Source organism: Mustela erminea, chromosome 11 (genome assembly GCF_009829155.1).
Source record: "Mustela erminea isolate mMusErm1 chromosome 11, mMusErm1.Pri, whole genome shotgun sequence".
Classification (NCBI taxonomy): domain Eukaryota; kingdom Metazoa; phylum Chordata; class Mammalia; order Carnivora; family Mustelidae; genus Mustela; species Mustela erminea.
The window spans coordinates 18,090,347-18,162,435 of record NC_045624.1 but is presented as its reverse complement, the minus strand read 5'-3'; the positions used below and the strand labels follow the sequence as shown (position 1 = coordinate 18,162,435).

The window sequence follows — 72,089 nt, the reverse complement described above, 5'->3', positions numbered from 1 at the left end:
AGGCGTTGTTAGAACATCTTAGCAGATTCCACCTCAGGTTGGATTTTCTCAACTTGTCCCTGTTCTACACAGACTATTCACAGGAGCCAAGTCTCCAGTCACTTTAGACGTGGCATTTACATCTCAATAAACAATAGTAACTGAACACTATCAGTGGTATCTGGTAACTCATCAAGATACAAGAGAAAATACTCAGAATGATTCGCCGTGGTGTTTTGGGGTTTTGTTCATTTGTTTCTTTTAACTGTTGATGTTGTTCTCCATGTCTTCAGTACTTGGATCTACTGTTCTTACCAAAAGACTTGTTGTCTTAAACAAGTTTATTTTCTCTGGACACATTTTCTCAGCTTCTGCAGCCTAACACCATTTAATTCATTTACTCATGGTCAATGGCTTTCCTTGCTTGCTATGAAATGGGCCACGTGAAACATTGGATTGCAGTCTCATTTCCATTTTTAATTCTTGGGAAGAAGTCCTGCTATAATAAGATATGCCATTTTAAATTTCATAATATTATTGACTATTACTTTTCTGTGAACTGGGAATATTGTAATGGCTGCTTAATCTGGTAATGCGGACATATATTGTGTTGTTTGAGCACAGTTATTGTGTCATTACATAATGAGTATAATTCAATAAAAAATAAACCACACTTCACAGTGACTAGAAAGTACAACATTTGGAGTCCACTTTTCTTGTTTTGACATGAAGGATATGCATTGGTACTAAAAAATAAGGTAAAATTAAATTAAAGTAGATTAAACATTATGGTACAACAATACGCTTAACACTCTTGACACTGTTTTGAGTGAGTTATGACACCCTGAGCAGCAGTAGAAAGTGTGAGAGTTCCACATACATTCTCTGTGGCAACTTCTCTATTGTTAACACTTGAATGTGGCCACAGATAATACATAAATGGATGAGTGTGGCTGTCTTGTAATAAAACAACAACAACAAAATAGACACTAATCTTTAATTTCAAGTATTTTTCACATGTCACAAAATACAATTCTTCTTTTGATTTTTTTCAACCATTTAAAAATGTAAAACCTTTCTTAATTTGCAGACCATATAAAAACAGGCAGTAGGCCAGACTAGACCCACAGGCCATAGTTTGCTGACCCCTAGTCTAGATTGCCATACCTCTAAAAAATTCCACAGATGTGTCAGGTTCCTGAATCATTTTAGGGTTTATTTCTTATCATCTCTTCCTTAGACGTTCAAAGTTCTAGCCACGTTCTGCTACCAGGCCCTACTGGCATGGTGTCATCAGTGTGGTAGGCCAGTAACCAGAATGTTGAGATAACCAAGGTCCATCTGTCCATGAGCTACATATTTTCAGCAAGGACCAGACCGATTAATTGAATGGTCATCATGAAGAGCATCCCTTCTGCACCCTTTGAGTAGCTGAGGGTGACATAAATCACTGCAGGATTCTCTGTTGTTTTCAACTTACTACCTTTGCCTAAGGATAGGGATCAGGGAGGACTTTTAGGGATTTCCACTTAGCCTTTCCTACCATGAAGACTTAACTCCACAGAGAACCAATGTGACCATCTTCCATTTACTAAGAATACTACGGCCCTCTGACTTGGGCTTGGACTCCATCTATCACTTGGCCTCTAAACATCCCTCTTGAGTAAGGATGATGATGCTATTTGGGGCCACTTGGCTCCATGTCAGCCTATCCATAGCCCTCAAAATAACCTGAGTATTCACTTTCCCAATTGTGTTGTTAATTGGGTAAATGTCTGTAGACTCTTTGGAGGAAGGATTTTTAATCCTTCTGTACTGTAACCACTTGTTATGGTGCTTCAGAGCCCTTCCTCAAGGGGACAATGGATGCTGAGACTGAAAACTGTCTGAACTTTTGAAGCTAGTCAGGAGACCATGACTTTCCATTGAGGGGAACGACTGACTCAAGTTTTTTGGGGGATATAGAAATCAAGCAATACCCTCACTGTCTGCCTACATATTGCTCCTAGGTTACCACGGCTTATTGGTTTTTGCCACAAATTCCCGAGGGTCGGCTCTTCCAGGCTGTCACTGTTGCCCATTAGGGTAATTGCATCTGCCTGGCTTATTATGGCAATTAACACAGCTGATTAATTCCACCAATCCTGCCTTCACTCTGACAGTTTTGTGCTATTGGCTAGCTTCTGCTATTCCAGAACCCTATCATCCCCCTTTCAAACCAGGGAGCCCATTTTCCCTGCATATCTCTTACTGTCTGTCAACCCTGGCCTACAGAAACAGACAATATTGAGTTTGTCAAGATGATGGTGTCTCCCTTCCAAAGCATTCCTTTCTAGCTGAGTGAAGAGTGTCCTCTGGGTTTTCCTGAGAGAAGCACTGTCATCTTCTGATTTCATGGTGTCACATGGTAAGTCACTTCTAACACGCCCACCTCCCTGAGCCTTTCACACTTTTCTCAGCCAAGGAATTTCCAGAATCTCTACCTCATTCACTATAGTTAATCATTTTTTCCAACCCTTACTGAAGAGATATTCTGGGGCACCTGGGTGGCTCAGTCAGTTAAGCACCTGCCTTTGGCTCAGGTCATGATCTCAGGATACTGGGATCAAGCCCCACGTTGGGCTCCCTGCTCAGCGGGGAGTCTGCTTCTTCCTCTCACTCACCCTCTATGCTCTCTCTCTCTCTCTCAAATAAATAAGTAAAATCTTTAAAAAAATCAATAAAAAAATGAAAAAAATCATAGGGAACAAAATAAGTAAAATCTGCATGCCATAATAATGTGAACTGGTCTCAGAGACTGGGAAGTAGCACCATAGGTGCTCTAAAAAAGTCTTAGTTATTTGCAATTGAGCTCAATGATGGTGACTTCTCACCCATAGTGCAGTGGTTGCAGATCAAAGAAGCTTTCATGAAGGAGCTGATATTTAAAAGGAGTCTAAAGTCCTGAGTATGATTTTGAAAGACATAGGGAAAGAAATCCTTCCAGGGAGAGAGAACAATAGGAAAAGGCATGGCAGAGTGATCCCAGGGATGAGAAATTCAATTTAGATGAAACAAAGAACCCATGTGGAGACATCATAGAAAACAAGATTGAAAAACACGTTTCATTTCTATGCTGAAAGTACTGGGCTCCAGGGAGCACTATTTCTATGTCAGAGGGAGGCACAGGAGTGCCTAATTGGAATTCTAGTATTTTTCAAATCATTACTTGGGATCTTCAGGTCCTTGTTTGTAAACTATACCTGAAGATAGAGTAGGTGAGACTAAGACTCTGCTAAGGAGCTCAAGGGCCGGGACGTGCCGAGTCAGAGCAGTGACTGGGGCCAGCTACCCCAGACTGCTCCATGGCAGTGATCCAGAGGATAGGGAGAGCTCTGGAGTTCTCATTCTGCCTACCAGCCAGAAGTAGCTGAAGTAGAAGAAGAACCCCTCCAGTGAATCCCTCTTTCCTTGAAGCCCAGGTACTGCCTCGCTCTAGTCTGGTCTGAATACAGAAAGAGAATGGTGTACAACTGTGTTGGACCCGATGAGCAAAGGGCCTTTTCCCTCTGAAGTTGATCGCTTCCACTTCGTTTTCAAGGTGGACACTGGAGTCCAATATCAGTATTCTGTATTTACGTGAACAAGCTTATGCTTTCCCCTCACTTGATCTTCAAAGGGAAGAGCGTTCTTAGAACACTCCTAAAGTGCTAGAAACACATCTTGAACTTCTGTCCCCCGCCCAGGCAGTTGAAAACATATTACATCCCTCATCAGTTATACTCCCCATTCCTGCAGACATTTTTCATAGGAGATTATTTTGGGCTTGCACCATCCCAGCCCCTTCTTCTGGACACCTGTGCTTTGATGCTGCCCCTTGACAATCTGATACCAGGCAGAGTATTCTGTTTCCCAGGTACAGGATGACAAGGGAAGGAAAAATAAAAGTGTTCCTTTACCTTGGCCCAAATACTAAAATTCTGTTTTTCTAGGTTAAGATTTCCTTTGGGTTTTGTTTTTTTGTTGTTTTGTTAGGAAGCAATGACTTGCTGTTGACTCATATTTAGCTTCCAGCCAACAGAAACCAGAGTCTTTTCTTTTTCCCTGGGTGATGCTATTCAGCCATCTCAACCCCACCCAGGTCTTGGACAGTTGTTCGTTTTTATAGACCTAAGTAAAGGACCTCTCATGTGAGTTAAATTCCATCCCACTGGGTTCGTTTCTCCTAGATTCTAGCCTTTGGCACATTAACTCTCCTGTCCTAGATCTTTATTTATTTGAAAGACAGAGAGACAATGAGAGAGGGCTCACACAAGTAGGGGAGGAGCTGAGGCAGAGAAGAGAGAGAATCCGAAGCAGACTCCCTGCTGAGCTCAGAGCTGCACTCAGGGCTCAATCTCACAACCCTGAGATCCTGACCCAAGCCGAAATCAGGAGTCAAAGCTTAACTGATTGAGCCAACCAGGAGTCCCTCAAGGAACAACTTTTATCTTCACTGGTCTTCTTTACATTTTTTTTTTGTTTGTTTGTTTGTTTTTATTTGACAGACAGAGATCACAAGTAGGCAGAGAGGCAGGCAGGCAGAGAGAGAGAGAGAAGAGGAAGCAGGCTCCCTGCGGAGCAGAGAGCCCCATGTGGGGCTCGATCCCAGGACCCTGGGATCACGACCTGAGCCGAAGGCAGAGGCTTTAACCCACTGAGCCACCCAGGCGCCCCTTCTTTACAGTTTTTTATTGTCTGTTTCATTTATTATTGCTCTAATCTTTATTAGTCCTTTCCTTTTGCTAGCTTTGAGTTAAGTTTGCTTGCCTTTTTCTAAGGCATAAAGTTGGGCCATTGGTTTGAGACCTTATTTATTTATTTATTCATTTATTTTAGAGAGAGAGAGAGCACTGATGAACAGGGTGAGGGTCAGAGGGGGAGGGAGAGGGAATCTCAAGCAGACTCCACGATGAGTACAGAGCCCAAGGCAGGGCTCAGTCTCATGACCCGGAGATCATGACCTGAGCTGAAACCAAGAGTCAGTGCTTAGCTGACTGAGCCACCCATGCAACCACTTTCTTCCTTTTTAATGTAACTCTTTACTGCTATAAATTTCCCTCTGATCACTGCCTTCTCTGCATCCTACTGGTTTTAGTATGCTGTGTTTTCACTTTCACTCATCTCAAAGTATTTACTAATTTCTGTTGCAATTCCTTAGTTAACCCATTGGTTGTTTAAGAGTGTGTTGTTTGATTTCCATATATTTGTAATTATATGCTACTTTAAATCATACTTCAGAAACTTGTTAAATTCAGAATGTCTATAATATGAGGAATCCGTATCCCACCCTAATTTAGGACCTTATTGGAATCCTTACTAAACCTCTTTTTCTTGATATTTATCATGCCATCTAGACAAATTGTTTTTGGATTCTGATTTTATCATTAGATACATTTGGCTTTGAAGTCTTTTATCAAATAAATGCTAAAAATGTGGGATAGGATTGGCTAAGGATAAACCTGTCTTCATAATTAAGTTAACAGTTGCAGTTCACTGTATTAATCTTTTTCACTTTATTAAAAAGGGTTAGGATTGAAGATCCCAGCCTACCTTCTTTAGACTATAAATCCCTAATACAAATCCCTAACAAATCCCTAATACAAATTACAAATGTAATTTAATATACTATAATCTTGCTGTGATGGTTAATTTTATGTATCAATTCAGCTGGGCCACAGTGCCCAAATATTTAGTCAAACATTATCCTAGAGGTTTCTGTGAAACTATTTTTTGGATATGATTAACATTTATTTATTTATTTTTAAAAGATTTTATTTATGTATTTGACAGAGAGAAAGATCATAAATAGGCAGAGCAGCAGGCGGGGGATGGGGAGCAGGCTCCCCACTGAGCAGAGAGACCAGATGCAGGGGGGGCGGGGGGGGGCGCCTCAATCCCAGGACCCTGAGATCATGACCTGAGCCGAAAGCAGAGGCTTTAACCCACTGAGCACCCAGGCGCCCTGGATATGATAAACATTTAAATTAGCAGACTATGAGTAAAGCATACAACCCTTCACAAAGTGGATGGGTCTCATTCAATCAGCTGAAGCCCTTATAGGAAAAGACTAGCCCCAGCAAGAACTCAAACTATACCTCTTCGCTGAGTCCGCACTCCATCAGATTTTTGACTTGCCAAGCCTCCACAATCATGTAATCCAATTCCTTAAAATAAATCTCTCTTTATACACATACATCCTGTTATTTCTGTTTCTTTGGAAAAGTGACTGATAAACTTGCTATGAAGAACCATTCTGAAACTAAAATATTTTCTTTTAGCCCTGTGATTTGTACTTTGTTTCCAGAGTAAGATTTTACTGCAAATCCAGTATATTCTCTCCTGTTGGATTTCATCATTCATTCCTTTGACAAATATTTCTGAACATCTACAATGCACCAGGCTCTGAGCATGAGGCAGAGAACAAATAAGGACATATATAGCATGTCAAATGGTGTTAAGTGTTAGGAAAACACTTTGGAGAAGGGCAGGATGCAGGGGGTGTTTACCAGGAGGCAGGAATGTTATCACATAGGGTAGTATGCTAGGTACCTTCCATTTGCTTCTCTAGATCTGTTCCCCACCCTTCTCCCCCTCCATTATCTGTCATAGGAGGCTAACGTGTATGGACTACACAGTATGCTCTCTTACACTTGGCTTTCACTTGGATTCGGCTAGTGGGAGCATTGGCAAGAGATCAGAGGGAAAGAAGAGAGCAGATTTGGGGTATTTCTTCTTCTGGCTCCTTTCTTACTGTATTACAATGGTATGGCTATGTCTTTCTACTGAAGGTTTGTCTAATTGGATGGCCATCTCACCACACTTGACTCTCTTGGGATTCTAGGAGCCGCCCTTCCCTAGTGGCAAGAATTGGGGTGATTCTTTACTCCAAGGGACATTTGTGGATGTGTGGAGGCAATTTGGGTTGTCTCATTGAGGGGAATGCCACTGGCATCTAGTGGGCAGAGGACAGAGATGATGCTATGCATCCTTAAAATGTGCAGGATAACACTCCCCCAATCACATAGAATATCTGGCCAAAAATGTTGATAGTGCTGAGGTTGAGAAGCCCTGACTTGCCCCCTTAAGCCTGCAAGTTGTGAGTAATGGCACCCAGCTGTTACTGGCCCAGAGTGACTATACCATCCCTTGTTGTTTTTCCAAAACCAAACCAACACTTATGTAAACAGTCCTTTTATTAAGCTCTCCTCAAATTACAAATTTCCTTCTGGGACTGAAACTGATATAAGTTGTCCAGTCAGAATCCAGTGAATACAACAGAAATAGGTTTGAAGAATAAAAAGAGAGGAATTTATTGGAAAGACTTGGGTACTGGAAGACCTGAGAGGCCAAATAATTAACATTAGAGAAATCTGGAAATCAGCAATGGCTGGAAGCCACTAGCATTCCTAGGCTGAAGGAACAAAGGAAATATATGGCGTTATCAGATCCCAAAGGCTAGAGTTGCCTGGGAGCTATTTCAAGAGGGACTAGAGCCATGGGGCAAATTCACTGCCGCCTGGAGATGCAGCCTGAGATAGGACAAAATACCCCGTCTCCCCGTCCACCCTCCCACTCTCCAGTCTTTTCTTGGCACTCCCACTGACTGAACCCAACCAGAAGCCAGCTGACGTAGGAGTCTGAGGAAAGCAGCCTGTAGAAGAAAACAAAGTTGGGCAAGGGAATGATCAGAGAACATGCAGGTTCATGCCCAACAAAGTCCTTCTAAATAAGATGACATTTCAGTAAGGACTTTGAAGTATGAAGAGGCAAACCATGTAGATATCTGGAATAAGAATGTTCTAAACAAAACAAAACAAAACAAACCCAAAGAATGTTCTAGGTTGCAGGAGGAAGTGCAAAGATCCTAGGTGGTAACACTCTTAGTATATTAAGAAGAACATATTGCTAATGATCCTACAATGGAAGAATGAGCAAGAGAATGGTGGGAGAAGAGATCAGAAGTTAAGACAGGCAGCAGACCAGATGATACTTTATTTGCCATGCTATGGACTTCCCTTTTGCCTCTGAGATGAAATCATTGATGAATTTTGAGCAAAGGAGTAACATGATGTGACTATGGCTTTGAAGGATCCTTGTGGCTGCTGTGAGGAAAATATACTTTAATGGAGCAAGAGATGAAGAGAGAGAACAGTTGGGAAGTTATCTTAATAATCTCTGCAACATAGCTTGAGTGAGGGCCCAAGAGATAGATGAGGAGAGGTAGGATTTTGTATATCTGTTGAGTGTAAAACCAACAGATTTTTATGTTGTTGGGTGATATGTGGGTGTGAAAGAAAAAAGTGAAGTCAAAAATGACTTCAACTGGAGAAGTGCTGTTTGGAGGGAAAATCGGGAGTTCACCAGTGGTAACATGAAGTTTGAAATGGAGACTGGATCTCCATATAGAACTGTGAGGAAAGGCCATTGGATATATGTTTCCGGAATTTGGGGGAGGTTGGGGTGAATGATATAAATGTGGGAATTACTGGCATGCAAATAGTATTTGTCTTCATTTGGGTTCCTCTAGAAGCAGACTCTGGTAAGAATTTGAGTGCATACTGGGTATTTACCCCAAAGATACAAATGTAGTGAAAAGAAGGGCCATCTGTACCCCAATGTTCATAGCAGCAATGGCACGGTTGCCAAACTGTGGAAAGAGCCAAGATGCCCTTCAACAGACAAATGGATAAGGAAGATGTGGCCCATATACACTACGGAGTATTATGCCTCCATCAGAACGGATGAATACCCAACTTTTGTATCAACATGGATGGGACTGGGAGAGATTATGCTGAGTGAAATAAGTGAAGCAGAAAGAGTCAATCTTCATATGGTTTCACTTATTTGTGGAGCATAAGAAATAACACGGAGGACATGGGGAGATGGAGAGGAGAAGGGAGTTGAGGGAAATTGGAGCGGGAGATGAACCACAAGAGACTATGAACTCTGAAAAACAATCTGAGGGTTTTGAAGGGCCAGTGGGAAGTTGGGGGAGCCTGGTGGTGGGTATTATGGAGGGCATGTATTGCATGGAGCACTGGGTGTGGTGCATAAACAATGAATTCTGGTACACTGAAAAAAAATTTTTAAAAATAAAAAATTATGGGGCGCCTGGGTGGCTCAGTTGGTTGGACGGCTACCTTCGGCTCAGGTCATGATCCTGGAGTCCCGGGATCGAGTCCCGCATCGGGCTCCCAGCTCCACGGGGAGTCTGCTTCTCCCTCTGACCTTCTCCTTGCTCATGTTCTCTCTCACTGTCTCTCTCTCAAATAAATAAATAAAATCTTTTAAAAAAAAATAAAAAAAAATAAAAAATTAAAAAAAAGAAAGTGGAAAAAAAACACAAGAATTTGAGCTCAACCAGTTTATTTGGGAGGCAAGTCCAGGAATTATTGCCCAGAAGAGAAGAAGTGAGACCAGAAGAGGAAGGAAGTCAATTATAGGTGCATTATGAAGTAAGTTATCCTCGTCAGCAATTGAAATTCATCCCCATTGTGGAATTCTGTGAAGAGTGTAGAATAGGCCTCAAGGTATCCTGGGGGATCAGAAAGCTAAGTTGTTTATCCACCAGATTGCCATCTATCTTTGATTGTGGGCTTGTTCTGAGGAACATGAACTCTCCAGCATGTCCAGGTTCTCCACAGGACAGTCCAGTAGTTCCACGGACAATAAAAGGCCCCAGGGCAGAAGGTCAGAAGTGAGGTTCCCAGTAAGCAGCCCTCAGGGTGCAGAGGTCTTGAAGGATAAAGGTGGGACCCCACCCCCCAACAGCATGAGACGACCTAACATTTCCCCAAGACTGGGTGAGATTAGAGAGAGAAGGCGTCTGGTCACTGAAGCTCTATAGTGTTCCATCATTCAGAGGTCAAGAAAACGAGAAGGAACCAACAAAGGAGACTGAGGAGAGGCCTGTGAAAAAGAGAGAGTGGAGACCCAAAAGCCAAGTTCAGAAAGTACTCCTAGCAGCTGGAAGAGATTAATTATCAAATGCTACAAGAAAGCTCATGGAAGTGAGGACTGAGGAAGGGCCATTGGATTTAGCAACTTGGAGGTCACTGAAGACCTTGAGGGGATCAATTTTGTAGCTGGGGTTCAAGATAGGGAGTGAGTTCAACAGAAAAGAGAAATCAGAGATAGCCTGTATAGACAAATTTTTAAACATAGTTTGGTGTAGAGAAGTTGTATGCTAGCCAGAGGGGGATGTGAGAACCAAAAGAGAGGGGTGTGTGTGTGTCTGTGTGTCTGTGTGTGTGTGTGTACATGTACGTGCATGTTTAAGATGGGAAATATTCCAGCATGTTTGTTTGTTGATAAGACTAATCCAGGCAAGAGGGAAAAGCTGATAATGAAGGAAAGAGACAGAAAGTCATAGAAGTGATATCCTTGGTACACAAGAGGGAATGGAATCTGGACACAGCTAAACATAGCTCCCTTAGGAGCACAGATACTCATCGACGGTAACACAGTTTTGAAAGGCAGAGGGTAGGGCCGTAGATGTGGATAGGTGGTGGAGTGCGTGGAAATTCATTTCTGAATCACAGTATTTTTCACAGAAGCAAGGACATTTGCTAACATTTGAGGACTGAGAAGTAGTTGAATATTGAGGAGAGAGGTGTGAAATAGTCATTCAGCATTAGGAATAGCTCAGAGGACAGTTTAACCTTGTTACCCTCGGTAAATGCTGGGAGCTGGACTTCCTCTCTGGGCTTCTTGACTCTGGTGAGCTCTGCTGCTAGCCAGGAAGAAGTCCGAACACAGCATCCATTTAACTGGGAGAGCTGTGAATAATTTATTCCAGTTTACAAGAGGCTGAGTATAGTACGACCAGAGGGATTGTAAAAAGCGAGAAAGGTGTGTTTGAAGTAGCCCCACCTTCTTCTATAAAAATGTCTTAACTACTTTTGTAGGTAAGGCTCACATCTTTGATGAGCCTCTGGTCAAAGATTCTACTAAGAAAACTCTTGAGACCTGGAGCTGGATATTCTGGACTTTCGTTTTACCCCTGGCCCAGGAAGAGTTAAGATACTGTGTCTTTCTGTCCCAGTGTCTAGTTTCGGAAGAAGGTCAAACAGCGCATTTATCAGTGCTCAGAAGACACCCAGGGCATAAAGCCTCCAGATGTGGGCAATGGAAGGGAGGGCACAGGGGGTTGAATATCATGCCCCCCCCCCAAAATAAGTCCAAGTTCTAATTCCTGGAGACTGTGAATGTGACCTTGTTTGAAGACAGGATCTGAAAGAAAGAAAGAAGAGAGAGAGAGAGAGAGAGAAAGAAAGAAAGGAAGAAAGAAAGAAAGAAAGAAAGAAAGAAAGAAAGAAAGAAAGAAAGAAAGAAAGAAAACAGGATCTTTGCAGATGTAATTAAGGAGCTTGAGATGAGATCATCGTGGGTTTTGGGTAGCCCCAAACCTAGGACTGGTATCCTTCCAAGAGAGGGGAGAGGAATATTGGAGACACATAGAGAGGCAGAGGACAATGTGAATTTGGAGACCGATACTGGCATGCAGCATGTACATGAGCCAAGGATGGCTGGAAACCACCAGAAGTGAGAAGAGGGCCACAGAATAGTGTCCCCCAGCGTCTCCAGAGGAAACCAACTCTGCTGTCCCCTTGATTTCAGACATCTGGCCTCCTGAACTGACAGAAGACAGATTTCTGTTGTGTTAAACCACCAGGTTTGTGGTGATTTGTTACGGCAGCTATAAGAAACTGATGCAGAGAGTGAACTCATATTTTGATAAAGTGCAAAGTGCAAGGTCAGGAAAATGATAATGAAGCATTCTCGGGACTAGGGAAGGAGGCTGGATCCGCTTTCATTTCCTAAAACCTTGGGGGTGTTTCCTTTAGTTTCCCTCTACAAGAATATGGCTCCTCCTCCAGAAATCACGTTTCCTGACAGTCTGGAAAGCCTGCAGACTCTGAGTCCACTGTCTCATCTCCATGAAAGTGTTTGCAAGGATCTTGCTCCCCAGGAAGTCCTACCCTGCTTCTGCAGTCCTGAAATTTCTGTTTGAAGCAGGTCTGAGAAGAGAAATCTTCCCTTGGAGAGAGCAGCCTCCTTGACACCGGTCTCTCCCTGGATTCCTGATTTGTCTCATCTGGAATGAAAAGAAATAAGAACTTGCACCGCACTTGGATATATCAGAGCTTTTAGTCATTCTGTTCTCTACTTTAAGTGCTCTCACTCCGCTTAGGGAGCTCCTGCCTCTCCTTGAGGACTTGCCCAAATGCCTTCTGCTCTGGGAAGGCCTCCCTAGAACCACAGAATCAATTATGTTTCCTTCTACGCTCCCATAGAATTTGTGTACCTCTGTTCAAGGACTTATTGAAGTTCATTACAGCTTTATTTTTATATTTTTTCTTACCTGAAACACTCCAGAGGAAGTGTTATTCACAGCTGAATCACCAGCACTTGGTCCAGAAGCCAGCTCAATAAATGCTTTCTGTATAAAAAAGGAAAGCAACATCTTAGAAAATCTGCAATAACCAAATTCAAAGCTTCTCAAAAATATGCAACTGCTGTTAATTAACTTCATCTATTTTGGATATCAAGCCATTAGCATTTGGCAGAAGAACAAAGCAACATAGAAATTAGCATGTCCTATATGAGGGTAGAGTTCAGCGCAGAATTTTGGAGGTAAGTTTGGCTGCTTAGCCATTAAGATCAGAGGGAGACTTCTCTCCTGCAGATAAAAAGGGTAATGTTACCCTACAAATGGCAAATTTCTTCAACCCATGGGAGGTCGGTTCTTCATATTTGGAAGGAGAGTTTAGCAAAAACTTTCTAGAATTGGGGTGCGTGGGTGGCTCAGTGGGTTAAGCCGCTGCCTTTGGCTCAGGTCATGATCTCAGCGTCCTGAGATTGAGTCCCGCATCGGGCTCTCTGCTCAGCAGGGAGCCTGTTTCCCTCTTTCTCTCTCTCTGCCTGCCTCTCTGCCTACTTGTGATCTCTCTCTGTCAAATAAATAAAAAAAAATCTTAAAAAAAAAAAAACTTTCTAGAATCAACCACTGAAGAAGCACACTGAGCCACATTTCCTTCATCTGGCCACTGCAGAAGGCTCAAGAGTTTACAGCAGTTGGTGTGCAATGCAATGTTATCATTTGGTTTACCCAAATGTCTCCTTGCATCATGTTTTGTTTGGAATTATACCTGGAGTTTGTTTGTTTGTTTGTTTTTAAGATGTTATTTATTTATTTGACAGACAGAGATCACAAGTAGGCAGAGAGGCAGGCAGAGAGAGAGGAAGGGAAGTAGGCTCTCCGTCAAGCAGAGAGAGAGCCCAATGCGGGGCTCGATCCCAGGACCCCAGGATCATGACCTGAGCCGAAGGCAGAGGCTTTAACCCACTGAGCCACCCAGGCGCCCCTATACCTGGAGTTTTATGTATCTGAAAACATCTAGGAGGAATCTTTAGATGAAAAATAGAAGAAAAATAGAAGAAAAATAGACTGTGCTCTAAGCTTTTATGTGAACATGCTCCATAGAAAAGATGAAAACATATAAGTGAACAGAGCTGAGAGTATGAGAGGAAGGTCTGAGTAGGTAAGGATACATGTTCCCATGGGAACAAACAGTTGCTGACAACAAAAAAACCATGGGAAAAGGTTACAGACTCCTTCTATGATTCAGACTAAAATCAAATTTGTAAAGGAGTCAAAATACACATGAATCATCTGCTCTTTCATCTGCCATGGTCATTACTATCTCCAAGTCAAAAGCTGGCCAAGAGTCACAATGAGAACCAGCCTGTTGTGACGACTGGAGAAGTTTGTACTAAAAAAATATCTCCCCACCAAGAAATTCCGACAGCTGCTACCATCCACCATATACCATTTAACTTCCTTGGCCCCTGAAGACCCCGATATGCAGGTACTACGGTCTATCTCACCTAATTTGTGACCACTTCCCCATTTTGATCAAGATGTTCTTCTCACTAGCCCCTACATATTCATGTTCATTCATAGCTCCAAAATTTTACTCACACTCTTTTTTTCCACCTCTCAGTGCATTTTCCCTCTCCATCTATTCAAATCAATTCATTCTTAAATTCTAGTCCCATTACCATCTGATTAGGGGGGGTTGTCATGATTGCAGATCATACTGTTATCTCCCTGCTCTCAATTCCTCTACTGCCACTTGAGACCTAGAATCCCAAAATGCTTCTTTTGAAATCAATCCATCATTTATGGACACTCATTGGGTCCATACACTGCTCGGAGCATAATGGAGATTTCTTGTTGGTCTTCTAGCTATTGTCTTTGCTGGTCACCATTTTAAACAATTCTTTCCTTCCCAAAGATGACCCAGATAACAAGGCTTTTCTTCCTTTTAAACCCTATTTAAGAGAAATGTTTCTCCCCCTTCTTAGCAAGAAAGAACCAGTGTGAACTAAACTCGTGAAAACTATTGAACTCTTAACCTTTAACCCCTTCCAAATGGAATAAACCTCAGTTAGAGCACAAATCAGTTATTCATCGAGGAAACCCTATGCAGATAAAATACTGGTTTGGGGTACCACTTGGAGTAAGTGCTCTGAATCCTAGTTTCTGGAAATCCAGGCTGTGGAATCACTAAGAGGCATATTCCACGGTCAGGATGCAGAATGAGAGTAATTCTTTGGGAATCTGAACCTCGCAGAGAAAAATAAACGAACAAGGCTGGAACCAGGTCTCAGAGTCTGGCAATCGCAGTTTAGTCACGAACAGGTAATAGCTGTTTCTAGGTCAGTATCATCTCTGTATCAAGAAACTGTTCTTGGACACTGAGAAATTTAGCCTGGTATTTTGAAAAGTCACTCTAGTTCACTTGTTCTGAGTGAGAGGAAAACTGAAAAAAAAAAAAATTTTTTTTCCTCACTTTAATTGAACAAACTGTAGCCTGTACTTGAATGACTTTCCTATAGCTTATCCTCTGTGGAAGGTTACGGTCAAAAATAAATTACCCTTTCCTCCTTTACCTCTGTGAAAGGAATATCCTCTCCTACTCCTTTACTTTGGCTTGGCCACTGACGTACTTTGGCAGTTGGCACACGGATGAACGTGCTTGAGTGATTGGGCTCGCCCTCTTGCACTTCTGTTATCACCATGAGAAGAGCATGTCTTGACTAGCCTCTGGTCTAAAGAGGGTGAAGACATATAGAGCAGCCTCCCCACTGACCTCCAGCTATGTGAGATTGAGTGATTATTATTTTAATGTACTGAGTTCTGGGGAAAGTTTGTTACACAATGTTTGTGGCGATAGCTCACTGAGGTAAATATCAATGACTTCACGGCCAGATTTTCTGGAGTTCGATGTCAGTTCGCAGAAAATACGATTCTTGACCCTTAAAGGTGCAAATATAGGGTGCCTGGGTGGCTCAGTGGGTTAAACCTCTGTCTTCGGCTCAGGCCCAGGATCAGGCCCGGGATCGGGCCTCACATCGGGCTCTCTGCTTGGCCGGGAGCCTGCTTCCCCCCTTCTCTCTCTGCCTGCCTCTCTACCTACTTGTGACCTCTCTCTGTCAAATAAAATCTTAAAAAAAAAAAAAAAAGAAAAAAGATGCAAATATAGTATTTTCCTATGGGCTTCTAGATCAAATGACATAGTGTCCTTCAGACAAATACTTCTTTTTTTCTTTGATTTCTGACATCATGTTTCCTGCTGAGTATTGTGACTGCTCACAGAGAAATGTGGTGTCTCTATGTGCATAGGTACTTGAGTCAATGCTCAGAGCAATCTGATTGTGTCCCTTCAATCTATCACTGTGTCATGGACTGCCAGAAACTTGAAGGTAGGAGGCTCTATGAGTCAGGAGCTCAGCAAGAAATACAGAGTACCCTCACCTTTGTAGTGTAGAGGCTTTTTTTTTTTTTAAGATTTTATTTATTGATTGACAGAGAGAGACAGCACAAAGAGTGAGAGCACGCGAGCATGAGGGGGGTGGTGCGTGCAGAGGGAGAGGAAGAAGCCAACTCCCCACTGAGCAGGGAGCCCGATGTGGGCCTAGGTCCCAGGACCCCAGGATTATGACCCAAGCCGAAAGCAGATGCTTAACCGACTGAGCCACCTAGGTGCCCCATGTGGAGGTTTTTAGTAAAGGAACTATTTATAGAGATATGGGTAGGGTTAGAGGAACCCAGGAGGGAGGAACCAGAGACAAGGGACAGTGGGGAGCAGTTGCAATCCCCATCCTGAGCAGCAGGGGGAGCCGGCCCTGTTATCAGCGCCTGGTTGAGAACTAGCTAAAGTCAGAGGGACTGACTGGCCCGTGGCAGCCGCAGTTTGGTGATGAGGCCAGAGACAAAAAGTGAAGCAGTGGGTGGGAGGGAATAAATGCCCTGGCATCTCTTTCCTCCCACATTCTGAACTCCTGCTGGTGACTCCTACTTGCTAGAGGGTGACACAGTCCATAGAGGTCAGCTTCCCAGGGCAAAGAACACAACAGAGGAAAACAGAGCTGACCTGGGGGAGAATCAAAGAATAAGGAGAATACAGACACACCCCAGATGCTGCAGTTCCAGACCACCCCAATAAAGGGAACTTCAACAATGTGAGTTAAGTGAGTTTTTTGGTTTCCTAGTGCATATAAAAGTTATGTTTACACTTGTCTATTAAGTGTACACTAATAGCTTTATGTCTAAAATATGTACATACCTTCATTAAAAATACTTTATTGCTGAAAAGTGCTAATGACCAACTGAGCTTACGGTGAGTCATCATCTTTTTGATGGTGGAGGGTCTTGCCTCAGTGCTGATGGCTGCTCACTGGTTGGGATGGGGCTTGTTTGAGGCTGGGGTGGGTGTTGTGATTTCTTAAAATGACACAGAGTTAGCACAGCCACTGCCTCTTCCTTTTACAAATGCTTTCTCTGTAGCATGCGATGCTGTTTGATGCTATTTTACCCTTGGTAGAACTTCTTCCAAAACTGGCAGTCAGGCCTCCGTAACCCTGCTGTTGCTTTATCAGCTAAGCGTGTCGTATTCTACATCCTCTGTTGTCATCTTGACAGTCTTCACACCATCTTCATCGGGAGTAAATTCCCATCTCAAGAAACCACTTTCTTTTTTTTTTTTTTAATTAACTTTTAATGTATTATTAGCCCCAGGGGTACAGGTCTGTGAATCACCAGGTTTACACACTTCACAGCACTCACCATAGCACATACCCTCCCCAATGTCCATAACCCAACCACTCTCTCCCTCCCCTCCTCCCCCCAGTAACCCTCAGTTTGTTTTGTGAGATTAAAAGTCTCTTATGGTTTGTCTCCCTCCCAATCTCATCTTGTTTCATTTATTCCTTTCCTATGCCCCAATAGGAATTGCCTCTCAACTTCCTCATATCAGGGAGATCATATGATAATTGTCTTTCTCTGATTGACTTATTTCACTAAGCATAATACCCTCTAGTTCCATCCACGTTGTCACAAATGGCAAGATTTCATTTCTTTTGATGGCTACATAGTTTTCCATTGTGTATATATATCACATCTTTATCCATTTATCTGTTGATGGACATCTAGGTTCTTTCCATAGTTTGGCTATTGTGGACATGGCTGCTATAAACATTCGGGTGCACGTGCCCTTTCGGATCACTACATTTGTATCTTTAGGTTAAATACCCAGTAGTGCAATTGCTGGGTCATAGGGTAGCTCTATTTTCAACTTTTTGAGGAACCTCCATGCTGTTTTCCAGAGTGGCTGCACCAGCTTGCATTCCCACCAACAGCATAGGAGGGTTTCCCTTTCTCTGCATCCTCGCCAGCATCTGTCATTCCCTGACTTGTTAATTTTAGCCATTCTGACTGGTGTGAGGTGGTTATCTCATTGTAAGAAACCACTTTCTTTGCTCGTCCACAAGGAGCAACTTATCTGTTAAAGTTTTATCACGAGTTTACAGCAATTCAAATACAAGAATAATGAAAAAGTTTGAAATATTCCAAAGGACTATCAAAATATTAAGTCAGAGACCTCAAACTGAACAAACATTGGGAAAATGGTGCCGATGACCTCGTGTGACTCAGGGTTGCCACAAACCTTCAAACTGTAAAATAAATAATAAAAATGCAGTACCTGTGAAGCACTTAAACCCAAGCATGATTGCAGAGGTTTACTAACGCCTGACCCAGTTTCCTCAGAGAAGAAAAAATGGCTGGGAGGGAGGGCAAGAAAGGTGTGATGTTTATAAGGATATTGGTTAGGGAAAGTGTACAGTCTTTCATTGTTAATTGATCAGCAAAAAGATGGAGAATTAAAGAATCTGTGATCGGACCAGTAGGTTTCTTGGCCCTGCTCTAGGTTGACTTCAAGAATTTCTGTAAAGGCATCATGAGATAAGCCTATGGCACTGGAGGGGATCAGTGAAATTAATATTAAAACATCTGCAAGATAATTATTTTGAGGAGTGCTAGGCTACTTGAATTTATGGATTTGGAATTGGGATTTCAGAAGAAATATTTTAATGGATAGTGAAGCAAAACATACCTTGGTGCCAGAAGATTTCTAACACCTTGAGCCATAAAACTCTGACACTGTTTCAATTTTGTGATACTCTTCTGATTCTTGGCCTATAAAAATATTATGTGGAGCTATTTACCAAACTTAACTCATGACAGATCCATAAACCCAACCTTGCCAAAATATTTCAGGTGAGAGTGGAAAGCTAGCGATGCTGAGGAGGACTCCTGGGTCCATATACACTCATGCCTACACATACACCAGCATTGGCGATCTTTCTTCAGCAACATGACACTTCCTTTCTATTTTTGTTTCCAAAAATGGGCTAAAGTGAGTAAAACCCAAATATCCATGTGTTGAGGGTATCTCCTATTATACACAGAAGTATCTTAATATGCTGGGAAACAATACTATATGTTATACCAATTTACTTTGAAAAATCAAGTAGCTGACTCTTCATCTGAACTCAAATATGTGAGACACACTTCCCTGGTTTTGAGATTATTCCTTAAACCAAATCTTTTCCTAAGAAGAATTCTCGAACAATACTATTTTGGAGCTAACGCTTGGTAAACTCAATGGAAATGAATTCTAGGTCTTCAGGAATGCTGGATGTGAACCATTTCAAGTATCAGAAGATTTACTAACAATATGTTCACACCAGTATTTTATTAGTGAGTTTGCTTGATATTAAGCTAGCCTACACTGGGTCTCTTCAGAACAGACCCTGAAACTAGGACGGAGGCTAAGAGTTTATCTGGAAGGTGATCTCAGGAAACATTGGTAGGGGGTGGGGGGCAATGAGCCAGGGAAGGGAAGGAAGCCAGTAGATGAATTCATGAGTAGGTTATAGCTATGGGGAACTTGGGCTCATTTTTGCTTCTACTGTGCAACTCTGGGAAGTGGTGTAGAGCAGACCCAAGAGTTGTCTCACCTGAAGGATGAGAAAGATGGAGGACTTAGCCACTAACTCCCCATCTGTCATGAATTTGAGGCTGCTCCCAGAGATGTCAACTCCAGGGCACTTCCGGCCCGCCTGGCCCCCAGAATGCTCCGAAGGGATGCAGGTATTGGCAAAAGAAAGCTTATCAGCATGCATAGGAATGTTGAGTGACAAGGGGATATGAATGGTGTGTCCAAGTACCCGCTCAGAGGCATAACTGATTATCAACACACTACTAAAGCTTCCTCTTAATGGGAGGAAACCAAAGGCCAGCAACAGAGGCTGCCAAGATATGAGAAGCACAAACTGTAACCCTTCTGCTGTCACTTTCCTACTTTGCTCCCACACAGGATCCTTGCATGCTTCTCCTCGACCCCTAGGCAGTCCCTGGAGGTCAGACCAAGGGAGGCCTGAGAAAATTTTTTGCTTATCTTCTCAGAAGACACTGGGAGAAGGTCAGGGAAGAAGCTTTACAGAGCACAGCAAAAGCATCCAACGCTTTTCTAATCAATGGTAACTTAGATTCCATATTCCAAAGAAATAATATTTCTTGCTCATGCTATAAAATTCTAACCACCTTATTTTTCTACAGGCTTGAAAGCCATGGGATTATCCCTTCAAAGGGAAATACTGAAAACAAGATGTTCACTGTTCTTCAACAAGATTTCCAGTCTTACTGGTAATTGGAAATTTGGTTTCCTCCCATTAAGGGGAAGCTTTAGTAGTGTGTTGATAATCAGTTATGCCTCTGAGTATGTACCTCGCCACACCATTTACATCTCCTTGTCACTTCACATCTGATAAGCTTTCTGTTGCCAATAATTGTACTTTCCTTTTAGATTTTATGGTATGTCCCTGTCTTCACATGAGTCCCAGACTTGCAAGCTTCTTGTACCTGGTAATGTCAAACTGAATGAGCAACTATGACTAAGGCTGTATTTCTGAAATTGGGACTTAGAGGAGGGTGTAGGAAAGGAGAGTTTCCCCTGCCCTAAGGTTCCAGGGCACTGCAAAAAGACAGTGGTTGGTGCTGATTCTAGAAAACTGGCTCTCCTGGAGCTTTTAGGCGGATATCCTCATCTCGTAACTTTATGTTAGATAGGATTCCTTTCAATAAAAAGAGGACTAGATAAGGAGTAAGTAGTTAACTAGGAAGTCGTGGTAGGTAGTAAGTGTTCTGGGCAAAGGAACCACCCGTGAAAAATACATTATAAAGTTAAACCTATACCTACCTTAAGAGCCAGCAATTGTAGGTCTAGGTCCTTGTCCAAGATAAGTGGAAATATATGTTCACAAAATGACTTGTATAAAGAGTGTTCAAAGCAGTTTTATTCACAATAGCCCAAAACTGAAAATAACCCAAATGTCCACCAACAAGAGTTGGGTAAACAAGTTGTGGTATTATATTATCATTCTGTATTAAAAGGATGATTTATTGTACTGATAGGTGCAACATGACCAAATCTCACAAATCTAATGCTGAGAAAAAAAGCCAGACACAAAAAGGGAATATAAATACTGTATGTTTCCACTTAGATGAAGTTCTACAGTAGGCAAAAACTCACCTAGGATGGGAAAAAAAAATACTGGTTGCTTTTGGGGGATGTGGGGAAGTCACGTGGGAAGGGAGGAGGCCTTTTTCTCATGAGATGGAACTCTGGTGAGGTCATACGCACACAGGTGTATCTGGTTGTGAAAACGGTTCAATTAACTGTGCATTTAAATGTATGTAAATTTTATCATAAAAACTCCAAAAAATAATGATAATCAAATAGAGGGGCTGGAGAGTGGGTGGTACAGATAAAATAAGAGTGGTAGAATATTCATAGTTGAAGTTGAGTGATGACTAAGTGGGGTTCATTAAACAATTCGGTTTAGCTATGTTTGAAATTTTCCACACACACACACACACACACACACACACACACACATACACAAACACACGTAAAAAAACAAACAACAAAAACTCAATAAGCAAACAACATCAAAAAGCTTTCAGGCAACTAAAAACAGTGCAGAATGGCTGAAGTGGATCGTATCTTTTCTACTCGTTCATCTAGCTTCCAGACAGCGATGGACTTAAGACACCAAATCTCTTAGTCACATCTCAGTTGAGAGCACGGATGGTTACAACGCTTAGCTAACATGAACAAAAAGCTGAGGTGGGAAAAACAGACATTTATATCTCACGTGTAAACATAACTCACCAAATATTGTTCCTTGAGGTATCTTGCAGCAGCTGGAACCAGCATTTAAACAGGAGCCATTTAGCTACCATTGAATATGGACGTATTTACTGGTACAGGCTCAGACTAGTATAATCCCTTTTTAACCTGGTAAAACTCCTGAAATTGCAGTAACTAAAATACACCACACCCAATCAACAACTAATTGTTCAAAAGCTATACGTGTCTTATAAATAAAAAATCATGTCTGAAAATATACACTATGCTTAATAAATCACCACCTCTCATCACTCCCTACTTTAAAAGATTAAAGCCAATGTTGTGAATGTTTCATAAGAGTCTATGTTAAATTTCCTTCATCTTGATGCAGTGCAGTTGTGTGTGTGTGTGTGTGAGAGAGAGAGAGAGAGAGAGAGAGAAAGGGAGAGAGAGAAATCAGGGGTTTGTGTAGACTTGTTAGATGAATTACAGATTTCCTTTTTAGGAAAAACTTAAAAGTTCCCTTTAATTTTGCAGATGAGGGGCTTGAAACCAGGACAAATGAAGTCACTTGTCCAAGATAACAAGAGTAAGACCATCACTCAGATCTTCTGATTTCTTCAAACTGAGACACACTATTCTGCCTATGAATATGAATTTGAAATGAATATGAAATTCTTTCCACTAGCTGCATCCCTACCGAGTAACTCAAGGGAACTTTATCTTGGCAATTTACAGAACACTACACAAATTCAGAATTGTTCCAAAGGTTTCCAGTGCGTTAGTAGAAACACACTTTTGCCCCATGGAGATTACCATACTGGAATATGGCGACATCGTCAAAAGATTGAGGAAAATACTTCCAATTCACCATTTGCATTTGCTTGTTGACCCAGAATCAGAGCAGGTTCTGAACAACTCAAGGCTTTTTCCTTTTTTTTTTTTTTTTCTGGCTCACATCTTTACATGGGTGTCATCACACCCTCTTTATAACAGTTGTTTTTTTTAAAGTAGCACTTTATAATCCATTATTGGTTTATGAAATAAACCTAATGGGACACAAGTAGCATTTTTAAAATGAAATTAATTAGATTAGAAAATGGTGTACAACATACATAGTTAGGGCAAGGCCTATCTTGTGAGATTTCGGTTTTGGTCATATACAAAGTGTGTACACTGGGTGACAACAGAAGGCACTTGCTACTGTCAATCACAGTATGAGAGCCATTAGGGTCTCTCTTTAGGACTTTAATTCTCCGATTATGCCTTTCTCAACTCACATGTTTGTGTTGTCTACGATTTTAATTTTCATTTTTGGAACCACAGAAATGAGACATTATTGTCATCATCACTTGTATTACACAATGTCTGGATTTACCTTCATGTTTGTTAATTTCTGTGCATCTGCAAAAAAAAAAAATTTTTTTTTTGTAGTGAAGGGGAGAGAGAGAAAGCACATACGTGTGGGTGGGGTGGGGGGGGAGAGTCAGAGGGACAGAGGGACAATCTTAAGGCCCATCTGTGCCTAGGCATGGAGCCTCATACAGGGCTTGATCCCACGATCCTGAGATCATGACCTGAGCTGAAATCCAGAGCCAGATGCTTAACCAACTGAGCTGCCCAGGCACCCCTGATTTTTGTATTGTGGTAAAATTCACATAACATAGAATTCACAATTTTAGCCATTTTAATGGGTATTATTCAGTGACAGTGCATTTACAACACTGTGCAACCATCACTTCTCTCTGGTTCCAGAACAGTTTTACGATCCCAAATGAAGCTGCGTACCAATTAAGCAGTCACTTCACATTCCTTCCTCTCCCCAGCCGTTGGCAACCAGCAATCTTCTGTCTCTATGGTTCTGCCTATTCTGGATCTTTCCAATGGACTCATATAATATGTGACCTTCTGTGTCTGGCTTCTTTCACTCAGCATAATGTGGTTATTGTAAATAGTGCTGCTATGGACATTTGTGTACAAGTATTTGTTTGAATACCTGCTTTCAATTTGGGCGGTATATAACTAGATGTGGACTTATTGGTTCATATGGTAATGTTATGTTTAACCTCTGAAGGAACCACCAAAATTTTTTCCATAGCAGCTGCACCATTTAAAATTCCCACAAGCAATGTACAAGGGTTCTAATTTCCCTACATTCTCCCCAACACTTGTTATTTTCCATTAAAAAAATTATAGCCATCCCACGGAGCATGAAGTGGGCATCTCATTGCAGTTTTGATTTGCATTTCTCAAATGAACATCTTTTCATATGTTTGTTGGCCATTTGTGTCTCTTCTTTGGAAAATGTCTATTTGATTATTTGCCTGCACTTTTTAACTGGGTTGTCTTTTTATTGTTGAGTTGTAGAAATTCTTCCTAAATTCTGAATACTAGACACATGATTTACATGACTTACAAATAATAGTTCCCATTCTGTTCTTTAATTTTTGATCATGTGCTTTGATGCACAAATCTTCAATTTTGAAGGCCAGCATGTTTTTTTTTTTTTCTTTTGTTGCTTGTGCTCTTGGTGTCATGTCTAGGAAACCATCCCCAAATCCAAGATCATGGAGATTTACTCCTATGTTTTCTTCCAAGGGTATTACAGTTTTCGTGGTCTTTCATCTATTTTGGGCTAATTTTTGTATACTTCATTCCTTTGCATGTGGGTATCTGAACTTGCTTTTAGAACCATTCTTCTTTTTAAAGCACATTCATTTTTTAAAAAAGATTTATTTATTATTTGAAAGAGAGAGAAAGAAAGCGGGGGACCAAAGGAAGAGAAAAAGAGAGTCTCTGAAGATATTATTCCGCTGTGTTCTGCTTTCCACTGTTGCTATTGAAAAACTGATATCTACATGTCCTCCTTTGTAAATTATCTACTTTTTTTCCCTCTACTTTTAAGATCTTCTCTTTGTCTTTGGTATTCTTTGGTTTTACTAACATATATTTGGGTAGGATTTTCTTTTTATTTATCGCTTCTGTTTTGGACCCCTGTTCTCTCTACCTGTGGATTCATGTCCTTTCAATAGTTTTGGGAAAATCTCAGCCTTTATGTCTTCAAATATTGCCTTTTTTCTATTTCCTCCTCCTGGAACTCAAATTAGATATGTTATACTTATTCATTATACTCTCCATGTAGTTTAACATCTCCTCCATATTTATTTATCTATGTGTTAAAGCATATTTCCTTCAGATTTAACTCTATTCAGCTGCATATATCTTGCTGTTCAACTCATCCACTAATAATTATATGATATCCATAAACGTTCTAAGTGTTTTTTTCAAATGTGCCTGGTATTTTTATTAGATTTGTATTTTGACCCTTTTTCAGTTTTCATTCCATCTTTAATTTCCTGAAAGACTTGATCCACAATTATTTTACACTCTGTTTGATAGTTTCAATATCTAAATTCTCAGTTATTGTTTTCTCCTGATTTTCATTCATGGTAGGTTTGTTAAATTTATTATTATTTTTTTTTTTAAAAGAAAGGATCTTTTTTTTTTTTAAAGATTTTATTTATTTATTTGACAGGCAGAGATCACAAGTAGGCGGAGAGGCAGGCAGAGAGAGAGGAGGAAGCAGGCTCCCTGCTGAGCAGAGAGCCCGATGTGGGGCTCGATCCCAGGACAGAGGTTTTAACCCACTGAGCCACCCAGGCGCCCCAATTTTTTAATTATATTTAATTGTTTTTAATTTTAACAAATCAGGAGGTTTCAACGGAGGATTTATATTTATTCTCTCATGGATCCAGGACAGGGAGGAGACTGATCTGGGACCACTCTAGACCCATTCAAAGACTATGGCTTAGGGGAACAGTTTCACTCTCCATGTCAGAGAAAGCCTACAACTTTAAAGGTCACACAGTTAACATCTTAAATTCACAGACAAATAACCTACATTAGTTTTAAGCAATTTATCCCAAGGTCACACAGCTAGTTTAGTAAATCGTGGGAGTAGACCCAAAGTCTCCTGACTCTAAGCCTTGCTTATGTATTACACCACACTCTACCATTGAATTGACTTGATAGGAAGTATTCAAGAATGTGACATTGCATGCCAAAAAGAAGGGGGGGAAATGCCCTCTTTGAACTAGTTGTTTTCTTCCTTGCCTTTTACAGAACTGATGACTTCATACATAACCTTGTTTGCTGAAAGAAGCACATTTTCTTGATGAAAATAAATCCTCTATTGTGTATTTAAAAGGAAATAATTTCTGCTATAAGGACAAAAATCTTTTCTTTTTCTTCTTCTTCTTCTTCTTTTTTTTTTTAATTTTGGTGATAGTTCAACTCCTAACTTCAGTAGATAAGGAATGATACTACCCAAGATTAAATGAGAAACACAGTTCTAGTGAGAGCCCAGAAAAAAGCTCATTTGTGCATTACAGTCAAGGTGTTTCAGAGATATTAATAGAAAATATATGATGAAGGAGGTTAGGAGGGAAAGGAGGAAATGTACATGTGTGGAGTGAGGCAGGGTGAGATTTGAAATTCCAGAAGTTGTGTATGCTTAGCTGATTTGGAGTAGTTTTTTTCTTTTTCTCCCCCAAGATTTTATTTATTTATTTGACAGAGAAAGAGATCGCAAGCAGGCAGGCAGAGAGAGGGGGGAAGAAGTGCCCCCCAACCTCGCCAAGCAGAGAGCCCAACACGGCGCTCTATCCCAGGACCCCAAGATCATGACCCGAGCTGAAGGCAGAGGCTTAACCCACTGAGCCACCCAGGCACCCTGGGGTAGGTTTTAAAGGGGTAAAGACTCAATGTACATGAACATTGTCTACTCTTCTACCTTCCTTCAGGCTGAGTAGAACCGGATTGCAGTTTCTTTAGTGATTTATCATGACCTGAACCGAAGGCTGACGCTTAACGCACTGAGCCACTCAGGCGCCCCAATTTTTTTCTTTTATGTTTTTGAAGACTTCGCTGCTTTTTTGAAGTATTATTGAATCGGTACAAGTATTTCTTTCTGTCCTCGCAATAACACGGGGAAGCACAGAGGGCAAAGTACATCGTTGCCATTTAACGGGTGTGAAGACTGAGTCTCAGAGAAGTATAGTGATTCGTCCAAAGCCAAAGAGGTATTTCATGTCAGAGTTGGAACTACCACTAACTAGATCTTAAGACAGCACATACAGGAACTTACTTCCCTCCGTCCTTCCATCCTTTCTTTTCCTCCTCTCTTCTTTGTCCTTCCTTACCCGCTTCATTATGCAGTATTTCACACATATGTACCTGCCTACATGAAATGAGTGTCCATTAACCCATCTTTCAGCTCAAGAAATGATATTACCAATACCTCTGAAGGCCACTGCCTCCCACCCCCTACCTGTAACCACTAACCTGGATTTTGTAGTTATCACTCCCTTTTCTTTTCAGCTTTCTCATCTGATCATTTGTGCATCCCTACAAATGCCCATATTGTGTCATTTTGCATGTGGATGGATTTTAAGTAAATGGAGTCATACTGCAGATACTCATTTTGGGGCAGTATTATGTGTCTGAGAGTCACTCATGTTGGTGTGTGTAGCTGTATTTCATTTCCACTGCTTTAAAGGATTCTGCTTGATGAATATAACACACTTTATTCATCTTTCTTCTGACCGATGGCCATTGGGTTATCTCAGTTTTGTGCTGTTCTGAACAAAGTTGTGTGCGCTCCTGTTGCACACGGGTGAGAGTTTTTCCAGTGGAATTACTGGTATTTAGCTAATGCTAAACTGTTTTCCAAATCAACTGTACCAATTCTCATAAGCATATGAATTCCAATTACCCTGAATTTTCATCAACTTGTAATTGTCAGAAATTTTGGCCAGTGTCATATCTTGTGCTCAGATCTTGGTTTCCAAACACCACTCTAAGTAAGACAGGAATCAGAGCTCCTTGCAGAAATTGTTGATTCCAGGACCTGGATGGGTAACATGTGAGATGAACCTGGAATGTCTTGTGGCACCAGAAAGTAAGAACACGTGTCAAAGCTGGAACAATCTGTTCAGCAAGATAAATCACCACAGTGTTAGAGTTTAATCCATAAACATAATAAATATCCATGAGTCCTTACTGATAAAAGTAATTAATTAAGTAAGTGGGGAAGATGGCATAGCTCTTCCTTACAGTAGAATGTGAGTGAATAAGTGTAAAAGGAAAGAGAAAAATATAAAATTACCATGAAATACCCACAATAATAATGCTTGCAGACAAGCTCCATCCATAGATGACAAAGTTAGTGGGTCAGTTTGTGGAGAAATAAAGTTTGCAATTTTTCAAAATATCTGTCCCAAGATATTTATTAATTACAAAGGGAAATTCAGTAACTTTAAGTGGAGAAACTTGGCAGAAACCACCTTAAAGCAAGTGATCAAGGTTAATACCACTGATCATAAGATACATCAACATCCTGAAGCTCGTATGAGAAAAACACAGTACTCCGTGGTATTCTCACCGAACGTGCATCACCCCAGGTCAGTTGTGAGTAAACATCAGGCAACTCAAACTGAGAGACATTTGACAAAATCATCTGTACTCTTCAAACACATCAAGGTTGTGAAAGCAAGGAATGACTAAGGAGGGATTACACACTGCAGGGCACTCGAGCCCACTGCCAATGTCTTTGCTCCCCCAGAGCCTGCCCTACACACACTTAAGCATCCCCTAGCCTTCCACCAAAACACCTCAATAATTGCACTGGCATTTATATTTTTTGGGCTATAATTTACAACTCATGAGTTGGGTCTCTCTCCTATTAGGCCATGCTTCTTAAGGACAAGGAAACTGCTTCATTTAGATTTAAACCTCTTGCTCCTACCACAGTTTATGGTAGGCACTAAAAGCATTGTTAACTCAATTTATTCAAAATTCTTACCATAATTTCTTTTTTTCCTAACTTTTAAAAAATTTTTAATTAATTAATTTATTTTTGACAAAGAGAGAGAGAGTGAGTGAGTGCACACAAGCAGGGGAAGGGGCAGAGGGAGAAGCAGACTCCCTGCTGAGTAGGGAGCCTGATAGGGGACTCTATCCTCGGACTCTGAGATCATGATCTGAGCTGAAGGCAGATGCTTAATCCTGGGTGCTACCTAGGCACTCCCTATCACAATTTCTTTTTTTTTCTTTAATATTTTATTTATTTATTTGACAGACAGAGATCACAAATAGGCAGAGAGGCAGGCAGAGGGCGGGGGGGAAGCAGGGTCCCCACTGAGCAGACAGCCCAATTGGGGCTCGATCTTAGGACCTGAGCCAAAGGCAGAGCTTAACCCACTGAGCCACCCAGGCGCCCCCCTACCACAATTTCCTAAACATTAGGAGACATTTAATGAATAATTGGTTACTTTTGGTTTTGATTAGCAGGTTGAGAACAGATCCTGTGCATTTCTAAAGTTTTTACTGTTTTTTCATTTTTCCTTTTCCTTTTTTGCACTTCTTTCTACTCTATTTTTAGAGAAGGCAGAGAGATGTTACAAAGCATAAGGAAATATAGGAGTTTAAGTAAAGAGGAATATATATATTTATATATTATATACCTAATATAATAAAGTATGCATATATTTGTTAAATTTACCCTTTGGGGGACTAAAAATATAATTTTTCTATAATACTTTGTTAAAAGTTGGTCTGTTATTAATATTTTGCCTAATATTATTGGGGTTGGAGCTGAGAACACAGGATCTTTCCTATTAAACTTAAAAATACTTTTCAGGGCAACACCTGCATAGCTCAGTTGGTTAAGCATCCCATTCTTAATTTTGGCTCAGCTCATGATCTCAGGGTTGTGGATGGAGCCCGGGTCAAGCTCTGCACTGGGTGTGGAACTTGCTTGGGATTCTCTCTCTCCCTCACCCTCTGCCCCCGCCGCCACCCTGCTCTTGCATGAGTGCTCTCTCTCTCTCGAAAAAAAACAACAACCAATAATTTAAAAAACAAAATCCTAAAACTTCTATGGAACCAGAAGAGACCCCGAATTGCTAAGGAAATGTTGAAAAAGAAAAACAAAACTGGGGGCATCATGTTGCCTGATTTTAAGCTTTACTACAAAGCTGTCATCACCAAGACAGCATGGCACTGGCACAAACAGACACAAAGACCAGTAGAACAGAGTAGAGAGCCCAGATATGGACCCTCAACTTTATGGTCAAATAATCCTCGACAAAGCAGGAAAAAATAAACAGTGGAAAAAAGACAGTCTCTTCAATAAATGGTGTTGGGAAAATTGGACAGCTATGTATAGAAGAATGAAACTCGACCATTTCTTACACCATACACAAAGATAAACTCAAAATGGATAAAGGACCTCAACAGGAGGCAGGAATATATCAAAATCCTAGAGGAGAACATAGGCAGTAACCTCTTCAACACCAGCCACAGCAACTTCTTTCAAGATATGTCTCCAAAGGCAAAGGAAACAAAAGCAAAATGAACTTTTGGGACTTCATCAAGATCAAAAGCTTCTGCACACAAAGGAAACAGTTGACAAAACAAAGAGGCAACCCACGGAATGGGAGAAGATATTCGCAAATGACAAAGGGCTGATATCCAAGATCTATAAAGAACTCCTCAAACTCAACACACACAAAACAGATAATCACATCAAAAAATGGGCAGAAGACATGAACAGACACTTCTCCAAAGAAAACATATAAATGGCTAACAGACACATGAAAAAATGTTCATCATCATTAGTCATCAGGGAGATTCAAATCAAAACCACACTGAGATGCCACCATCTCATCTTACACCAATTAGAATGACCAAAATTAACAAGACAGTAAACAACATGTATTGGGAGAAGATGTGGAGAAAGGGGAACCCTCTTACACTGTTGGTGGGAATGCAAGTTGCTGCAGCCACTTTGGAAAACAGTTTGGAGATTCCTTAAGAAACTAAAAATAGAGCTACTCTATGACCTTGCAATTGCACTATTGGGTATTTACCCCAAAGATACAGATGTAGAGAAAAGAAGGGCCATCTGTACCGCAGTGTTCATAGCAGCAATGGCCACAGTTGTCAAACTGTGGAAAGAACCAAGATGCCCTTCAATGGACGAATGGATAAAGAAGATATGGTGCATATATACAATGGAATATTATGCCTCCATCAGAAAGGATGAATACCCAACTTTTGTATCAACATGGACGGGACTGGAAGAGATTATGCTAAGTGAAATAAGTCAAGCAGACAGAGTCAATTATCATATGATTTCGCTTATTTGTGGAGCATAAGGAATAAAACAGAGGACATGGAGAGATAGAGAGGAAAAGTGAGTTGGGGGAAATTGGAGCGGGAGATGAACCATGAGAGACTGTGGACTCAGAAACAAACTGAGGGTTTTGGAGGGAAAGGGGTTGGCGGGGGGTTGGGTGAGACTGGTGGTGGGTATTATGCATGTATTACACGGAGCACTGGGGGTGGTGCATAAACAATGAATTCTGGAACATTGAAAAGAAATTTAAAAAATTTTTAAAAAGATTGAAAAGACAAAAAAAATAAATAAAATTAAAAAACATAATTTTCAACACAAGGGAAATTTTAGCAAGATATAGATGCCTGGCCTTTACACACTTGCTTAGAGTACCAAAGATGAAGACATGTGGGTCATTCGGCATTGCAATTCTCTGCTTCCACTGGCACTGAGTAATCATGGATCACAGCAATCCCAACTTTCAGCATGTCAAAAATCTCAGCATTGGTGCCTTTGCCATTATTCACCTTACAAATCATAACTAGTTTACAGAATAACCTTTTTTGCAAACTTTTATATCCTGTGGTTAGCAACAGGTGATTCCCCTGTTTCTCTTATCTGACAGCTCACTGAGAGATGATGTCAGGGACTAGTTATGGTACTCAACTGGCATAAAAAGACCAATGCTCAGTTGCTGGTACTGACTGATGGTCACAAGACTGATAACGAATTGCTTAGTCTCATTATTCCGTACTTGAAAACTCATGATAAACAAAGCCAGTCAAGCTATTTTCTAAATTTAAGTAGCAATGATTCTGTGAAGATTCAAATGGGGAACGTGAAGAGCTTTGTCTCGCTCACATTGGAGTCACAGAGCTATAGGTAAAGTAGCTTTTCTTTGGACACAAAACAGCACTTAGAAGTAGCTACAGAAGGGGCACCTGGGTGGCTCAGTGGTAAGCATCTGCCTTCAGCTCGGGTCACGATCCCAGGGTCTTGGGATCAAGCCCCACATCAGGCTCCCTGCTCAGTGGGGAGTCTGCTTCTCCCTCCTCCTCTGCTCCACCCCCTGTTCCTGCTCTCTCCCTCCAATAAATTATAAATAAAATCTTAAAAAAAAAAAAAAAAAGCAGTAGCTATAGAAATGACATCTCTGGAAGCCACCAGGAAACATTCTGTTAAAAAATCCTAGGACTTCAGGTAGCCTCAAAAATGTTTGTTACATTTCACAAAATACAGCATCTTTTCCTGATTAAAACTCTTCAGAGTATAGGGATAGAGGGAACATTCCTCAATTTCATAAAAACCATCTATGAAAAGCCAACAGTGAATATCCTTCTTAATGGGGAAAAGCTGAGGACTTTTCCCTTAAGATCAGGAACACAACAAGGATGCCCACTCTTGGCACTATTGTTCAACATAGTACTAGAAGTCCTAGCATCCGCAATCAAGCAACAAAAAGAAATAAAAGGTATTCAAATTGGCAAAGAAGTCAAACTATCTCTTTTCGCAGATGACATGATACTTTATGTGGAAAACCCAAAAAGACTCCACTCCCAAATTACTAAAACTCATATAGCAATTCAGTAATGTGGCAGGATACAAAATCTATGCATGGAAATCAGTTGCTTTTCTATATACTAATAATGTAACTATAGAAAGAGAAATTGGGGAATTGATTCCATTTACAATAGCACCCAAAATCATAAGATACCTAGGAATAAACCTAACCAAAGAGGTAAAGGATCTATACTCTAGAAACTATAGTACACTGATCAAAGAAATTGAGAAAGACACAAAAAGATGGAAAAACACTCCACGCTCATAGATTGAAAGAATAAACATTGTTAAAATGTCTATGCTGCCCGGAGGAATTTATGCTTTCAATACCATCCCAATCAACATATCAATGGCATTTTTCAAAGTGCTGGAACAAACAATCCTAACATTTGTATAGACCCAGAAAAGAACCTGAATAGCTAGAGGAATGCTGAAAAACAAAAACAAAGCTAGGGGCATCATGTTGCCTGATTTTATGCTATATTACAAATGCTGTGATCACCAAGACAGCATGGTATTGACACAAAAACAGATACATAGATCGATGGAACAGAATAGAGTCTCCAGAAATGGCCCGTCAACTCTATGGTCAACTAATCTTCGACAAATCAAGAAAAAATATCCAATGGAAAAAGTCTCTTCAGTAAATGGTGCCGGGAAAATTGAACAGCTATGTATAGAAGAATGAAACATGACCATTCTCTTATACCATACACAAAGATAAAATGGATGAAAGACCTCAATGTGAGACAGGAATCCATCAAAATCCTAGAGGAGAACATAGGCAGTAACCTCTTTGACACTGGCCACAGCAACTTCTTTCATGACACATCTCCAAAGGCAAATGAAACAAAGCAAAAATGAACTTTTGGGACTTCATCAAGATAAAGAGCTTCGCACAGCAAAGGTGTGGCAAACCACAGAATGGGAGAAGATATCTGCAAATGACATTACAGATAAAGGTCTGGTATCCAAGATCTATAAAGAACTCAAACTCAACACCCAAAGAACAAATAATCAAGTCAAAAAATGGACAGAAAACATGAACAGATATTTCTCCAAAGAAGACATACAAATGGCTAACAGACATGTGAAAAAAAAAAAGTTCAACATCATTAGCCATCAAGGAAATTCAAATCAAAAGCACCTTGAGATACCACCTTACACCAGTTCGAACAGCAAAAATTAACGACTCAGGAAACAACAGATGTTGGAGAGGATGTGGAGAAAGGGGAACCCTCTTACACTGTTGGTGGGAATGCAAGTTGGTACAGCCTCTTTGGAAAACAGGGTGGAGGTTCCTCAGAAAGTTAAAAGTAGAGCTACCCTATGACCTGGCAACTGCACTACTGGGTATTTACCCCAAAGATACAGATGTAGTGAAAAGAAAGGTCACATGCTCCCCAATGTTCATTAGAGCAATGTCCACAACAGCCAACCTTAAAAGGAGCTGAGAAGCTCTTCAACAGATGGATAAAGAAGATATGGTTCATATATAAAATGGAATATTACTCAGCCATCAGAAAGGATGAATATCCACCATTTGCATCAACATGGATGGAACTGGAGGGGATTATGCTAAGGGAAATAAACAGAGAAAGACAATTATATGGTTTCACTCATATGTGGAACATAAGCAACAGCATGGAGGACATTAGGGGAAGGAAGGGAAAACTGAAGGGGGCTAGAAATCAGAGGGGGAGATGTACCATGAGAGACTACGGACTCTGGGAAACAATCTGAGGATTTCAGAGGAGTGGGGGGTAGGGGTAAGGGGTAGGTCAGTGATGGGTATTAAGGAGGGTACATGTTATAATGAGTACTGGGTATTATACGCAAATAATCAATCATGGAATGCTACATCAAAAACTAATGATGTACTGTATAGTGACTAACATAACAATAAAAAACAGTCTGTTACATAGGAAAAAGAAACTTTACATAACAAGGTTTGGTTTAGAAGCTTATGGTAATTTCACTTGTAAACAAGTCTGTTTACAAGTGAAATTACCGTAAGTTTCTATGTTTGCTGTTGTGATTTCTTTATACCATTTTAGATTTCTTTAGTAATCCCCCCCTGCTCTGTATTTTTAAAAACCCCTAGCTTCGTGTTATCTCAATACACTGGCATCTGTGGCCTGGCACTTGTTTTCACAAGTAATCATAGGCCTTACTCTCCGCGGTGCGGCCCCTGCAACGTTATCTGCTAGGACCAGCCCTCCCCTTCCCAAGGAGGGCCTCCCAGTTGCTTGCTCTGTCTGTTTTTCTCCAGAAGAAAACAAGAGAATATCAGCCAGGTTGATTTCGCTCTACACGTAAGAAATAATATTGGGTCTTTAATGTATCGTGGAGACTTTTTAAAGTGAAAATTTATTGGGCTCCTTTCCATGTGTTAACTTATATAAATAATACAACTTTATAAGGTGGGAACTTTTACTGTGCTCATTATACAACAAAAGAAATGAGGCCAGGATGCTCAACAAGTTGCCCAAGTTTGCATGGTTAGTACAGAACAGAGCCAGGGTTGGAACGTAGGCAGACTGGCTCCAAGCCCACACTCTTACACTTCTTTTGAACCTCCAAATCATATTTTCTTCCTGCTGGATAATTATTAGTCCCCAGTAATATACTTGCATTAGAGAGTCAGCCTGGGAGTTAGGAAACTTAGATTATTGTTCTGTGCTTTAAGTTGGGAGGGAACAGCGTTCTACGGAGGGAAAGTACACATACGAAGGCCTAGTGGTCCTAGGGACAAAGAAGGCAGGCCAACGTTAGGAACAATGGGAAACCAGTGCAGTGTTTTTTGTTTTGTTTTGTTTTAAAGATTTATTTATTTGCAAGGGGGTTAGGGGCAAAGGACAGGGAAAGAGGGAATCTCAGGCAGACTCCTTGTTGAGTGTGGAGCCTGAAGGGGGCTGGGGTTCCATCTGAAAACCCCAAGATCATGACCTGAACTGAAATCAAGAGCCAGAGGCTTAATGGACTGAGCCATCCAGGCACCTTTCTCCAATAAGATTTATTTACTAATGCAGTGTTTTAAACTAGATGGGCTGGGAGGTTAGTTGTCCTATGACTACAGAGATACTCCACCCATATCACCTTGGCTGCCTAAAAGACAGCAACAGTGGAATCAGGAAAATTTGGTTAGGAGTCTACTGAGAAACTCCAGGCAGGAGGTAATGGTAGCTTGGGTTAGGGTGTTGATAGTGTGGGGGTGGCAGCGGGGAAGAGGAGGAATGGAAACAAGGTTATTTTAAAACATGTACCCTTGATTGAAACTGATTTAGGTAAGATTGTATAAAGAGACTGTAACAAAACGTTCTAGAAACTACACTTCCAAATAAGCATTATTGGCTTAAAAGTGTCAGATTAGGATGTTATACACCCATTTCAAGAATGCTTCATGGCTCCAAACAATTCTGGAAAACCTTTTTCAGAATTTCCTCCAGAAATAGTTTATGAGCCAAACCAGAAAAACAGACTCATTGTTATACACATGCTTCATGTCATACATATCATACTTCAAGTCACATTTCATATCACATACATACGTATACAAACATAAATGTATGCATATATGCATACACACACACACACACACATATCCACATGCACAGTCATACTTCAGAACTCCTAAAAGCTAAGGGAACTATGTATAATGTTAAATTGTTGCAGGGTTTTAAGACCTTCCTTTTATGACTCTGACCTTCCAATGTATACAGTAAGGTCACTTACATAAGAAAATAAGCAATATGTAGGAAAAAAGCTAAGTCATTTGACTGTTCACCAAACATTGAGGACTGGGGCTCCTGGATGGCTCAGTCGGTTAAGCATCTGACTCTTGGCATTCAATCAGGTCTTGCTCTCAGGGTTGTGGGATTGAGTCCCACATCGGACTCTGTGCTCTGCACAGAGTCTGCATGTCCCTCTCTCTCTGCTCCTCCTCCCTTCCCCCTGCTTGAGCTCTTTCTCTTTCTCCAGTAAATAAATAAATAAATCTTTAAAAAAAACCTGAAGATATATTCTTCAGGCAAAGGGTAAGCCAACTCAGAAAATCCACAGATGGAAGGAATTCTTGGACAGTAGGGGATTTTGGTGTTTTTTTTGTTTTTGTTTTTGTTTTTTTAGGGAGTAGATAACAAATATATCCTAGAAGATTGATAACAAATTCCTCACAGAGAAAGAAAAGAAGGAAGTTGTATCCATCAGCTTCCAGAAACAGTGGGAAGCTTGATGGGAAGAGTCCAAATTTCAGAACCAAGCATGGGAGTCAACCTCTGGTTCACTAACGAGCTCTTGGGGCTTCGACAAATTCTCTGAGCCTCAGTCTCCTCATCTATAGAAAGGATATATCAATGCCAGGAGTCTGGCAAGGTTCTATTAATGGAGACCTGACTCCCACTCCCTCCCCCACTTTTCTGCCACTCAAACTCCTTTTCTTCAGGTTAAAGAACTGGAAACCCTGAGGGAAGCAGGGGTCAAAGGGCAACCCTCCTTCCTGGACCTTTCAGACTTACATGGCCTCAGTGTTCAGGTTCTGCAACACCCGGCAGAGAGAAAAAACATTCCTGGCCACCTTTATCATTAGCCTTGTTGAAAAAGAACTGTGGCCAGTAGGCAGTCCCTTTGGTTCACCAGACATTCCCAGAGCACCTTATCACCTGGGGACAGAAGCAGCCCATTTAAATCCCTGAATCTTTTCAAGAAAGTGAAAATCCCTCAATGTCCAAGAGTAGCAGATGAGTTGAAGAGTGAGACATAATATTGGAAGGCACATGTACATGATGGAATCACATATTGAAAAGGAGTATTAAATGACAGGGGGACATGTTCATGATAAATGAACTAAATGTGGCTACAAAATAGTATGTATATTATAGATTCCTTTTTTTTAAAATAATTGATTTATAGGGGAAAACAGAAGGAAATAATAATTGTCAATGATAAATTCTGAGTGGTAGAGTTACGGGAGTTTTAAATTTTTTCTTTTCTAAGCCTTATATGATAAATGTAGTATTTTTTCTAACATAGAGCTATAATATGTAAATATGACACAGCTATTAAACAACAATTCCACTGGGCAGAAATTGTGACTTTTGTTCATCCCCACAGAAAAACAAGTGTTTTAAAGAAATGTGGCCTTTTCCTCAGCAGTGAGGTTAAGAATTTGTATAGGGGCAAGGTGCCTCTTGATTGTCTACAAGTTTCCTCCCTTTCTCCCTTGTCCCACCTTTTAAAGAGTTTTGGGTTCCCACCCGCCCTGAATGGAGAATGGAAAAAAAAGAAAAATCAACCTGGCTCTCTTCCTGCCTGATGATGTTCTATGTCGAGACTTAGAATAGGGAAATTGCACATTGTTCAAGTTTCCCAATACTGGTGGCTCCTGGCTGAGCCGGTAGATCTGTGTGTACTTCTCCACTTTGCCTCCTGACAGTCACCTCCTGTATCCTCTGCAGGAGTTCAGGTCTCTGCTTGAGAGCAGGAAAGGGGGAGAAAGCACAAGGCCCAAACTTAATCTTGAGTTCTTCAAATAAGAGTCCTTCTGAATAGTTAGAACACTTTACACTTATCATTTCCTGTGACTGTTCAGGATCACTACCATTTACTGAGCCCCTTCTGTGTACCAGGTAGACACTGTGTTATGGCACTGAATCTTCACATTAGTCACTTAGGGCTTCTCCCCATTTCACAGATAAAGATGTAGGCTGCGGTCAAGCGTCATAGCCAAGTTCCCAGTGCTGGAAAATGGCTGACGTCAGGCGCTTCACAGATTACAAAACTGTTTCAAAATTGCCTCTATTGTTCCTCACAGTACTCTGTGAGAGGAGGATTCTGCGTTTTCACTTGGGAAATGAAGGGACAGATGGCTTTAAAGTCCCTATGGTGGGTCTACACGACTGGTTCATGAGAGCATTTTCAGCTTTTGGTTTCACTAGAGGCCACCTGTACTTAATAGGGCAATGGTGGGAGCCAAACATAAGCCTACCATCCTGTTTAGATTTTTATCTGAATCTGAAGAAGGTAGGCTGTGGTGGGACACTAGATACTAGTAGCAAACAAGACTATGATGTGACCTGATAACCATGAAGACGAAGAGACAGTTGTACATTGGCTACAGGGCCAAAGAATTCTGGAGTTTTCTAGTGGGACGGTGTAGGGGAGGGAACCGATAGCTCTGCCAAGATAGAAAAAGGCAGAATAGCCTAGGTCAGTAGATGCTTTGATGCTTGGTGAACCAGCTCAACCCCACCTCAAAGGCCAGGGCCTCTATACAAATAGCCGTGAAATTATTTGGTCCAGGTATGTATGCTATCATAAAAGTATTTTATTCAGGTCCTGAATAAGACAATCCACTACCAATCTTTAATTACCACATGTGTTAACACTAACACACACACATAACAGAAAAACAAAGAAACAACATAGCTATAATAATTTACTGCATTTTCATTCCTTGCTTGGATCAAAGCAGGATTACACCAACAGTTGCTGAAAGTAAAGTAATGAACTGAGACACAGTTATTTTCCTATATATGCTGTTTGCTATATCAGAATTAAATTCCTCCTGATTGGCCTTAATGGAAGCTAATTTTAACACTAGTAATCTTGAGTAAACAAACAAACAAAAAACCATTGCTTTTTGTGTGGGGGGGGTTGGAGGCAGTGGAAGAGGAGACATTTTCTCAGACTTATGAATTGGTAACCTTGGGTTCTTGTCACAGCTCTGTCCCCAACCAGCTATGTAACTGTGAATAAATCTTTTAAACTTCAAATTGCTCACCTGTACAATGAGATTCTAAAAGGCAGGTGATGTCTGATATTGTTCATGTTCTATGTGACAAGCTAGCATTCTGTGGGTATCCACAACAACAAAACCAAATCCAGTAGCAGGTGCCCTTAAGTCCTATGTAAGTATCCCTAAATGTCAAATGCTCCTAAGACTCTGACACATGTATGGTTGTCTTTACCTCGGGAGTAGGGATGATGGGCATGGAGTAGAGACCTCGGATGTGACACTACAGTAGAAAAGTTTTCCCCTCACTTTGTCCCCATCTGATAGGGAGAAGAGGAAAAACAAATGAGTAAGAGTATAGGATTTGGAAGCCACATTCCTGGGCATCGAGACTGGAAGCTGTCTCCTCCAGTTGCTCTGACCTGACTCTAGTCGATCCTGTGCAAGTTAAAAATTCCAACTATCACAAGGTGGGACCCATCACCTGCTGGGACCTGTAGGGCCTTGGATCTGTGCTCTTCCAGAAGCGAAGATATGTTCTTTGAGATCCCAGGAGGAACTGTTATACTCTAAGACAGATAAATGAGATGAAGAACTAACTACAAACACTTAAGCACGAATGAATTCAATACGCAGTATGTCACAGAGTTTAAAACGTGGAAAGATTGTCTTTTCAAACTTATGCTTATGTTTATGCTTGGCGGTCACAAAACCTACTGAACTTGTTAAGGGGATGAAACAGGAAAAACCTCAAAAGAAGACACTAAACACGAGGTAGGACAGCTTCTAGAAATCAAGAAGGGCGATCAGAAAAACATACAATTCCTTTTCTCACCCAACCAAGAGTTCTGAAACTTGCTTCAAAATCTTGTGGGGTAAGAGTTCAAGCCTACTTAGATGCGCAAAAAGGGCCTTGTGCCAGGCTTTGGGTATTTTCATGGGTCTCTCGGGTTCAGTAACTGTGGCCTCCAAGTTTTTACAATTCTCCTCCTCATTCTATTCCATTCTCCTTTCAATTGTTCTATAAGCTTTAAGCGCAATCCACTTATCACTTTTCTTCCCCCCTCAAAACAGTGTCAGGGAATTGCCTAAGGTGAGTCCCTATAAAAGTACTAAGAGAAGGCGGGGTGGGGGGCGAGCGACTGCCCATGAATCAGACACTTTAAAGCCTTTCGCTTTAATGACGATTTAAGACTGACAACCACAAGGAAAGCAAGAGCTTTCATCTGCGCGAACTCCCGCCTACATCCCCGGGTTGAAACTTCCCAGGAGTAAAAGAAGGTATCACCTCATCACTTCCTGGATTCCACGGACGCTTCTCTACCCTGGCAGGGATCTCCTCCGCGACCCGAAACGCTTTCTACCACTTCCACGACTTAAACTCTCCCAGCGCCTGACGTTCCTCTATGGACGGAGCAGGACTCCTGGCTTTGTTTTTTTCTACTTCCCCAGGCCCAAGCCCGCCCACCGGCCGTCGATGTCAGTTTCTTACTGGTCCTGGAGTGTGCTCGTCTCCTCAGAGAGCCAATCAGAGCCTAGCCGTCCACTTCGGGGATTTGGGAAACGGAAAAGACCTAGACCTGTTCCCGGGAGTGGGACGGGGTATTAAGTGAGTGACAGCTGGGCCTTCCAATACGCAGAGGGCTAGGACCTCCCCTTGGGGCTCCCGAGCTAGAAAAGAGTGTCGATGCCGGCGGCGGTGATGAGTTGTAGGAGGAGCTGCTTCCTCGGCGGCGCAGAGGAGCGGCTGCTGCTGCTGCTGCTGCTGCTGCTGGCCTCTTTGCAGGTGAGTGGTTTTGTTTCAGAATTTTGCGGTTGCGAACCTTTCTGTTTTTAAGTGATGGGGTGTTTTAATTTGGAGTGCAGGAAGGCCAGTTCTTGACGCCCCCGATTCCGTCTTTGGAGGAAATCTGGTGCTCCCTCGTCCGCCGCTCGAGCCCCCACCCTCACTGACTCCCCAGGTCCCTCTCAGGTCCCTTCCTCAGAATAAGCCTTTCTGGGACGCACAGATCTGGCAGCTGAAGGGAGGACTGCGCTTTGGTCGTGGTGTCTTGACGGCGAGCACAAGCAGAGGAGTTGGAGGGAAGGATGAACTGATCTCTCCCGGACGTGTGAGGCACAGGGTAGCGGAGCAGGGGTCCTGGAAGCAAACTCGGGTGTTTTCAGGGCCACCGCCACTCTATTTAGGGCGATGGCAGACCTGGCCCTAACCGTCTAAGTAGATAGGAAAAGCCTGCATGCCAGGGAAGGAGAAAGAGGCGAATAAGTGCAGTGGTTTCACGGAGCTCTCACATTGAGCTAAATCACAGGTTCTTAGAATCACTAAAAATTAAAAAAAAAAAAAAAGTAAGTCTATTTCTCCTCCATTCAAAGGGATGAGGGCTGTATGAGTAGAGAAGGACAAGAGAAATGCATCATGGAAGGACAGTTCACAGTTACTTTGAAAAAGTAAAGTTAAAGGATAATTAGTTGTTTGCTAACTTATTATACTCCTCTTCTCCTACCACCTCCCTTCCAAATGACGGAGGCTTTACAGCTTGTGAGTGGTAACCAGAACGCGAACTGACCAAATGCAGCCTCTGGGTGGGGGAAATCGAAGGGCATCTTTCACCAGGAGGTACTACAGCTTTCTGTAATGAAAGCAGAACACATGTCAGCGTGTACTTTGGTTTAAAACTCTCTCCCCTGAGGCTCCCCTGGCCCCTGGTTTTATCCATCTTTTTTTTCCTCATCCACCATAGGTGCCCCTCATATGGTGGTGGGCTTTCCTTTATTATAAGTTTTTTTGTTGTTGTTGTTTGGTTTTTTAAAAATTCTAATTAGTTAACACGCAGTGTTATATTGGTTTCAGGGGTACGAGGTAGTGATTCAACACTTCCATGCGTCACCCTGTGCTCACCACAAGTGCACTCCTTAATCCCCACGGTGGTGGACTTTAGAGAAATATAAATCAAGCGAATGGTATAGCAGAAGGAGCTCTGAGTTGCAAGTCAGGACCCCAAGGTTTTAGTGTGGAAGCTGTTGTTATTTGTGTAATCTTAAACAAATCTTTTCAACCCTCTGGCTTAATTTTTGCATCTTTAAAAAAGGGGAGGTTGCAGCAAATTATTTTGGAGGGGCCATGCTTATGTTAAAAGTCTGTTTTAAAATAAAGATGATTAGACATTTTCCACGACAAGTACATAAGCAAAAATCTCATAGCAGTAAATTCTGGGCCAATCTGTCAGCAAATAAACGTTCCCATCTACAAAGGATAGTACTTGTTCTTTTGTGCCCCTCTTTAAGCCACACCCGAAGGATCATTGTAGAAAATTTGGTCATTGTACAGAATGACCATTATACAGAGTATAATGTGGCAGAAAATGTGCTCCTTTATTCTGTCACTCGGAGGTACCTATTAGTCTGCCCAGGGTTTGGGCAGATCTGCCAGTCTCTCTTCCTCTTTTGCCTTCTACGGTTGGCTGAGATTAAGTGGCATATTTCATTTTAAGTAATGACCGATACATCTAAATTCAGCTGTGCGTTCAGTTTTTTGGGTCCAGTGCTCAGAGAACAGAGGACACAAATATTTGAACCAACAGGTCTCTTGAACATCCTTGGAATGAAATCTGGTGTGAGAGAATGTTTACATGGAGAAATAAGACTAAAAGTATTACTTAATAATAAAACTCTTACACGGAAATTTGGCCACAAATACTGAAAAAAAAACTTTATGAAATGTAGAGGAAACCTTAGCCACTTGATTAAAGCATTTGGATTGTAGAATAGTGCTTAATATTTGGTATGCTTCTAGAGCTGTGTCTTACCATCAACTCTCCACACCCCAGCACAAACAACATTTGGTTGTATTTCTCCTTCCACTACCTAATTTAGTTTTTTCTCTATATCCCCCTTCTCATTTTACCTTATTCCCAGCTTTTACTTCCACACATACCTCAGCAAGGTAGGATCAATTTCAGGGGCCAGAGGTCTGGGTGAGTTTTCATTAGTCTGCTCCATTCAACCCAGAATGCCTCTCACTCTTCGGCAGAGTGTTTTGTTTTGTTTTCACCATAATCTCATTTAGTCTCCCTAATAGTCCCTTGAGAACAGCAATTATCCCCATCTTTATGGATAAGGAACCTGAGGTCCAGAAAGTTTGAATTAATTGATCAACACCACACCATCAATAAGTAGCAGAGCCAGGACTAATGTCCAGGTTTCTAGACCTCAAACTTCTGGGATTCGGTGGCAATCGCTTGTGTGGACAAAAGCTATTATCTGGGGGGAAATAAGTAACCAAAGTTAGGAAGGAGGTGTCCTGAGTGGGTGTTGGGCTCATCAGTGATGCTGCGCAGGCTGGAACAAGCGGCATGCCCCGGGCAAGCGCTCATCACATGACCCAGGTAGATCTCTTCCCTATGAATGGGGGTCTACATGCATGGTTTGCTACCCATGTAACAAGGGATCAGTAGGGGCTGCTGGTAGAGGTAAAATTGGCGAATGACCAGGGTTACGGTGCCTGGAAAGCACCAGGAAGTGATAGCATCTGCTTCTCCTGGGAAAGAGTTGCTCTTAGAGCGCAGATGGAAAAGTTACCATAAAGCTTTAGGGAAAATAATAGGTGGTGGAACACAAGGTACTTTTACATACAGTCATGTTCAGACTTCTAAAATTGAGCTTTTTTGACTCTAAGGAACTGAACTCTGGATTTCATTTCCCCTGAGAACTGTTCCTTTTTTAATTTATCCGAAACATGATTAACCTTTTTTTTTCTATCCTCGAGTACGCCAGCCTATCTTTTATAGAATTAGACTCCTCTAGAGTTAGATTAAGAGTTGTTCAAAGTCATGCAATGAGGGTTTGGACTAGGGAAAACATCTGACGGGTGAAGGGTGGCATCTGAATACCTAATATTTAGCGGAAGCTTTTGATCACAGCAACTCTGGCTCTGTATCCCTTATTTTCTGTTACTTCAACATTCTATCATTGATCACACTTCTTACTCAGTTTTTAGAAGCAGAAAACAAAGTTTTTATTTTTAGACTCGTCTTTATCCTATCATTTTCCTTGCCTGTTCATGAGTCGTTATACTAGAGTATCAGATACTACTTTTCAGACACCCGAGGAAGGGAGGCAGCAGCATCCCAGGAACATTAGTTTGGAAGATGGGATGAGCCTCAGTTACGGTGGGGGGTAGGGAAGGTGTGTGAAAGTAAATGGTTTGATGAGGGACAGAGTAGGAGGCAGCAGCAAGATTGTCTAGTGCTACATTTACTGAAACTATCTAGAGGTCCTGGAAATATGGTAGAAGTAGCCTCAGTAAATGCAATGCCGTGTATTTGGACCAGTCCCCTATCCCCCTACCCACCTACTCTCTCCAGCCTAGCCTTGCCTTGACAAAAGGATGGTAAAAAAAAAAAAAAAAATTAACTTCAGTTTTACGGTGACATTTATGGAAAGAATATCTTTTGCTCTGTAGGCAATTGAGATGGAATTTCTATACATAGACATAGCGAGAAATCTTTGAAAATATTCCACCTGCATAGTGTGTTTCCTTTGAATCACCTGTCTCTCTACTGCTCAGCCAGCTTCTCAGCGTGTATGCCTGAGCCAGCCTGCGTTCTCCTGAAGTGCAAGGCACTGTGACAATTTACGAAGGTGATGTCTGAGAGAAGTAAAGCATGTCAGAATGACATATTTTTGAAGTTAGTTAACAGCATGAATACTTTTTCTCTATAATTTTACCTTGAACCCATTATTAAACCAATTAAGCAGAAGTAAACAGACTGATTTGAATGTGCTTGGTATTGTCTTTTGTGAGGAATAAAAACAATTATGAATGGGATTCCATTACTCAAGGTACTTGCAGTTCTAGCCAAGAATAAAATCAGGTGATTTAATAATTCTGAGATTATCCCACGACAGGATGCTTAAAGGTTCAAAATGCTGATGTGATTAGTAGGTCTGAGTATGGTATCCAGCTACGCCAAGGTTTGCCAAACTAAGGCCTTCTGGTCTACTACCTGTGTTTGTACGGCCCACAAGCTATGACTGGTTTTTAAGTTGTTGTTTTGTTTTGTTTTGTTTTACTGGTTGAAATACATCAAAGAATGACAATACTTCATGGGCATGAAAATTATATGAAACTCTAATTTCAGTGTCCATACATAAAGTTTCACTGAAATAAAACTTCATTTATTCATTTATATAGTTGCTTTCAGCTACAGTGGCAGAATTGAGCAATTGTAACAGAGACCATAGAGCCTAAAAAATTTACTATTTGTCCTTTTACAGAAGAAGTTGCCAACACCTCAGCTAAGCTGTAGTGTTTTTCATATCTGTCTCCTTCATTCCATCTCATCAGCCATTATCCTGGTCCAGGTCTTCATTATATATTACCAGAATCATCGCAAAAACCTCTCACGTATTCATATCAGTCGTTTTTCCCCATCTCATTCTGTGTTTGTAAGTGCTGCCTGATCCTCCTAAAATACACATTATTAAATCTTCAGTGATGTCCCAATACTTATGGAAGAACCAATCTTCTTTGGCACAAGGCCTTTTGTGGGGCCACTATCAATCTTATCTTTCTAGGTTTGTCTCCTCCTACTTCCTTGATATACCCTGTACTTTGGATAGAGATCGTATAATTTTCCATATGGGACACTGAGGTGTGAAAGGGGCCCTATAATAATTGTGTTGGGGAAACAGACCTATAGCAAGACTGTTCTAGGCAAACGTGGAGGTGTGGTCACCCTGTCTATACTCCAGACAGTTTGAATGGCTCATCATTCTCCATATGCACATGTTCCCTTGCCTCTAGGGAATTTAGGCTAGAATTCGTTTTTCTTTTTCTATAAATCTACCTCTTGAACATCTTTCCAAATCCAGCTTAAATAGTACCATGTTCATGAAGCCTTACTCAGAAATAATCTCCCCTTTTCCATCTCCCTTATGAATGAAGTGCTTTCTCATGATATGGATTACTTTCTGCTTTAGTGATACAGACGCGCGTGTGCACACACACACACACACACATACATCCCTTTTCCCCATCAGTTCCTTGAAGACCTAGTTGTTGGATTCTGTACTCCTCCCAGTCCTGCATTATACCCCGTTCAAATGGGGTTTGCATGCCTAAAGAATGAGTTAATTGACTAGACTGGGGAGACTGATGAATATTTGGGGCTGTCAGTTTGTAAATTGGCCATTTTAATGTGAATAAAGTAGTGAGAAAAGATTCCAAGGACTGAGGACAGAGACTTAGGTGCCAATGTGGTGATGTAGCACTGTGGTTCAAGGTCAAAGGGTAGGCTTGGGAGTCTAGCCTGCCTGAGACTGAACTCCAGCTCCCGCCATTTGTAATCTGTGTCACTTTGGTCAAGTTGACCTTACCTTCTAAGTTTCTGCTTCTGTAAAATGGGAGTAACCATAGAACCTTCTCCATAGAATGGTGGTTGAAGATTCAAATAGTCCCAAACATATGGTGAGCCCTCCATGAATATTGGCTGCTGTGACATCGTATGCTGTTAGTGGTGGGTAGGAAAATACAGAGAACCAAGACCAGGATGTAATAATGGAAGAGCTGAGACCCAAGACCAGGATGTAACAGTAGAGGAGCAGAGAGAAACACAGCACCAGATTCTTAGAATAATTCTAACCCCTCCATTGAGGTAGTCAGCCTCAGAGGGATCAAAGAGGCGTGAGTCCTGAGAGAAGATGGTCTTCACTTAGTAAGACATAGCTAATTGGCGGTCTTGAGAGACCATTTCAGTAGTGTGGTTAAGGCTCAGTTTAGGTGTCAGAGGACTGAAAAAATAATGGCCAGAAGGAGGGGAAAACAAAGAGGAAGGGGTGAGAAGATGAGACACAGAGTCATGTAAAAGATCTGTTTGTTTAGTAATTTTTTTCTTTGAGCAACACCATACTTGAAAAAGGAAGAAACCTTGGGGTACTGGGTGGCTCAGTCAGTTAAGTGTCCAGCTCTTGGTTTCTGTTCCGGTTTTGATGTCAGGGTAATGAGATTGAGTCCTGCATTGGGCTCCACACTTAGCAGGGGAGCCTGTTCTACATTCTCTTCCTCTCCCTCTGCCCCTCCTCTCCGTACAAGTGTGCTTTCTCTCTCTCTCTTTCAAATATATAAATATATCTTTTTAAAAAAGGAAGAAACCCTGGGGTATGCTAATTCAGTAGTAAATCATTGACTAAAATTAGTGCTTAATTCAGGTGCTGGTAACCCCTTGCCAAGGCATAAACGAGGCATCTTGAGAATCAACTCCAGAGCGGTGAGCTTTACCAACAACAACACAAAAAACAAAGCTGGATTTAAAAAAAAAAAAAAAAGTTTTTAATTTGAGGTGGGGTGTGTATATTCATAGTGGGGTACCTCTTTGTAAATTGCCCACTTGACTTTGTGCCGTAAGGTCTTTCCCCAGAGAAGTCAGAGCTGAGCCTCCTTCATGTTCACCTTGTTTGTGTGCATTTTATGAAACGAGCCTGGGTTTGGAAGAACGAGTTGTGACTGGAGATGGTCCTGTGAAGTGAAGCCAAGTGAGCCTGGATACTCCAACCCAGACTCTGAAGTCTCCATGGTGAGGAGGAAGAGCATGGGTATGGGCGGCGGATGTGGATGGCACTTCCAGTTCGCCACTTAGGGGCTCCGTGGGTTTCACTGGTTTGTCTTTCAGGTTTGGGGTTTTTGTTTTTTGTTTTGTTTCAAGTATTTATTTAAATTCCAGTTAGTTAACATATAGTGTAATGTTGTCAGTTGGAGTCTCCACAGCTCTGTGGAGATGTTGGCCATTCGTGAATATGCTAAACCGTGAAGGATCCAGGAATGTAACAGATGATCATGACTGGCTTTGGCTTTGCCATTAAATACGCTGCCATGCTCGGATTAAGGCCTCCTAACCCCTCAGGCCTGCCAACCGAGTGTTTTTACTTTGGCGGTTACCACTCATAACTGCCAAGCCTTGGGCTCATTAGCACAATATAATCACTTCTGTTGACTTTGGTTCCGTCAACACACCTTCCTACTAAGTGCCCAGCATGTGTCACATGTTACACTAGGTTTTGGAGAGGGGGTGGTGATTGAGGCTTGCCGTGATGCAGCTGCCAGTGTAACAGAGCACGTAGATGCTGAACAAATAATCCGTACGAGTGACCCATCACAACTGTATCCAGTGTTATAGAGCGGCTGCTTCAAGAGTGTAGACCAAGCAGGACTGACCACTTCTGGGGGGTAAGAAGGAAGGGCAGAGAAGTTGGCGTAGAGCTGAGGTGGTCTCAAACCAGCAGTATCTCAGCATCACCTGGGAGCTTGTTAGAAATCTAGATTCTCAGAGTCTCAGGCCCATGCCAGAGGTACTCAGTCAGGCCTTGGAAGGGAAGCCCAGCACTCGTTTGTAACCACTTCTCTTGGTGATTCTGATGTATGTTCAAGTTTGAGAACCACTGGCCTCGAGGAAATAACCTTAAAACTCAGCTCTAAAGCTGTTCCAGTCAACATGGTAGCCACTGGTCACATGAGCCTTTGAAATGTGGCTGGTTCAAGTTGAGCTGTGCTTTACAGCTAAAATCCACATCAGGTTTCAAAGACTTACTATGAAAAAAAGAGTGTAAAATACCCCATGAAGAATTTTATAGAGCTCATAGGTCAGAATAATATTTTGAAACTGTAAGGTTAAATAAAATATATTATTAAAGTTAATTTTATTTATTTTCCCTTTTTAACATGGCTTTTAAAAGATCTGAAATTATGTATGTGGCTAACAGTGTATTTTGATTGGACACAGCTGATCTAAAGGAAGACTAGAAGTTACCTAAAGCTGAGTGGGACTGAGGTGGCAGTTGTGGGGGCAGGAAGGATGCCGGGCAAGGGTTCTGGGTAGGGTACAGTGTGTGCAGAGGTCCTGAAGCAAGAAAGAACACGGCATGCTCAAGGAAATGAAAGAAAACCAAAGCCTCACAGGTCACATGAAGGATTTTGAACTTTATCCTAAGACCAACTGAAAGTGATTGGGGATTTTATTTTATTTATTTATTTTTTTAAAGATTTTATTTATTTATTTGACACACAGAGAGATCACAAGTAGGCAGAGAGGCAGGCAGAGAGAGAGGAGGAAGCAGGCTCCCTGCTGCACAGAGAGGACCCTGGGATCATGACCTAAGCTGAAGGCAGGGGCTTTAACCCACTGAGCTACCCAGGTGCCCCTGATTGGGGATTTTAAATAGGGTGCTCACTTTTCAGGATGTTTGCAGCTAATCAGTGAGGGCATGAAAGCTACATCTGAATATAGCAAGACTCTCAGAATCCAAGCTTCTCCCCCACCACCCCAAAAGATGGTGGGGGTGGAGGCATTTGGTCAGGACCCAGAGGGAGCAGGACCGCACCCATCACCTGCCTGGGCCCCAGGATCCAAGGACAAACACCCCGGACAAGACGGGGAAGCAGACACCTGGGAGAGGCAGTTTTGCTTTCAGTTCACTTTCCGCTGGGTTAAAGCTCAGAACTGGCAGAAGCATTCCAGGAAGAGTACAAAGTTGAGTAGAAGTGTGATTCCAGAGCTGGGCTCTGCAGGGCCCTGGCCAAGGGTTTGGTGAAGGAAGGCCAGAGACAAGGAGAGCGGCACATGTGGAGGTGAGAGGGTGTTAGACAAAGCGGGGAAAGCCAGCATTGGAGCCTGGAGGCTGGGGGTCTGACCATCTCCCAGGGTATGGTGGCCTCTCCCTTCATCTGCGGCCTGGAGGAGATTTCTCTGGAAGTCATGGTTCACATGTTAGCAGACTCAATCTAGCCTCCAGACATGTTTCGTTTAGCTCATATTTTCCAAATATATTTAAATTAGTCAGCAGTATTAATATCAGATGTCACATTAAAAAGGTGCATTTTTGGTGTTCTTGAAAATTGGAAGATCCGGGAACCCCAGTTCTCAGCCTCACAGAGAAATGGGGGAGCTAAGTAGTCGCTTCTCCTTTTAGTTGTATATGAACTTTTAGGAGTGGAAATGGCCCTTTTTATGTTTTTTGAAGACTTTTTTTTTTAGCCTGAAGACAAAACTGAGTTCATAGGTTCTCTGTGGTCTGACTCGAAGTCTTACATTCTTATGTTCTCTCCAGTGTTTACTTTGAGGAGTTCCATCTTCTGTTTGTTCCCCAGAAAGATCCCAAGAATGGGACCCTTGGTTCAGTGAGATGGGCTTATGCAAAAGCTCTGTCCATTTACACAAGAGTCGCATCCATCAGAGAAGCCCGTGTGGTCCCCACAGTTCTCTAAGGTTCCCATCACCCCTGTGGCCCAGCGTCACTGCTCTTCCCCTCTGTCTGGCCCCCCAGACGTGTAAGTTTGCAGCCCCTGCCTGAAACTTTAAATGAGACTGACTGGGCTGCTGTGTATTTGTTGGTAAACACTTAGTATACCAGCTCCCATGGTGATTAAAATCTTAAAGATTGCAAGCTCTAAACCTCAACACCTCCTCTGTAAATATTCAGCATTAATTAACTAGGAAGTCAATTGATAGCAGCAAGGTGGGGAGAAGGAAGCAACTTTGTTTACCCAAGATAGATGCACTAGTCTAGTACCTTATCCTGTATCCACCCCTGGAGGCCAGAGTGAGGGAAGGGTATTTGTGTAGTCTTTCTGGCTATAGCATTGTTTCTCTGCTCCAGTGTATGTATTGGGGGCCTGGGTGGGGGGGGGGGGAGACTGGAAACAGAGAAATTGTTCTATTTCTCAAACAAATCAAGCAAATAGAGCAGATTTAAAATACTGCCAAGCTTGGCAGTAAGTGCCTGGGTGTTCGTGTTCTTGCTCTATTTTGTTCTCTCGATATAGTTCATAATCAAAGACAATGGAGAAATGCTTCTGCTTACAGAATATGTCCAACATGTCCTTTTCCATTTGAAGGGAAAATAGCTTCATTAGCATAAGGAGGCTTCCCCCTTGACAAGACAGAGTAAGGGTTGAGGGGGCTTCTCTTTAGGGGACGGAGGGAAGGGGGAAGGCTCCATCCCCCTTCTCCACCAGAAGCAAAAACCAAAACAGTAACTGTTACAAGGGGGTGAATGCAGTTTTTGACTGATCAGAAGCTTCTACTACTTGGTGAATTGGGCTCTTGAAAGAAAAAAGCAATACAAAAAATGTCTTTCTTTTGCAAATTAAACACACACAGGCATACACATGTGCACACACACGCACATTTATTATTTGGTTTCTCCCAGTGCCCCAGAAGGAGTTTGTTCAAGTGAAGGAGCCTAAAGCTTGAGCTTCATTAGCTTCATGGTTATTCTGCTTCAGGGCACCAGTAATCACGCAGCAAAACGCTGCCCAGATGTCTTTCATCCTGTTCTTTCTTCTTCCGCTGTCCCCGAAGGAGTGCCGAGGGAGGGCAGAAGCATCGCTCGCTCGCTCTCCCTCCAGAAATTCTCAGCTCTGGGAGGTGGTTTCGCCTGAGCCCCGAGCCCAGTCTCTTCCAGATGCTTCCCGCTTTTCGTGCAATAAAGCTTCAGACCTGATGCTTGACAAGAAATGGAAGTCCAGGGGCGCCTGGGTGGCTCCGTGGGTTAAGCCTCTGCCTTCGGTTCAGGATCTTGGGGTCCTGGGATCAAGCCCCACATCAGGCTCTCTGCTCAGTGGGGAGCCTGCTTCCCCCCCTCTCTCTGCCTGCCTCTCTGCCTACTTGTGATTTCTCTCTGTCAAATAAATAAATAAAATCTTAAAAAAAAAAAGAAAAAGAAAAAGAAATGGAAGTCCAGGGGCACCAGGGTGTTCAGTCATTGGGCCTCTGCCTTAGGCTCAGGTCATGGTTCCAGGGTCCTGGGATCAACTGCCACATTGGGCTCCCTGCTTGGCGGGGGAGCCTGCTTTTCCCTCTCCCACTCTCCCTGCTTGTGTTCCCTCTCTCACTGTCTCTCCCTGTCAAACAAAGAATAAAATCTTAAAAAAGAAAAACCAAAATGGAAGTTCAAAGCCCAACCACCCTCATCTTTCACCTACTTGCAGACTACCTCAGTCCGCTTCCTCCCTCAGGAGGTCCTCCTGGGTTGCCTTCACCTGAAATAAGATGAAACCTTATGGTAAAGGCTCTTTTCCCATCAGAATCTCTAGGAATTACTGAAGAAAGGAAGCAACTAGATACCTAGATTCCAGTTAACTTTGTCACCGATGGTTATGTAACCGTGGGTGAATCACAGGGTAAGTGGCACAGAACAGGGCTTGCCAAGAATGGCAGAGGACCGGGCCCCGATGTTCCTATCATTTTTACTCCCCAGGGTGGAAAACCCGAGGGTGGAAATGGAAGGCAGTGGGCAAGGAAAATGAGCAGCATCTGTCAGCATAAGTATGTCCACAGCAAGGAGAGTGGAGGCAGCCTGAGGCGGCCAGAGCTCCACTAGCATCGAAGGCAGCAGAATATCCAGGGGACAGAATGGGACCAGCAGAGCTTCACGCCAGCATCTTAACTTAGGGAATTCCAAAACACTTTAAAGTTGTCTGTGGCACTCTACCAGACTCTCCCACTGAGATGTGGCTGGCTTCCGTGGGACAGTTTAAGGACCACGGAGGAGGAGTCCGGGCTTCCTTATCAGCGTGCTTCCTCTCACTCCGGCAGACCTGCTCCTGCTAATCTGTTCCCACAGGCAGCATCTCTGAGCTGCTTGCATTTGATAGCTTGTTTGGCTTACGGATTTATGCCTGCCAAAAGCTCGATCTTGAGCCCGGTGAGATTATTTTGGTGAGTGCTGCGTTCAGCGTTAATGTTGCTTTAAATCACTTCTAGTGTTGTTTGAATGTTGAACCTTAGATTTTCGTCTAGGTCATGGAGCTTATGGCAATGAAGAGCTAGCTGCCCCCAGTTAGTAGTGATTTACATCCTGGATCAGTGTGGTGGAGTCATTGAATGAACGTGTTTAACTTCTATAATAAAGCGAGACTGGTAAATACTTCCTTTTTTCACCAGAAGAAAAACAAAGTGAGGAGGATGCCTTTGACCCGGAGTCAGCTGCTAGAAGCTGGGAACTCCCAGCTACTAGTCATCCTTTTAGACATCTATAACTCATTCCATTAAATCCTCTCTTCTGTAAGCACGGAAGGCCTTTTTATCTGGCAGAAATGCAGCAAGCCATTACAATGATGTGTTCTGTTTACATCATGCAATTAACATACTGTCTCGCCGTCAGAAAATTTAAGTTGACTAGGTTCCCCATAATGAATTATTTGTAGGATTATGCCTGTATGTGCCATAGCGTATAAGGTGTCTGATCTCTTGATGTCAAATCTGGTCAAAGGAGTGACTTCAATTTAGTTCAGACACCGACTGTGGTAAAGTTGTGCTTCCGTTCCCGGGAGTCAGTTGAATGAAGAATGTAACAATATACTTTTTGTTCCTTCTCTTTCTAGATGTATTGCTGTCATTGAGTATTGGCCTACCTGAAGGTGCTAAGGGAAGCTCCGCCATCAGGATGTCCAAGTACAAACTGATTATGTTAAGACATGGAGAGGGTGCTTGGAATAAAGAGAATCGTTTTTGTAGCTGGGTGGATCAGAAACTCAACAGTGAAGGAATGGAGGAGGCTCGGAACTGTGGAAAGCAACTCAAAGCGCTAAACTTGGAGATCGATCTCGTATTCACATCCGTCCTTAATCGGTCCATCCACACGGCCTGGCTGATCCTGGAAGAGCTAGGGCAGGAGTGGGTTCCAGTGGAAAGTTCCTGGCGTCTAAATGAACGTCACTATGGAGCTCTGATCGGCCTCAACAGGGAGCAGATGGCTTTGAATCACGGTGAAGAACAAGTGAGGCTCTGGAGAAGAAGCTACAATGTGACCCCACCACCCATTGAGGAATCGCACCCTTTCTACCATGAAATCTACAATGACCGGAGGTATAAAGTGTGCGACGTCCCTGTGGATCAGCTGCCCCGATCTGAAAGCTTAAAGGATGTTCTGGAGAGACTCCTTCCCTTTTGGAACGAAAGGATTGCTCCTGAAGTATTAAGTGGCAAAACCGTTCTGATATCCGCTCATGGAAATAGCAGCAGAGCTCTCCTGAAGCATCTGGAAGGTACCATCTTTGTGCTACTACTTCCTAAAGGTTGCTAAGTGTTATACGTGAGCCTTAACCTAGAAGAGATGTGGTTTCTGAGCTTGCAATACACAACTGACATGACAGACTTTCTTTCCTATTCCTTTTTTGCCTCTTTAGTCTTTTAAGAATCATTTTGTTCTATAAATCAAAACCCCTGTGCCTTTCACATTCATATTATAGACAGCAGTGATTCTAAATCTTTAACAAGCATCTGAATTACCTGGAGGGAGGGTGTGGTCTCCCACAGATTGCTGGTCCCATCCTTGGAGTTTTGGATATGTAGGCCTGGAGGGGGGCTGGAGAATTTGCATTTCTAAGATGTTTTATGGTAATGCCAATACTGCTACTTGGGGTACTCCACTTTGAGGACTCTTGATCTAAAAGATTATATGGCTTTTGTTATAGTAACTTTTAGGGAGGCTAGAAGGGTATACTTTTCTGTAGAAATGGTATGCAAAGCCAGTTTATTTATTTGAGTCTTTCCAGATAAATAAAATTATCTAGACTTTGGTTTTGCCCATGCTCTTCCAACTTTAAACAGTTACGGTGTTCCAGACCTGGCCTTCTTGAACAGTTCCTTTGTTCCAGAGCTCTCTTTCCAGATCAGGCTGAGTCATTGCTTGGGAGAAAGTTAGGGAGACAGAAAAGAAAAGAAAAGGATGGCTTATTACAGATAATCGGTTGCCTCCATTTTATTTTAATTACTTGATGTTGTATTCTAAACATACTCCAAAATGTACACTATTGTTATCTTTCTCTTGAGTAACATGAACTAAATGAACTCTTGAAGACCTACGCTCACCAGTCTGGGCATCAGCGATGGCCCTGTGACGCCTTCAGGGGGGTCTCTCCTTCCCCTTTCTCCCTTCACTAAGTAATCCCAGGCAGCTGTGCGTTTTGAGTGATCTGCTCCGTCCACCGTTTTCCTGTCTGTCAGCACTCTCAGCCGCTAACCCATGATACTAGAATCCTCTCTCCAACATCCCCTTCCCATTCGGCTTTACCTTTCTCTAAGAGCCGGTGAGAAATGAAGAGGTTAACATTGTTTATGAAATAAGTGAAAATAGGTTATTAACAAAACAAAGTGATCTTTATGAGATCTCATTGTAAACTTTTTAGCATGTGTTTTTACCCCTGATTTTTAAGTAACATGGCCAGGAGCCATAAATCATTACTCCTGTACCTGCATCCATTAGTTGTGCAGAGATCTAAATTCTACAGACTTTACTGGCTATTAAAAACGTTACTGGCTAGACATGGTGCTCAGTCTGTTGGTGTATGTTTGTGTATGTATCTTATTTACTCAACTCTATAAAGAGTTCTATTCTTCCTCTTTCAGAATAGTCAGATACTGGATTAAATAACAAATAACTTCATCATTATTGGACTATAGTACTTTATTGTTTGAAGAAGAGTTGAGCCTTCTCTTAGGACAGCGACAAACTGAAATTGAGAGTCTCAGAGTTTCTGCCGAAAGATGTATTCCGTCCCACAACACCAGTTCCTTTTTTCCAAAGGTGGACCTTAGAGCTCTTCGTGGCCAAGCTCCTGTCCCTAAAGAAAACACCATCATCTCCTTTGGGATCCTCTTTTCGTTCCTGTCTCAGCTAGGAAATCCTCCCTTTAAAAGCGATGTCTTACTGTTTAACACCATTTATTCTTCAGCTGTCTTCAGACTTAGATGTCTTTAAGATTATTCTGCATCCTCCGCCATAGCTCATCTTAGATACCCCCATTCTATTAGTGCATTGGTGACATCACGATTTGTTACTGTTCTTTTCTTAAAGAAAATAGGGAGTTTTACAGGTGGTGGTGAGGAAGACTATCCCCATGGTGGGGGCGGAGGCCAAACCACCTGGGAGGGAAAAGTTATCCACAGAAAGCTTACTTTCTGCATTTGAGGGAGGTTTTGAAACCATTAATAATTTATTTAAAAAACAGTCACTTGGGGTAGCTGCTATGGAAAACAATCTGGCAGCTTCTTGATAGATTAAACATCAGTTACCATATGATCTACTCATTCTACTCCTAGGTATTTACCTGTATTCATTTCCTAATGCTGCCGAGACAAAGTATCAATCACTGCATGGCTTAAAACAACAGATAGTCATTTTCTCCCAGTTCTGGGGGCTGGAAGTCCTAAAGTAAAGTGTTGGCAGGGTCATATTCTCTCTGAAGACTCAAGGCGAGAGTCCTTTCTTGCCTCTTCTAGCTTCTTGTGTTCTTTGGAAATCTTTGGCGTTCCCCGGCTTGTAGATGCATCATTGTGGCCCTCAGTCTTCGCTTGGTGTTTTCCCCATACATCTCTCTCTTCCTTGTCCAAATTTCCCCCTTTTGTAAGAACACAAATAATAGTACATTAGGGCCAAAGACCTCCTCTTAACATGATTACCTCTATAAAGCCCCTATTTCCAAATAAGGTCTTCTTAGGTTGGGACTTAAACAGACCTTTTTGGAGGGATACAGTTCAACCCATAACAGTACTTAAGAGAATTGAAAACATGTGTCCACATGAAAACTTGGACACAAACCTTCATAGCAGTATTATTGATAAGAGCCAAAACATGGGAGCATCTCAAATGCCCATCACCTAGTGACTAGATAAATTAAATTTGGTATATCCATTCAATATAATATTATTTGGCAGTGAAAACAAATGGAATAGTCTTATGTGCTCAACATGGGTGAACTTTGAAATCATTGTTACCTAAAAGAAGCCAGTCACAAAGGAGCATATATTGTACAATTCTACTTAAATGAAGTGTCTGTGTGGCCAAATCTTTAGAAACAGAAAACAGACTGTTTCCTAGGCCTGGGGTTGAGGTGGTGGGGGGTGTGGAATGAAGAGTGACTGTAGTTAGGTACAGGTCTTCTTGTTGGGGTGGTGAAAACGTGCTAAAATGGATCATGGTGATGGTCACACAAGTCTGAATGTACGAAAACCCATCGACCTGTATACTTCATGGGGGTAAGTGGTATGGTATGTCATTTATCTAATTAAAGCTGCAAAAATAGTTTAATCAATGGGATTGAAAGATGAAAAGATTTGATATTGGCCTAGAAAAAAAGATTTCGGGGCAAATATATGGAAATGCTATCAAAGTAGGCATGCATAGATGTGGAGTACAGAATAAAAAATAAAAATAAAATACAACTTCGACCACTAAAGCAGAAATGGATTTATAGGGATATAGGGATTCCTGAGAAATTAGCAGACATTAGTTCTCAGGCTTCATTTTAACTTTCTTCTGAAGGTCTTTTTTTTTTTTTTTTTAAGTTGAATGTGTAGAACGAAATCACCTTTCAGAGCTTACTGAAACCGAAGCAACCTTAAATTATAATTCCTATCCCTCTCACTATAAACAGGCCTTAGACAAAATGTGTTTATTTGGGAGAGAATTAATTTAAAAGAGCGGTGTTCATGCTGGAAGAGGTAACTGGTATGAGGAGATTCTAACCGGAAGTATGAAAGCGGAAAAGGTGTAGAGTTGGCTGATGTCTGCAGCGGAGGACAAGGGAGACGTCGAGGAAGCAGGCAGGGACTGGAAACGGGAAGGCAAGTGACCAGGGAGGACGGCAGACATTCCGGGGAGAAAAATGCAGAAAATCCAGAATGTGCTATTGGCACAGGCCCACAGGTGGGGAACCAAATGGAGTGGCTGGGAAGATGGGGGTCTGGCCATAGGCTGGTATGTAATCTTGGCTCAGCCATCCTGGGTAGGAGAACAAGTTTGTTCCTTTTTGGCCTGTAGTACCCCCTGGTGGTGGTGCTGTTAAGATTCATGGAGCCCTTTGATGTCACTGTGACTTCCTACAATGACTTCCGCATCTAACATGGAAGAAATTATTTCATGTATATAAAATGGACTAAACTAGATTTTAGGATCACTTGGAAAGTTAGTTATCGTGTCTTATTTTAGGAGTTCTCTAAGTACCAATCTCCACTAAGAGATACCTGCTCTGGTGTATACTGAAAAATAAGATGCGAGTATTCCATGTCACAGCTCTAAGAATTACGTATAAGTGACTTTCCCAAGATCAGAAGAAATCGTATGTTATTTCTCCCATGTCATTTCTACTAATGGGATTTTAGGTTTTTTGAAGTTTATTCTGAATGTACATGATCACTGGAATGAGTCCTCTTACCTCGCATGTCTGACCTTCAGAAGCCAAGCTATAGGGCATAATGTGGTACCTGATAAATTCCCAAACTAAAAGAAAATATTCCTTTGAATTTGGATGCTAACTCTTTAAGACTCCAAAATATTAGGTGACTCTCCTTTACTTTAAGGGGGGAAAATAGAGATTTTTATCTGACAGTAAGGACTACTTGCAATTTACTGGGGATTATATGTGTTTAGTGTGTTAAAAACGTATCATAAAATTTACCATCTTGCTTGCCAATTTATTCTTACTGTAAAGTTACATGACTATATATATCACCATTAACCGTTTTCTGGTTAATACCTGTCATCCCAGTATAATTATTAATAGCCTTTCCTTTCACTTTCAGAAGTGCCCCACTTGATTAATAAATTATGTGGCCACCTTACTATAAATATGTTAGCCTTCACTAGTATTAAGAATGACTCTTTAGGCACCTGGGTGGCTCATTTGATTAAGCAACTGCCTTTGGCTCAGGTCACGATCCCGGGACTCTGGGATCAAATCCCACATCGGACTCTCTGCTCATCAGGGTGTTTGTTTCTCCCTCTGACCTCCCCCCTCTCGTGCTCTCTCTCTCATTCTCTCTCTCAAATAAACAAATAAAATCTTTAAAAAAAGCAAAAAAGGAATGAATCCTTGAATTGGCTATGCCCAGATTCCATACTTCCTATAAACACAAAACTTGCTGAATTCTTTGCATTGATTACAAAAATAAGAATGCTTGTGATTGTAGATTCATTGGAGTCCTAGTCATGCTTTCTAGATATGTTTATATCAAATTCTCCTCTATAAACAGGATCCTTTGAAGGAACTGGGCAATGTTTCTATGTATTGTCTTTAAACTGTTTGACAGATTAAAGCTGTCACTTCCTGCTGGGGAGGAGTGTGGTAGTTGGTAGAATCCAACTGACAGCATACCATCATATCACACAAATATGTTATTGTTTAAAGACTAGAACTTAGGGGTAGGAAGGATGATGATCCTATTAAATAACCACTTAGAATATTGGTTTACCCTGAAACCTCTAAGTGCCTTATGATCTTTTTACTTAAAAAGTATCCTAGTGTTCCACATCTATTCTACATTGTATCTACCTCAATTATGAAGAGTGTTGGTTCTTAAGACATTATTTTTTAAATTTATTTTATTTTTTTTTATAAACATATAATGTATTTTTATCCCCAGGGGTACAGGTCTGTGAATCGCCAGGTTTACACACTTCACAGCACTCACCATAGCACACACCCTCCCCAATGTCCATAACCCCATCCCCCTCTCCCAACCCCCTCCCCCCAGCAACCCTCAGTTTTGTGAGATTAAGAGTCACTTACGGTTTGTTAAGACATTATTTTGTTTCTCAGCTCTTTGTGCTATAACTTGACCCTATAAGCAGTTGAGTCCTGACGGACACTTCTTCCATTTGTGAAGAAGAACACAGGTGCTGTTGAAGGAAAACGAAACCCAGACAGACCTCAGATGACTTAGCCATGATCATGATAATTAGTTGGAGTCCTGAACTCCACCCAAACCCAGTTCACTGAGTCTCCACACATGATTACCCCCTGGGCTTTTTTGTTTTAACTTTTTTTTTTCCTGAAAAGTAGCCCTTCCCTTGATCTATTTCTTGTTTGGAATACTATATTTTAAGAAGCTGAGTCAAGAGTATCCATGGCAGGTAAACCATTAAAAGTTAATTTGATGCAACTAACTGAGTCTCCAATTATTATTGCTGTTACCCTAACATTGTGGTTTGTGTGTGGTGTTTCCTAGTGCAACTATAAAGGTGGCCTTATTTGGAGTGCATGCCGTGTGCTAAGCACAGTTCTAGGCATTTTACCTCATATCCTGTTTAATACAGGAACTAGCACAAGGCTCTGCCCCGGCTGGAAAGCTGTGTTTCAACCCTGTGTTTTACTCTGCTGTTTGGTGTATCTAGGTCATATTTTTTATTTCTTTTGACCAGTCAATCATTGATCACTAAGCTCTTTTGCTTAAAGAAACTGCTTTAATAAAAAGGAGCAGACTACTGATCTATCTTAACTTCATGGGTCAGTCTCAGCTGTATTATGCCAAGTGAAAGATGCTGAATTCAAAAGGCTGTATTATACCTTCCTGCTGAAGTCTTAGCCCTTGGTGGTTCAGAATATGACTGTATTTGGACATAAGGTCTTTAAAGGGTAATTAAATAAAAGAGGCCATTAGGCTGGCCCCAAAGCTAACACGATGAGTGTCCCCAAAAAAGATCAGGACACAGACACAGAGGGAAGACCACGCAAAGACACAGGGAGATGGCAGCCATGTACAGACCAAGGAGAGAGGCCTCGGACCATGATATGTCCACAACTGTGAGGAAATAAATATCTGTTATTATTATTTTTTTTTAAGCAACAAACAAACCAGGCATTGTAGACTCTATTTATTTGCCATTCTGGAAAAGGCAATACTATTGGGTCAGAAAACAGATCAGTGGAAGAGGGGTAGGCTGCAAAGCAGTACAAGGAAATTTGGAGGGTTCATAGAACTATTCTGTACACCCAGGAGGGTGAATTTCATTGTGCATAAATTATACCTCAGTTTAAAGTCTTGCTTTTATCCAGCAAAATGACCATTGCCCCAATGGGGACCGTGCCTTTTGGTGCACAAAATAATAGACTAGATTAGTTTGACTGTCAGATAGTAGAGTTAAAGGAAGGTTGCTACGTGCACCTATCTTTGCCTTTGAAAACTAACCTGGAGGGCACCGGTATGCTTTCTTGGGAGCACCTGGTTCTGTCTTTACTCAGCACCCAAACCATGGACAGCATAGGGAATCACCAGTCAAAGCCCATCTTCATGAATTATCTATAAGCTGTGGGACCACGAAGCTTTGTACTTAGGGTTGTGAGTTCCTCTAGTAAAGGTTTTTCTACCTCAGAATGATTTCTCCTTACTTGCCACCAAATTCTCTAGTCATCATGGGGTCTTCTGATTTTTTATCCTTCTCACAACCAGCCAGCCCAGTAAGAGGTCAACGTAGGAGAACGCACAGTACAGTGAGGCAAGGGTTACTGATTCAGAGCAAGGCAACACTCTTGTATAGGAATTACAAATCCAGGGCCCACAGGTCAGCGCCCAGCATACACTTCTTGCCTGATCGGAACAGTCTCTACCCTGTGAATTAATTATTTAATATCTCTGCTTTTCAATTGTAGATCACTGGGGAGATTTCATTACCTTTAACTTGAAAGTAGCTCTTAATACTTTCAGAAGAAAGAAGACTTCAGACAGACTCAGGAGATATTATATAGTAAGAAAATGCCTACCTAAGGGACGGCTTTACCTATTTTTAGCAGTGTAAATGATTATCAGTGCTGGGCTAATAAGTCCAGGCCAAAGCATCCAGACCCACTTCTCCCAGATCAGCCCCGTAGGAAAGCTCCTGACGCAGGCTTAGTATCTAAGAGCATCCTGTTCTGTAGAGTTCCAGACAGGCGTGTGTTTCTTTCTCTGTGGTTGGCATAGTCACTTCCTGTTTGTTTCCTGCTGGCCCACACTGAAGGAAAAGCCAGGGACTGAACTGGACCGTTGGATGTAGTCTGCCTCTTGCCAGCGGAAGTGGATTGTTTAGTCTGGGTTCAAGCACAGGGCTAGGCAGTCTCAAGTTTGGAATCAGAGTGGCGCGCAGGAGACTCATGAACGACAGGCTTGATCCCTGAAGAATTGTGTGCAGCTGTACACATGGCCAGGCAGAGACGCCTTGAGGCGAAATTAGAGAACCAGGGAGGGCAGGTCAGCTGGGGCCAGCTGTGGGGGCGGGGCTGAGGAGTGCATCACCTTTGGCATTTTAGCAGGATATTTTCAGAAGCAGCAAATTCGGGCCTCTCTCTGGTGGAGCAAATGCTTGCCTGTTGGTATGGTTAAGCTTTCTCTTATTAGAAGAAGCATCATTGATTTACAAAAAACCTTCACTTTTATAAGCTGTAGGCTATTTTCACTATAAAACTCAATGTGGAGTGGATTCTGCCCTCTGCCTTATTCTAAATTAGAGGCTGTGATCCTATCATCACATTACAATATTCAAATAACCCCTTTCCAGTTGCTCCCCAGCCTATCTTTAAGTTGCACATAATAGCCTCCAACCCTAAAGGAATTCTAATTAAAATAGGCAGATCATCTGTGAAATTGAGAGTCTCTTGTATCAGCTCTTATTTTTTGCAACAGAATACAGACCTCTCCCTGCAAATCGCCCATTGGTGGGGTTTGAATTGTGACTTACTTGCCTGGGAAAGGTACCTCGGGGCTGGGGTGGCACCTCCCAGTCCAATGAGCTGATCAAAGTGGTTTCCCTCTTTTCTTAGATTCCAAAAATATGCACTATGTATTTGGGGTTTACTCTCATTCTGTGACAGATCTGCCTCCCTGAACATCTTCCCTCCTATTTCCCAAGATTCAAAGGTTTTAAGCAAACCTTTTAGAGGAAATCAAAGAAATTATATGGAGGACAAATTTAATTTGAGTTGTTTATTAGCTCTAAATATAAATAACCTTTTCTTCAAGGCTAAGAGCCTTCTCAGCTCTCTTCTTTTCTTAGTAAGGTTAGAAAGGAAACATGATCTTTCACCAAGGTTCTTGGTGCAGGATACAGCCTCTAGGATTGGACACACGAAATCTTTACTTTTGAGGAGATTTTGTCTCTGTTTTGACCTTGTTCTGAAATTTGGCCAACACCATACTTCTGGCAAAGTCTTCAGAGTGCTTTCTTGTATAAGCTTTATGCAGTAGAGTTTTTAGTTACTATTTTATTCCTTATTGCTTGTATATATATTAAGAAGTAGATTCATATAATGTAAACATTTCTAATAGTGGATCATAGAGCTAAAAGATTTCTGGATCCTGGCATCCAACCCATAATAGGGTTCTTTACAGTTGAACAAACCATTTACTAAATTCTCACAGTGACCAAGGCGCTGTTCTAAGATGATAGGGGACACAGGGATGGATGAGACATGGTCCCTGTTCTCAAGGAAGTTTGTAACCCTGGTAGGAGAAGCAAGCATTTGCACAACCACCTCTAACAGAAGGTCAAGTGTGAGTGCTGTCATATATGTACAGTGATCTTAATATCTGGCTGTGTTTCCTGTTCTTGCTGTATTGACTTGAGGACTGGGGCTCACAGGTGCAGATTTGACTTCCTTAAGTTAATCCTGTATGCAGAAAATGAAATCGTTTGAATTTCTCTCCATAGTGGCATTGAGTTACCCTTTTGACTTACCATAAATGTTCATTATTTCTTACTTGAAATGTCCCAGTCATGTAGACTGATTGCAGTTAACTCCTAGATGCTCCTATGTGAAGGTTCAAGAATTAAAGACAGGGACGCCTGGGTGGCTCAGTCGGCTCAGTGTCTGATTCTTGACCTCTGCTCAGGTCTTGATCTCAGGGTCATGAGTTCAAGCCCTGCGTTGGGCTTCATGCTGGGCATGGAGCCTACTTTAAAGAAAGAAAAGAAAAGAATTAAAGACAGTGGTTGGGGCTTCAAGAGGGGGTGGTTGTGGAGGGGGAGAGACAGAGAGGGGTAGTTGCAGAGTGAGATCTCCAATGATTGCTTTCAATACATTCTTGGATGCTAGATAAAAAATCTAAGCCAGTTATCAGACAGGCTTGTGCTGTTTGTCCACTCATTTTAAACTTCATATGATGTTCCAGTTAATGAATTTATAATATGGTATTGCATAATATAGTACTGATTCAGTTTGGCTTAATTCAGTGCAGATGCATTGTTCTAGCCTTAGGACCTCTGCTTTCTTAACTTTTTCTCAGGACAAAGAGTGGCTTATGCCAAAATCAAGTAATGAGTAATGGCTTCACTGTGGTTTTTCCTAATTTGCTATTTTAAAATTTCAGTCCTTAAGTCTCATGGACTGATTATTAACCAGTCTAGGTATTTTAAATATGTGTAAGTAATTAGTCTGCCGTGTGAACGATTTGAGTAGTCATCAAAGTGGAATGTCAACTTTATTTATTGGAAACGTTTCTATTTCTGTTGAGCTCTCCTTCCTTTATAGGGGAAATATTCTAGTACTCATGGCTTTTGTTGAGTTGGATCTTTGATTTGGTCCTACACAAAACTGGACTGTTATCTAAGCCATAGGCATGAGCTTGAGGGCAGTGCTACTAAAGAGAGGACCTGTCGAGATCTGGCTAGATCTGGGGCCGTGGTCAAACAAGAGAACCCCATGTGTGCTCCAGCCCCTTTCCAGAGAGCTAGAACGCTTTACTAAGGTCACAGACCACAACCCCTAAACCTGGCCCACCCATCACGATCCCACTGTGTTAGCTGTTTCAAAGAGCTCAGACAAATCTGTTTATGCCCTTTACCAGTCCTGAAAACAGGAGAAAACTAGCTGCTACAATTAGTACCCAGCCCTTCACAGGGGCACAGCAGGGATACAGACATTCTCCTCTCTCCCTAAACTGTCGTGGAAGTAGACTTGGACAGCCAGGGTTGAAGTCCTGGGATTTGGAATTAAAAAACCCAGGTCTAATTTTATTGCTTTAACAGTCTTGTGATTTGAGAAGCTTTATTTAACTTCTCTGGTTCTGTTTAATTTTTTTTTTTTTTTTTTTTTTTTTTTTTGGACAGAGAGAAATCACAAGTAGATGGAGAGGCAGGCAGAGAGAGGGAGAGAGAGAAGCAGGCTCCCTGCCGAGCAGAACCCCAAGATCATGACCTGAGCCGAAGGCAGCGGCTTAACCCACTGAGCCACCCAGGCATCCTGTTTAGTATTTTTTAACAACTCTATTGAAATATAATTTACATAATATACAGTTCACCCATTTAAAGAGTACAGTTCAGTGACTTTTAGTGTGTGTACAGAATTGTCCATCTATCACCACAGTTAATTTTGGAACAATTTCATTATTCCCAAAAGTAACCCTGTACATAGCTGTCACTTCCAACTTTCTCTATTCCTTCTAGCCCTAGGCAACCACTCATCTCTTTGTCTCACTGTATATTTTCCTATATAAATGCAATCATCCAACATGCAGTTGGTGGTGACTGGCTTCTTTCATTAGCATAATGTTTTCAAGATTCATCAATGTTTAGCATGTATCAACACTCAATTATTTTTCATTACCAAATACTATTCCACTGTATGGCTATACCACAGTTAATTTCTCCATTCATCCCTCGAGGAACATTTAGGCTGCTTCCACTTTTTGGTGGTTATGACTAATGCTATTATGAAGGTTTTCCTATAAGAGTTAGATAGGAAACATGAAGGAATAACGGTTGCCCTGAAGGGTATCTGTTATACTACAATTTGATGTGATGCAACTCTCTGTCTAAGGTGTTTTATTCTAATTTCTGGGAAGTTTTTTCCTTCCAGGACCTATAGCTTGAATCCCTCCCAGTATCTGGTATATTTCCAGACCAGCAGCTATTATGGGACTCAATAAATGTGCAGTGGGGCACCTGGGTGGCTCCGTCAGTTAAGCGTCCGACTCTTGATTTTAACTCATGTCTTGACCTCAGGGTTGAGGGATCAAAGCCTGCATCAGGTTCTGTACTCGGTGTGGAGTCTGCTTGAGATCATCTCCCCCTGCCCCCCCCAATACATACATAAATAAAATCTCAAAAAAAAAACCCATGTGCAGTTACACAAGTGAAGAGAAATTCTTCTTACATTGCCTTCAATGTCTTGTCTGTTCTACAGGTATCTCTGATGAAGACATTATCAATATTACTCTACCCACTGGAGTCCCCATTCTCCTGGAACTGGATGAGAACCTGCATGCTGTTGGGCCCCACCAGTTCCTGGGTGACCAAGAAGCTATCCAAGCTGCCATTAAGAAAATAGATGATCAAGGAAAAGTGAAAAAACGAGCTGAAAAATGAAGGCTTTCCCATTTGATGGCTAGGAATGGCTGCAAAAGAAGTGGCATGCAGTGTTTTATGGGTGCTGATCTCTCTCTCTTTTTTTCCCCCTGTTTTTCCAGAACTGGGCTATGGGGTAGAGTTTATATAGGCAACTACGTAACTTATGTTGCTCAGATAAAGGCTTTAGGATGCCTGAGTAGGCACGAGTACTCACTAGGCATGAGTAGGATGAACTCTCCTGATAGTCCTATTTGAGTTAGTGTTGTGGGGCTAATTAGTAACCAGAAGGGCTTAATCAATGTCCTAAATATCCAAGATAGGAGAGTAACAAGTAGAGGTGAAGTTTAAGGTTTTCATCATTCAATACATCATTACTGAGTCACTATTGAGAGACACTACTTATTCTAGTAAGTAGTTCACGTTTATATTTACTAAGACTTTCTGGGATGATGGTAAGGTATATTAGAAATATACTCTACGTAAGTATTTATTATCAGCCTTCTCCTCTGGGAAAAGGGATGCTTTTCCAGTTAAAACCAGAGGCCCATTAAATGGGGGCTATCATAGTTGGGCTTCTTCAAGAAAGCCAACAACAAACTAGAAGGCCCTTTGCCTTGTCTCTAGGCCAGAGACATCCTTTCTTTGACATTCGGAAGGCTTGCCCTTTGGCTGCTAGAATTAGCGGCGTGGACACAGCCCTAGCTGTTTGTGTTCTCCTTTTGTTTCGTTCTGTTAAACTTCAATCTTTGGGTACTTAAAATTGGTTTAAAAATAAAGGTCCGTGACCAAAAAATGAATATCCCCGAAGCATCTCCATATAGGTGATGAACATTAAAAAGGCATCTGAACTAGTCTTTGGCTCAGAACCTTCCTGGGACCCTCACAGAGTTGCATGGACACTCACAATTCTCTACAAATTGAACATGCGGATCCGAGGGAAGGTAGAATATAGTGCACGTAATTTTATCACGTGAGCAGGGAAAATATGCTACATTGGGGCTTGTCATGTACATGAATTCTTCACCAGCTGAGAGCAAACAATTATGGTACATAGCGTAGAGCAGCGTGGGTAGGCCATGAGCAGACGGGATTACTTCTCAATCTCAATGACCCTATTTTCTAGATCATATTTTTAAACATCATGGGTATGCAAGTCCTCTTTCTTTAAACTCTTGCCTTATTTCAAGGCAGGTGACCTGTATTTCAGTGATAAAGTCATGTGGGAAAAATTGTAGCTATTTATCAGTTTTTCATGGTTTTTTCCTTTGGCAGATTAATCTGTTTGTATGGTAAATGGCCATAGAAGAAAACTAATTTAGAACCCTCGCTACTGCTTGGTCTTCATTTAGTCCTTACAGTAGGACTCTTCCCGCACTGGCAATGAACATGGCTGGGAAGAAAAGCTGGACTGTGGATGCTTTACGTTTCCGACCGACTCGTGGTGTCTACTGTAGCCCTTCATTGTAGTCCAGTTGCTTAACCAGTGAATGCAGAGATCAGATCTTCCTAGAATGCCATTCTTTAACAGTTTCATCTCTGGAACTGACCTCTGAATTCTCTAACCCAACCGGTGACCGTATCTTAATGCGGCTCGAGACCCTAGAGTTGGAGTCTTTCCTTGTCCTGCAGTGAGGTGTTCACTCCCAGGGTACCCCCTGGCCCGATGATATACTTCTACACACAAAGCTACACTCAGGACCAGGCAGTTTGGAATCTTGCCGATTTCCTCTGATAGGGTTTATTTTTGCTATAATTTGGCTTATTGTTTTTGAGATCTTGGCTGAAATAAATGAGACATTTCTGAAAACCTCATGTAAAATTATTTTTTTTAAAGATTCTATTTTTCAAGTAATCTCTACTCCCTGCACGGCCATGGAACTCAACAACCTCAAGTCACACACTCTACCAACTGAACCAGCCAGGTGCCTCATTTTTTTTTTTTTTTTAAACATGCAAAATTATTTCTAACAACTCCAACAGTTCACCTGTATTAGACCACCTAATATACCTGTTTTCTTCACATGGCTTACAAGATATCCAGAATTTTTGATGTAGAAATCTTGAAGACTGAAACCTGCATCCTAATGTTGGCATCCTTCTGTTCTTTGTGAAGTTGGGACAAAAAGAGGGGGATTTATTTATTTTTTTTTTTTTAAAGAAAGTGGTAGATAGCCTGTCTAGAGATTTGGCCATGAGAGAGGGCACGCTGTCCTGCTGCCCGGTTGGGCTAGTCCTGGAGCCAGTGAGACATATGTCCTCTGCCCAGGCTGAAATAATTGTCCCAGTGTGGAACGAGTGTGGTAAGATGAGGGCAAGAGCAAGGTGCTCCTCCTGGAGTTTTAACTTTTAAATATCTCAGACGAGTACCATATCCCTGTACACCATGAATTTCTTTTTCCAAAAGAGCAAGAGTTCTCCAGAAAAATGGAGGTTTGCATGTCATCTAACACTGGAGCCCCAACAACAAAGCATCCCTGGAGGAGAATACATCCGTGTCATACATTTTCCTTTGCTAAGATGTGCAAGAAAGATGTCTAAATGCAAACTCAACGCAATGGTTTCGCCCAAGACTTGTAGGCCTTTTCTCGTGTGGGAGCATGATCGCTTTTATTTGAATGCTGTTACTGCACGTGCACAGGAATGGTGGTGGTTATTGGTCCTCTGGTCTGGGAAGCCTCCCTATGCTCTAAAGATTTTCAGGGGTGGGAGGGATGGGTGGGATTTATTTATGTATTTATGTATTTATGTATTTTGGGGTCAGTGCATGAGCCTGTTAAAACCAACCCCCAGGGGGCAGCACTTGGCCAGCTTGGTATCCAGACGCAGAAACCTGACTGGTCATGTTGCCGCCCAAGGGAAGAGAGAAGAAAAAGGTCAAATATTTCCCCACTCCTTCTTTCATGTAGTTACAGTTCTTTTTTTTTTTTTCCCCCTGACCCTTCACCGCTTTTGACAGAATGGGCTAGGGGAAGCATTTTTCCTAGACAGAGATTTCGTCATTCCCTGGTGTCATTTTTAATTCATTTGCTTGCTTTTGCAAGCCACAGTCTCTTCAAAGTTCAGCTTCCCTGGTACCCGACAAGCCTTTCTTAGGTTCTTCCCCCTCAGAAACATACTCAAATTGCCTCAATGTTGCGGTTCCTGATTATGTTTCCTGCTTTTGTGTTTTGCATAATTGAATTTTGCAAGTTTTTGGCTGACTTGTATAATACTGTTTGTAGTATTAAATCATGGCTCACCTCACAAGCAGATCTGGCTATGGCCTGAGAGTCTAACACACTGGACTATGAAGGGAATTTAAACCACCGATTCCAAGAGGAAAAATGAAACATCCAAAATATTAGAATATTTTAATCCTTCAATCTCCCTCTTATGACAAAGTTAGTTGGCCAAGTGATAGGAAGAATGAAAGTCACTCTTTTTCCACAGGTTGCCACGTTTTATTTACTGGAGGATGATCTGGCTGTATAGTCTAGCCTTTAAGACACTGGGATCTTAAGTTGCCAAAATAAATTTTAACTTTCTTGGACAATGTTCTAGGGGTAAGCTAGAGTGTCTCCCTCTCTTCCTATGTATCCATAATACAGCCACATAGCTCTTGCTTTTTAAGTCAGAGCTGGCCATTTAAGCTTACACTTACTCTGATTTGGCAGGGATACATTTTTAAACAGTCATCTAAAAATTCTTCTTATTATAAAAAGCTTTAAAGAGCCACAAAAACAGAGACTATAAATAGCACAAAGAACACTCCTATGCCCGTCTAGCCCCCAACTGCCACCTCATTCACTTACGACTCCTGTTCTGTATAGATGCCCTCCGTCTTCCCCGCCTGGCACTGGATTATTCTGGAATAAATGCCAAACATCAAGCGGGATAGATTCCAAAAAGGAAAACAGCTTAAGTAGACTTTGCACAGTTAGAATGGAAGCATCAGTATTCTGTTTTGAACTTTGCCTTTTCTCGGTACTTCAGAGAAACCTCACGGCAGCCTTTGTTAAGTTGTCCAATTTGAGTCTTGGCTGTATACAATCTGTATTCCCTCTGGTTGCTGTCTGGAGACCTGTTAGTCTGTTATGTGTGATTTCTGCTGAATAATGCGAGATGATTTGGTGACTCTGATGATAAATTCAACTGTTTTAAAGATGAAAATGTTCCTGAGACTATTTTAAATAATTCTGAAACCAATTGCATAGGTTTAAGAAATGAGTAAATTTGTTGTTCTTGTAAATCAGCTTACTCACTCTGGGAGAAGGGAGATAGAACAAGGAAGCAGATAAAGAAGAATGCTGTTTTATCAGTTTTGAACTGGAGCTATTTAATAAACACTTTCTTTTTTAAAGATTTTATTTATTTAAAGAGAGAGAGAGAAGGAAGCAGGTTCCCCTCTGAGCAGAGAGCCTGATGTAGGACTCGATCCCAGGATCCCGAGATCATGACCTGAGCCGAAGGCAGAGGCTTAAACCACTGAGCCACCCAGGCGCCCCGAACTGGAGCTATTTATATGAACGTGTGTGTGTGTGTGTGTGTGTGTGTGTGTGTTTTCTCTCCCTAACACCACCTCCTCTCACCTCCAGCTCTGTCCCTGTCCTCCGAAATGACCTAGAAGCAGTAAATACACTAATAATGAGCACACCTACAGTCCTGAGCTTGCTTTCTAATTACTGTTCCACAGAACCCGGGCTTGTTTGGGGAAATGGTCATTTCCAGGTTTGAGACAGATAAAGGAGAAGGGGAGCTTAGAACATCTTGAGTCAGAAAAGAAAAAAATGCCCGAAAACTGATGGGACACAAAAATTGGCTTCAAGTGCCAAATTTGGGACAATTTGCCATTAAAGAAAAGAGTGATGGTCATGGATTATGAGACATTTGTCTCAGTCTGCTCAAACTGCAGTAACGGAAAACCACAGGCAAGGTGGCTTAAATGACAGACATATGTCACAGTGCCAGAGACTGGGCACCAAAGATCAAGTGCCTGATGAGAACCCTCCTGGTTTTCAGGCAGGTATCTTTTCGCTCTAGAGTGGAGGGGAGGGCGCTGGTCTCTTCCTCTTACGGAAGACCTTAATCTCAGCATGGGGGAGATTGACCTTCATGACCTCATGTAAATCTAAGTACCTCCTAAAGGCCTTTCCTCCAAATACCAACACGCTGGGGATCAAGGCCTCAATATTTGAACTCTAACTGAATATTTTAATTAAAAGCTATAAAGGACATTTAGGGGCTGCAGAATTTAAGGGTGATATGTCATGTCTGCAACTCACATTCAAATGGTTTGGCCAACAATGTTGCTGTATATTTAGAGAGCGACAGAAAGCAAATGCAGTGAATGTTACAATCCATAAACTGAGCAAAGAATGTATAATGTACTATTGTACTATTCTTCCACATTTTCTGTGGGTTTGAAATTTTTCAAAATGAAACCAGGAAAACTAAAGTGACAGGAGGGGGAAAAAAAATGGACAAAGGAGCAGCTAAAACCATCTCTGTACTGACTGGATAAAGGTGTCCTGCTTTCTGTGCAGTTTCATTCTTCCTGAAATCTCAGGCCTTGTTAGGGAAGAGAGGAACTTCTCGGGCCTGTATTGTCAAGAAACAAGTACCCTCATTCTGTTTGGGGCTACGGTTAGGCATTATACCAACAATTAGCTTTTCTGTTGATAGAGCAACTCACGAAGAGTGTTGATTGCCATTCCCTTGTAGCCGAGCAAAGAGTAAATGGAATTTCTTCCTCCTGATGCAAACCCTTCTAGTTTAATCTCCTTTACTACCTGAGGGTGCCATTCCTTCTTACTGTCACCATTTGGCTCCAAAACCAATACGTACGGTCTGGACCCATGTTTCGTTGACCTTCAGCTTGGTGCAGGAGCAAGCAAGGTCACCAGTGTTCCTCATGTCAGTCATCTCAGTGGCCTAGCCCCGCCCTGAATCCATGTGACTCTGAAGCAGCCTTGGTTTCTACCGTTCCTCCGTGCCTCCTTCTACT

General features: G+C 41.8%; 1 protein-coding gene and 1 long non-coding RNA gene across 4 annotated transcripts; one reads left to right on the top strand and one right to left on the bottom strand.

Annotated features, from left to right (window-relative positions):
- The first annotated feature begins 40,657 nt into the window (after window positions 1-40,657).
- Window positions 40,658-66,903, top strand: BPGM (bisphosphoglycerate mutase). 3 transcript variants are annotated; one of them, XM_032304938.1, is made up of 4 exons: window positions 40,670-40,799; window positions 52,265-52,725; window positions 53,391-54,053; window positions 65,943-66,903. In XM_032304938.1, the coding sequence occupies exons 3-4, from the start codon at window positions 53,453-53,455 to the stop codon at window positions 66,122-66,124; spliced, it is 783 nt and encodes a 260-aa protein (XP_032160829.1). In that variant the 5' UTR covers window positions 40,670-40,799; window positions 52,265-52,725; window positions 53,391-53,452; the 3' UTR covers window positions 66,125-66,903. The 3 variants fall into 3 exon arrangements, with proteins under 3 accessions (XP_032160828.1, XP_032160829.1, XP_032160830.1); XM_032304937.1 differs by lacking the exon at window positions 52,265-52,725 and having other exon boundaries at window positions 40,658-40,799; XM_032304939.1 differs by lacking the exons at window positions 40,670-40,799; window positions 52,265-52,725 and adding an exon at window positions 61,437-61,531.
- On the bottom strand, window positions 55,665-63,637 carry LOC116569014. The gene is made up of 2 exons (XR_004276817.1): window positions 63,497-63,637; window positions 55,665-56,408 (listed from the first exon to the last, which is right to left on the bottom strand). It is a non-coding gene; the product is annotated as an uncharacterized LOC116569014 (long non-coding RNA).
- Window positions 66,904-72,089: the final 5,186 nt, after the last annotated feature.

Coding starts and splice junctions, on each gene's coding strand:
- BPGM (XM_032304939.1), top strand. CDS start 53,453: ATGTCCAAGTACAAACTGATTATGTTAAGACATGGAGAGGGTGCTTGG. Junction 54,054..61,436: donor TCTCCTGAAGCATCTGGAAG/GTACCATCTTTG, acceptor TTTCAATTGTAG/ATCACTGGGGAGATTTCATT. Junction 61,532..65,942: donor GACTCAGGAGATATTATATA/GTAAGAAAATGC, acceptor TCTGTTCTACAG/GTATCTCTGATGAAGACATT.